Source organism: Triticum urartu, chromosome 7A (assembly GCF_056163025.1).
Source record: "Triticum urartu cultivar PI428250 chromosome 7A, HENAU_Tu73, whole genome shotgun sequence".
Taxonomy (NCBI): Eukaryota; Viridiplantae; Streptophyta; class Magnoliopsida; order Poales; family Poaceae; genus Triticum; species Triticum urartu.
The window spans coordinates 699,023,542-699,094,863 of record NC_141879.1 but is presented as its reverse complement, the minus strand read 5'-3'; the positions used below and the strand labels follow the sequence as shown (position 1 = coordinate 699,094,863).

At 44.8% G+C, this 71,322-nt stretch overlaps 4 protein-coding genes and 1 long non-coding RNA gene across 9 annotated transcripts in view; 2 read left to right on the top strand and 3 right to left on the bottom strand.

Moving 5' to 3' along the window:
* LOC125541676 (uncharacterized) overlaps positions 1-7,870 on the bottom strand; it is a 13,101-nt gene extending 5,231 nt beyond the window's left edge. Inside the window, exons 1-2 of the mRNA XM_087531389.1 lie at positions 7,311-7,870; positions 1-6,180 (exon numbers count right to left, since the gene is read on the bottom strand). The exon at positions 1-6,180 is cut by the window's left edge and continues 5,231 nt beyond it. Of these exons, the coding sequence (XP_087387515.1) occupies positions 16-1,458 (1,443 nt within the window). The 5' untranslated portion in view covers positions 1,459-6,180; positions 7,311-7,870 and the 3' untranslated portion in view covers positions 1-15. The remainder of the gene's footprint in view (positions 6,181-7,310) is intronic.
* Positions 7,871-28,147: 20,277 nt separating this feature from the next.
* Positions 28,148-30,282, top strand: LOC125521112 (patatin-like protein 2). The gene is made up of 5 exons (XM_048686162.2): positions 28,148-28,522; positions 28,619-28,800; positions 28,947-29,124; positions 29,418-29,579; positions 29,669-30,282. The coding sequence occupies exons 1-5, from the start codon at positions 28,316-28,318 to the stop codon at positions 30,206-30,208; spliced, it is 1,269 nt and encodes a 422-aa protein (XP_048542119.1). The 5' UTR covers positions 28,148-28,315; the 3' UTR covers positions 30,209-30,282.
* Positions 30,283-41,748: 11,466 nt separating this feature from the next.
* Positions 41,749-42,648, top strand: LOC125522002 (hydrophobic protein RCI2A). The gene is made up of 2 exons (XM_048687064.2): positions 41,749-42,198; positions 42,309-42,648. Exons 1-2 carry the CDS (start codon positions 42,106-42,108, stop codon positions 42,444-42,446), a joined length of 231 nt encoding a protein of 76 aa, XP_048543021.1. The 5' UTR covers positions 41,749-42,105; the 3' UTR covers positions 42,447-42,648.
* Positions 42,649-49,120: 6,472 nt separating this feature from the next.
* LOC125524817 (uncharacterized) lies at positions 49,121-51,517 on the bottom strand. 5 transcript variants are annotated; one of them, XR_007290963.2, is made up of 4 exons: positions 51,022-51,516; positions 50,355-50,619; positions 49,940-50,060; positions 49,121-49,441 (listed from the first exon to the last, which is right to left on the bottom strand). XR_007290963.2 is itself a non-coding variant. In XM_048689845.2 (3 exons), the coding sequence occupies exons 1-3, from the start codon at positions 51,333-51,335 to the stop codon at positions 49,391-49,393; spliced, it is 630 nt and encodes a 209-aa protein (XP_048545802.2). In that variant the 5' UTR covers positions 51,336-51,517; the 3' UTR covers positions 49,121-49,390. The 5 variants fall into 5 exon arrangements, 3 of the variants coding, with proteins under 3 accessions (XP_048545802.2, XP_048545803.2, XP_048545804.2); XR_007290964.2 differs by having other exon boundaries at positions 49,940-50,057; XM_048689845.2 differs by lacking the exon at positions 49,940-50,060 and having other exon boundaries at positions 51,022-51,517.
* A 1,971-nt stretch (positions 51,518-53,488) lies between these two features.
* On the bottom strand, positions 53,489-56,952 carry LOC125522914 (uncharacterized). The gene is made up of 3 exons (XR_015611279.1): positions 56,636-56,952; positions 56,002-56,089; positions 53,489-55,784 (listed from the first exon to the last, which is right to left on the bottom strand). It is a non-coding gene; the product is annotated as an uncharacterized LOC125522914 (long non-coding RNA).
* Between the last annotated feature and the right edge of the window lie 14,370 nt (positions 56,953-71,322).

Here is a 71,322-nt window from a genome sequence, read left to right as displayed (position 1 = left end):
ACCTCCTTGACCAGACTACTGTTGATTATAACCACCCTGGTTTCCCTGAAAACCGGATCTTGAACCACCGCCCGGGCCATGAAAGCCACCGGCTCCTGAGCCGCCGCTTGTGCCTTGATTGCCATCAAACGTATTAGAATTCTTGAAAGCTTTCATGATCGCGCAATCCTTCCATAAATGAGTCGCTGGTCGTTCCCGGGTGCCGTGTTTCGGGCAGGGCTCATTGAGTAGTTGCTCAAGTGACGGTCCTGACCCACCAAACCGGGGTGGCTTCCCTTTGCGCTTCTGATTGTTACCCTGTGTATTGGCCACAAATTCCGGGTTACCGTCCGCCTTACGCTTATTGCCTCCTTGACTTGCCGGGTTATGCTGCTGACCCTTTCCATTACCGTTCTTCTTTCCCTTCCCCGTCTTTTCATCATCAGACGCGGGATCCTTGGTACTATCAGAATCAGCATACTTGACTAAAGCCACCATCAGCATCCCCATATCGTTGCAATCACGCTTAAGGCGCCCCAGCTTCTGTCTTAGAGGCTCAAAGCGGCAATTCTTCTCCAGCATGAGAACTGCTGAGCCGGCATCCATCATGTCAGACGAATGTATTATATCTTTGACCCGGCGCACCCAATGAGTCGTAGATTCACCTTCTTCCTGCTTACAATTTGTCAGATCCACAATTGACATAGACTGCTTGCAAGTATCCTTGAAGTTCTGGATGAAACGGGCCTTTAGCTCCGCCCATGAACTAATGGAGTTGGGTGGCAAACCCTTTAACCAAGAACGGGCCGTTCCGTCCAACATCATGGTGAAATATTTAGTCATCGCTTCATCACTAACCTCCAGTAGCTCCATAGCCATCTCGTAACTTTCAATCCACGCCCCAGGCTGTAAATCGGCCGTGTAATTCGGCACCTTCCGAGGTCCCTTGAAATCCTTGGGCAGACGTACATTACGTAGAACCGGTACCAGACAAGGAACTCCTCCGGTTCTAGTAGCAACTCCCGCCTCAAGGGAAGTCGTCGGGTAAGCTGGTGAGTTCTGTTGGGCTGCTAGCTGAGCCGCCAGCTGAGCTGCCCGCTCGTCCTCCTGACGTATCCGATCCTGAACCGGGTTATACCCGCCGAGCTGGTTCCGGCGCTGAGCGTTACTTGACAAGGCCTCTGACTCCATGTGTCTACTGTAACACGGGCTCCGGTTTTGACGAGGAGGGGCTAACCAGGGCGGAGGAGTCGAGTGAATCCTATCCCGGCTGTAGGAGTAGGTCTCTTGCTGAGCCAGGGCTGTTTGGACAAGTTCTCTGATCTTCCGGGTTTCCACCACTGTCGGATCATCCCCATCTACTGGGAGAGCTGCCGAACGTGCTGATGCTGCGATTAAGTTCTCCATGGGGTTGGAGCAGTGACCCGGTGGTATTGGTACGTAATTGGGCGGTGCCATATTGCCGTGAGGAGATGCCATCCCCTGAGGCTGGACTGGACCTCCCGCTCCGGATGTAATAAGCTGATTCGCACCTGGCGGGTTACTTGGGCCGGCCCCGGGTGTAGCGAAGAGATTCCGAGGATCATAATTCTGAGGTAAACAGGACTAAGTTTTCTGATGTCTCCTCCTCATTACCTCATTAGATGTGTTTAAGCTCAACGTGAGCTACAAGGCCTCTGCCTGAAGTTGCTGCGCCCGTACGTCCAAAGTCGCCCACTTTGTTGCTAATCTAGCGTCCTCAGCTGCTAAGGTTTCCTTGACCCGGGCGATCTCGTCGCGAACCTCTGCCACCTCTGTCTCATGCTCAGATTGGTTCGCAGGGATGACTGTAACAGTTAACAAAGCCGTAAGCTTATCCATGCGATCCATCAACCCCTGAGCCGGTGAGCGCACAGGGCCTCCTGCCCCGGCTGCTCCTAACCCGGACGTTATCTCCGCTGAGGCCGTAGAATTTTGGACGGGTTGAGTACCAGCCATGAAGACTCCTGCCCAGTTTGGCGACTCTGAGGGGTTCGGAATAGTGCTGCCATCGGAACAGCCCCCAAGCACACCATCTTGAACTTGATACAGCGAATCTGTTGAGCCGGCGGACGAATCACCGTCAGAGAGGACAACCGGCTCACCATCACCTTCAGATCCTTCAGGAAGTTCACCTCCATGGATGCAACCCACAAAGGCACGCTTCACGATGGGTTGAGCTCGGGAGGGTTTCACACGCTGAGCCGTCTCGACAAGGTCGGTGCAGCTGTCCGACTCAGGGCCCGGCTCACCAATCCGGCCGATGAAGATGTGAATTCCGCCAAAGGGGACCCGGTAGCCATACTCAATTGAACCGGCGTCGGGGCCCCAGCCTTCGTCGTCGATGTAGATCTTGCCGCGACGACTCTTGGTCATCCGGCCAACTACGTATCCCTTGAGCCCTTCGAAGCTGCCCTTCAAGAACTCAAATCCACCGTGCGCTGGCCCCACGGTGGGCGCCAACTGTCGTGGAATTGTCACGGCAGATGTCCTCTTGCAAGGACTTGATCATGGAGCCATCGCAACTAGGAAGCTTAAAGGGGTTAATCAGGACAAAAGACACGCGAGGTTTATACTAGTTCAGCCCCTTACGGTGAAGGAAGGCCTACGTCTAGTTGGGTTGGAATTGCTTGAGGTTTCGATGACCACAGAGCGAGATACGCTATGCCCGGTTCTCGATCTCTTATTTCTTCTCTCTCTAAGCCGCCAGCGGGTCGTCCCCTTATATACACGGGTTGACGCCCCACGGCTTACAGAGTCCCGGCCGGCTCATAAACAGTGTCCGGCTCGGTGACTAGTTATTTCTACCTTACAATACAAGTCGCGCCCTCATGGCGGTTTATCACCATGGGCCATAAATCGTCTGTGGGCCACTAGACCCTTTACTGAACCGCCATCTTCACGTCTTGGTCTTGGGCTTCAGATGGGCTTCTCTTTGCGTAACCTGGCCCCTCCTGGGCGGCTTACGTAAATAGTTATATCCCCAACATAGGGCGTCAGGGATGCCCAGTCAAAGGCAAGGAGATGAAGTCATTAGCCGAGAGGCTTAGTTACCGTGATGGCGTCGAGCTCGGCTAATGTCGAGGCACCGCCAACGGCGGGCGTGCAAGTGACGGAGGGGCTGCTTGCTGCCGAGGTGCCGGCCGGCGTATTCTTCCCACACCCGGGTGCATTAAGCTCCAATGCCGGCGCCGACGCCGGAGACACCAATACCGCCTCCGCCGGAGACACCAATGGCGCCGCCGGCACATTGTGTGAGTTGCTTCCTGTGAAGCTGGGAATCGGGGGCGACCCCTGTTGGCCGCCTGCAATCCACGCCTGCAGCCCTCAAGCAAGGTAGGCATAATGGCGGTGACCATCGCTCCCAGTTGCTCTCGCACTTTCTCTTCGACTATCTCCGGAATCCGCGCCACTTGTGCCTTGAGTTCTTGAACCTCACGCTCCTGGCTTTCCGAGCCGGTCTTTCTCTCCTTTCACCCAGCGGTATAGTATTCCGACCATTTCGTGGACAAGCCTTTGCCGGCCACACGACTAGCTGACGTCGGCTTACTAAGCTTATCCTTGTGTTTCATTACGTTCAATGCCCTATTTACAATGGTGTCCCAAGGGGAGCTCTAAGACAACCCCGCGCTACTGCTTTCAGTTTCCTGCGGAAGGAACGTGAACCCATTTAGAAATTTGGCTTCATTAATTAGAATGCAGCCATATGGAGCTAATTACGCGGGGGTATTCCTTACCAGAACAAGCTCAAGCGCCTTGGTCTTCGGATCCGTGGTAAGCTCCTTTGTTACCGGGTCAATCTTGTACCGGGCCCTGACATAGTTCCTGGTCTGCTTGTCACGGTATTTATCGAAGAGGGGCGGTAGGCCTTGCTCGGCACGCTCCGCGTCCTCCTTGTCCCATATAGGTCCCACCACTCTGTAACCGCCAGGACCGAGTTTGTGGACCCCTGAGTTCAAGTCCCGCATATCTTTCCCCCACTGACTTGATTCCGCGGTTGCATTGCTCTTGCACTTGATCTTGAACTCCAGGTAGTCAGCTTCGCTGATCGAAGGATTTGTCTCCTTGATCTTCTCATAACTATCACCTTTTTCAATCCTTCTCTTCACCGCGGCTCTCCAAGTAGCCAGGGCCGTGCTCATCTTCGTGAGGGCGGCACTGTTCACTTTATTCCCTGAGAGAGCGTGTGTTTGCGAAGTCACCGGGGAACTTGTATTGTTCATGCAGCTTTGTGAAGAGGAGGTTGCGCAAATTCCCTCGGACACGATGCCTTAGGTTCTCGGTGTTGATTGAGACGGTGCTCCGGAGAATGCACCCGAGCTGTCCCGCGTACCCCTTGACTAATTCTTTGGGCGCTGTTGGCTGTCCACTGGAGGACACTTCAGTAAATTCCTCCTTGACAGTGTCGTGCATGTTCGGGCGCCGGTCCTTCCGTTGCCTTTTCGGTTCGCTGCCATCTGTGCGTGCGCTGCCATCATCAGTGGTGGCATCCTCGGCGGCACCATCAGTGGTGTCATCCCCGACGCCACTAGGGGTTGTGTAGTCAGGATCGGTGTCTTCCGCGGCATCCTCATAGCGGTGAGGTTCTTCCTCCATCTCCTGAGACAGCTCCCAGAATGCCTTGCCCGAACCGCCGGCCTCATCGTTGTGGGCCATGTTTTGCTCTAAATAGGAAAAAAGTTTGGTCAAAAAGTTGGTTATTGTCAAGGAACAATATCTCTAAGTTGACCAAATAACCTAATTCTCGAGGAATGTCACCAAAAATTTGGTTATTTTCAAGGAACAATTGAGAGATGTTTGTGATATTGCCTAGGTATTTTGGGATGGAACCTTTTATTGGGATGGAACCTAAGACAGTAGCTTCCTTGCAACCCACAAAAGACAAAGGAAAAGGGGTGAAAAGGGGGAGATGGTTAGCTTTGATGAGCATGCAGCATCTTCCTAACCCCCTTCTTCTTGTCTCCTCTCACTATCTCTCTCACACAGATGGTAAGCAAGGGTGTCTGAGTGTCTCCAAAGCCACAACTCCTCTAAGTTCTCAAGATAACCTAGTTGTCGAGGGATGTGTCTAGAAAGTTGGTTGATGTCAAGATACATGCTGATTAATTTTTGTTTCGGTTGAGAATCGGGCACCTTCTAGGTCAAGAAAATTGGGCATGACCTTTGCTAATTTTCTTGACCTAGGAGTGCCCCATTCTCAACCGAAACGGAAATTAATCAACATTTTAGGAGAAAGGGGTCATTTCAGAAGATCACAAGAGCATCACAAGTTGACAAAATTCCCAAGTAGTACAGCAGCAGCATCACAAGTAGTACAGCAGTAGCAGCATCACAAGTAGTACAGCAGCAGCAGTGAATACAGTTTTTATAGCATGTACAAAGTGACAGAAACACAATCTGCTGGGCTCAGTTCTCACACAAGTCAGCTGCCACATTTTCCTTGTGAAGACAGTTTCCTCACACAAGTCAGCTGCCACAAATAATAGTGTTTTGTATTGTGTACTATTGGCAGTAAGATTTCATGCGTTGGGAGAACAATTACTGATGTGGTTGCGTGAAGAGTAAATACTAATAGTGATTTCTACAATTAGTGTTCTAGGAGGAAAATAATTATTTGCACTGGAGTAAATAATTATTTGCACTGGAGTAAATAATTTAAACAAATACTGATGGAGTAATTTGATTCAGGAGTATAGTGTAGTGCAGTGTACTGGAGTAATTTGATTCAAGTGATATTTACTAACTTGGTACAGTGGTATTGCTAGACTTTCACCGTAGCATTAAGCAAATTAAGCAAATGTACTCCAAGCAAATTAAGCAAATGTACTCCAAGTTAAATGTACTCCAAGCAAATTAAGCAAATTCAGTAAAAACTCCCACTGCTACTGCATCTTTACCAACCAAATTCAGTAATAGAGCTACTCCATTTTACTCCAAATTCAATATGCAAAATAAACAGTAATCCATATAGCTGCTTCATACTCCAAATTCTGTATGCTGCTACACCAAATTCAGTTTGCACATTTAACAGTAACAGTACTTCAATGGAGTACAACTGTCAGTACCCAACCAAATGTAGTGGCGTCTTGAGTTTACCTCTTGTCAATGATATCTATAACAGCTTTGAAACAACACGAGCTGCTACTGTCTGTGTTACGGAGGCAGTGCTTGAGATACCTGCACCTATGAAACAAAAAAACAAAATTAAGTTAGGCAGAATAGAAATCAAACATAGCATCAGCTGCACTGAAACAACAATGCTTAATCTACTACAAAGTACAAACTCTACTCAGGGGGCACAAATAACTCTCCAGGTCAATCAACATTTAATATATTCAGAGATTCAGTGCATATATGATTTCCCAAAACTAGGTGCACCTTTCTATTATTAACACAACCTAAACCGTCGTCAAACAACACCATGATGACTATATTAGATGGAAGGTATTGGTTTCGAAAGGGATCACCTCATAGTAACCAGACAGAGGGGCATGATCTGGAGCACTCTAACCAAAAGGAAACCCCCCAAAAAACTCCTAGGCATCTCAACATACAAAGGAGCACTAGCAAAAAATTTGTAACAAGATGGCAAGCAGAAAACAGGAACAGATATAACAGAGGCGAAACATATAAAATTTCCACATGATATTGTTTCCAGTAGTTTGCAAACTCTGAAAATTTTGCAGCTATGGACAGCTAACTTGAAGGTGTGAATTTGACTAATGACATGAAGCAACAGAGAAAGAGAAGCCAGCGCAGCATTTCACTAACTAAATCAACCAATGACCAGAAGAAGCATATCTAAGTTGCATTAAAATACATGGATTTCTTACTAACAAAAGAACAAAGTCAGCAGGTAAAAACAAGAGTAATTAACTATCCTATATGAATCAAAGTTTGGCATGAAAGCAGATCATACTGGTACATATCGGTGGAAAATGAGACATCATTTTTTCCGGTTTTCATGATCTTCCATAGAAGTCAGAAACGCAAATATATTCATGGACTTCCATTTTCAGGGATCTTCTCTAAGGAACAACAACATCAACATATCAAGGTTCAGGAATAAAATTATATGTTTCATAGGAGTCAGCAATGAAAAAACTAGCATGTAATGGGCATACTAAAGACAACCTACATCCATTTAGCCAAAGACAATAAAAATTCAGAACAGTGTGCCCACCATTTTGGATTTAGGCACGACAAAATTGTCGACGGAAGCCATTGTCCTCAAAATCCAAAATATATAGACCAATCTTTATTTCCCAGATTTGCTGCTTAGCAGAATTGCAGGAAGGGAAGATCAATTGTACCTTGCTAACTTGCTAGGGCAGGTCGGCAGCGATGGTGTGGACCACGGGCGCCCTGCAGGTTGGAGGCGAGCCGGCAAGGGGAGGGGACCGTCCAGCCGGCCGCGCCGTGATGGGAGCGGGCTAGCTCGCGGTCGATGGTGCAGCGCGACAGAGGCGGAGGGCTTGAGCAGCTCGCGGTCGATGGTGCAGCGCGACGGAGGCGGAGGGCTTGAGCAGCTCGCGGTCGATGGTGCAGCGCGATGGAGGCGGAGGGCTTGAGCAGCTCGCGGTCGATGGTGCTGAGGATGCGCACCGCCCCACCGGTGGCTGGATTGGCTGCGGCTCGCGCTCGAGGGCAGGGGCGGCTAGGGTTCGTGGGGAGGGCAGGGGGCGACGGCGGCGAGGCTTTTTGGGCTCTGCTCACTACTGGGCCGGGGAGGGCGAGGGGAGCGGGCGCGGGCGGATGGCGGCGGTGGGGCGGGTGCGGGGCTCGTCGGGTGCGGGGGTCGTCGGCGGCGGTGGAGCGGGCGCGGGGGGCGAGGGGATCTGGCGAGGGAGGGTTAGTGAGATGGACAGCACACACGTACATACAGAGGGGGGAAAGGTTAGTAATGGCGCACCTTCTAAGGGTGCGCCATAAACACAGTGATAGCAATGGCGCACCTTTCACTGGTGCGCCATTACTAACTTTTTTTTGGATTTTTAGTTGCATCTAATATTTTTTTTAAAAACGATGATCAAATTTGAAAACATTTATGAATATGAAAAAATATCATCAAATTTGTTATTTGAAAATATTTATGAATATGAAAAAATATCATCAAATTTTTTATTTGAAAATATATATTTTTGGATTTTTAGTTGCATCTAATAATTTTTTAGAAAACATTTATGACTATGAAAAAATATTGAATTCAAAAAGTGCCCATGAAATTTTAAAATATTCATGAGTTCAAAAAATATTAACAAATTCAATACTTTTTGTGAGTTAGAAATTCAATTCCAGAATAAACCTAAATAAAAATTGGTATACCGATGGTGCACCTCCTAGGGGTGCGCCATAAGTACCTTGATAGCAATGGCGCACATTCTCCTGGTGCGCCATTAGTAACTTTTTTTTTGGATTTTTGGTTGCATTCATTTGTGAATTGGTAAAACATTTATGAATATGAAAAAATATTATCAAATTTGAAAAAATATTCATGAATTCAAAAAGTGCCCATGAAATTTAAAAATATTCATGAGTTCAAAAAATATTAACAAATTCAATACTTTTTGTGAGTTAGAGATTCAATACCAGAATAAACATAAATAAAAATTCATGAGGACTAGAACAGAAGAAATGTCATTTTCATATGTCGAAATACAATCGAGAAATGAAGACTACAATTTAAATACAATCGATCTTAGCTAACTATCTTTTCACAATCTTCTTGCTCTTCTTTTTCGCAAATGGAGGTCTTCTCTTGAACGGACGTCCTTTAGGTAGGGTGGTCCTGCTTCTTCTTGTGGTGTATGGCACTTCATCGTCGTCGTCATGTTCCATCTTCAGGTCGCCGTACTTGTCGAAGTCTTGCTCATTGGCGACTCCATCCATTCGATGATCTTCCTTTTGCCTCTCCTCACGATAACACGACTGGGCTTTGACGGGTCGGTAATGAAGAAGCATTGGTCCACTTGGGAAGCCAGTACCCATGGCTCATTTTTGGCGGTGACGTTTGCGCCCGTGGTCTTGGATTTGGCTCCGGGTATAACCATTGTGGTGAAATATCGGTCTTCTTTTAGGACGCTCTTGGCCCATCTGACACGGAACATCAGGACCTTCTCTCCAGCGTAGCTCAGCTCCCAGATCTCCTCGATCCTTCCGTAGTATCTGTCCTTGTCGTTACCGGTGTAGGATTCCATCATTACCCCGGAGTTCTGATAACCATCGCTCTTCATGTCCTTTTCCTCGGTGTAAAATATGTAGCTGTTGATATCGTACGCTTCATAGGTCATCAGGTTGTGGTCGGCGCCCTATGACAAGGCGAATATGAGTTTTTCTTCCGCGGAAGAATCCTCATGTAAAGGGTACGACAGAAGTTTCTCCTTGAACCAACGCGTGAAATATGAGTTGTGGTCTTTGATTATATCTCCGTTCATCCTTTGTTGACCTCGGCCATTGTACGTCTTCTCAATAAAGGTTTTGTGCTCTACTACCCAAGGATCAACCACGTCTATGTGTTGTAGCGCGACTAGGTTTGCTCTTTCAAAGTCGGCGAGTCGACCCTCGAAGTCGACATGCATTTCACGGTGTCCCTCGCGGTGACCCCATCCAGCGAGCCTGCTGAGGTGCCTGTTGACGGGTAGACCAACAGGGTTCTCGATGCCTAGATAATTTGTGCAATAGGAGATGCACTCTTCGGTCAAAAAGCCCCTGGCTATGCTTCCCTCTGGACGTGTGATACGTCTCCAACGTATCTATAATTTTTGATTGCTCCATGCTACTTTATCTACTGTTTTAGGCAATATTGGGCTTTATTATCCACTTTTATATTAGTTTTGGGACTAACCTATTAACCGGAGGCCCAGCCCAGATTTGCTGTTTTATGCCTATTTCAGTGTTTCGAGGAAAAAGAATATCAGACGGAGTCAAAACAGAACGAAATCAACTAGAGAAGTTATTTTTGGAAGGAAACCCACCTGATGGACTTGGACCCCACGTCAGAAGAGCCACGAGGCGGTCACGAGAGTGGAGGGCGCGCCCTCCCCCCTGGGCGCGCCCCCCTGCCTCGTGGGGCCCCCTTAGCTCCACCGATGTTCTCCTTTCACCCATATATACCGTCGTACCCTAAAACTTCCAGAACAGAAGATAGATCGGGAGTTCCGCCTCCGCAAGCCTCCAGAACCACGAAAAACCAATCGGAACCCCTTTCCGGTACCCTGCCGGAGGGGGGATCCATCTCCGGTGGCCATCTTCATCATCCCGGCGCTATCCATGACGAGGAGGGAGTAGTTCACCCTCGGGGCTGAGGGTATGTACCAGTAGCTATGTGTTTGATCTCTCTCTCTCGTGTTCTCTCTCGTGTTCCATCTATGGCACGATCTTGATGTATCCCGAGCTTTGCTATTGTAGTTGGATCTTATGTTTCTTCTCCCCCTCTACTCTCTTGTGATGAATTGAGTTTCCCCTTTGAAGTTATCTTATCGGATTGAGTCTTTTATGGACACTTGATGTATGTCTTGTCGTGCTTATCTGTGGTGACAATGGGATATCACGTGCCACTTGATGTATGTTTTGGTGACCAACTTGCGGGTTCCGCCCATGAACCTATGCATAGGGGTTGGCACACGTTCTTGATTCTCCGGTAGAAACTTTGGGGCACTATTTGAAGTACTTTTATGTTGGTTGGATAAATCTAAGATTGTGTGATGCATATCGTATAATCATGCCCACGGATACTTGAGGTGACAATGGAGTATCTAGGTGACATTAGGGTTTTGGTTGATTTGTATCTTAAGGTGTTATTCTAGTAAAAACTCCAGGGTTGTTTGTGACACTTATAGGAATAGCCCAACGGATTGATTTGAAAGAATAACTTTGAGGTGGTTTCGTATCCTACCATAATCTCTATGTTTGTTCTCCGCTATTAGTGGCTTCGGAGTGACTCTTTGTTGCATGTTGAGGGCTCGTTATATGATCTATCTATGTTATTATTGTTGAGAGAACTTGCACTAGTGAAAGTATGAACCCTAGGCCTTGTTTCCTATCATTGCAATACCGTTTACGCTCACTTTTACCACTCGCTACCTTGCTGTTTTTATATTTTCAGTTTACAAAAACCTATATCTACTATCTATTTTGCACTTGTATCACCATCTCTTCGCCGAACTAGTGCACCTATACAATTTACCATTGTATTGGGTGTGTTGGGGACACAAGAGACTCTTTGTTATTTGGTTGCAGGGTTGCTTGAGAGAGACCGTCTTCATCCTACGCCTCCTACGGATTGATAAACCTTAGGTCATCCACTTGAGGGAAATTTGCTACTGTCCTACAAACCTGTGCACTTGCAGGCCCAACAACGTCTACAAGAAGAAGGTTGCGTAGTAGACATCAAGCTCTTTTCTGGCGCCATTGCCGGGGAGGCTAGGTAAGTGAAGGTATATCTTTAGATCTTGCAATCGAATCTTTTTGTTTCTTGTTTTAGCACTAGTCTAGTTTATAAAAGAAAACTACCAAAAAAATGGAATTGAGTTTGTCTCATACGCTTCACCTTTTTAATATCTTTCGTGAGTATGATGGAAAGGATAATTGTGCTCAAGTGCTAGAAGAAGAAATCTCTAAATTGTTTGGCACTAAATATGTGAATGATGAGCATGATTGCAATGTTGTTAGTATGAATTCCTTGAATATCCATGATGTTAATGATATGCAAAGCCACAAGCTTGGGGAAGCTATGTTTGATGAAGATGATATTTTTTGTCCCCCAAGCTTTGATGAGCAAATTTACTATGATGAAAGAATGCGTCCTATCTATGATGATTATTGTGATGACACGTATGCTATAAAGAATAATTATAATCATGAAACTTGTCATCTTGATCTTAATTTTCAATCACATGATAGCTATTTTGTTGAGTTTGCTCCCACTATTATTCATGAGAAGAATTTTGCTTATGTGGAGAGTAGTAAATTTTCTATGCTTGTAGATCATGAAAAGAATGCTTTAGGTGCTGGTTATATTGTTGAATTCATTCATGGTGCTACTGAAAATTATTATGAGGGAGGAATATATGCTTGTAGGAGTTGCAATAATATCAAGTTTCCTCTCTATGTGCTTAAAGTTTCGAAGTTATGCTTGTTTTACCTTCCTATGCAAGTTGATTCTTGTTCCCATAAGTTGTTTGCTCACAAAATCCCTATGCATAGGAAGTATGTTAGACTTAAATGTGCTAGTAATATTCTTTATGATGCTCTCGTTATGTTTCAATTCTTATCCTTTATGTGAGCATCATTGAAATCATCATGCCTAGCTAGGGGCGTTAAACGATAGCGCTTGTTGGGAGGCAACCCAATTTTATTTTGTGTTTTTTGTTTTTGGTTCTGTTTAGGAATAAATAATCCATCTAGATTCTGTTTAGATGTGGTTTTATCTCTTAATTAGTGTTTGTGCCAAGTTAAACCCATTAGATCTTCTTGGAAGATAGTTATTTGATCTTGCTGTAATTTCTAGAATCTTTGCGCTCAGTGCCCGAATTGTCAAAAATCACCAGAACGTGATAAAATAGTGATTCCAATTGCTGCTGATCAATAAACAAATTGCCCAGGTCGTCTAATTTTGGTAGAATTTTTTTGGGTTCCAGAAGTTTGCGTTAGTAACAGATTACTACAGACTGTTCTGTTTTTGACAGATTCTGTTTTGCGTGTGTTGTTTGCTTATTTTGATGAATCTATGGCTAGTAAAATAGTTTATAAACCATACAGAAGTTGGAATACAGTAGGTTTAACACCAATACAAATAAAGAACAAGTTCACTACAGTACCTTAAAGTAGTCTTTTGTTTTCTTTCTCTAACGGAGCTCACGAGATTTCTATTGAGTTTTGTGTTGTGAAGTTTTCAAGTTTTGGGTGAATTCTTTTGATGGATTATGGAACAAGGAGTGCAAGAGCCTAAGCTTGGGGATGCCCATGGCACCCCCAAGATAATCCAAGGACACCAAAAAGTCAAAGCTTGGGGATTCCCCGAAAGGCATCCCCTCTTTCGTCCACTTCCATCGGTAATTTACTTGGAGCTATATTTTTATTCACCACATGATATGTGTTTTGCTTGGAGCGTCTTGTATTATTTCTGTCTTTGCTTGTTAGTCTACCACAATCATACTTGCTGTACACACCTTTTGAGAGAGCCATGTATGAATTGAAATTTGTTAGAATACTCTATGTGCTTCACTTATATCTTTTGAGCTTGATAGTTTACTCTATATGCTTCACTTATATCTTTTTGAGCGTGATAATTTTTGCTCTAGTGCTTCACTTAGATCTTTTAGAGCACGGTGGTGGTTTGTTTTAAAGAAACTTGATCTCTCATGCTTCACTTAGATTATTTTGAGAGTCGTTAATAGCATGGTAATTTGCTTAATGTTAATATACTTGGTATTCAAGATATGTGAAACTTTCTTTTTAGTGGGTTGAATACTAAGATAAGTTTGATGCTTGATAATTGTTTTGAGATATGGAGGTGATAATATCATAGTCGTGCTAGTTGATTAGTTGTGAATTTGAGAAATACTTGTGTTGAAGTTAGCAAGTCCCGTAGCATGCATGTATGGTTAAAGTTGTGTAACAAATTTGAAGCATGAAGTGTACCTGGCTTGTGCATCCTTATGAGTGGCGGTCGGGGACGAGCGATGGTCTTTTCCTACCAATCTATCCCCCTAGGAGCATGCGTGCAGTACTTGATTTTTGATGACTTCTAAATTTTTGCAATAAGTATATGAGTTCTTTTGACTAATGTTGAGTCCATGGATTATACGCACTTTTACCTTTCCGCCATTTTCTAGCCTCTTCGGTACCGTGCATTGCCCTTTCTCACATTGAGAGTTGGTGCAAACTTCGCCGGTGCATCCAAACCCCGTGATATGATACGCTCTTTCACACATAAACCTCCCCATATCTTCCTCAAAACAGCCACCATACCTACCTATCATGGCATTTCCATAGCCATTCCGAGATATATTGCCATGCAACTTCCATCATCATCATCATCATCATGACATGCTTTACTTTTGTCATATTGCCATTGCATGATCTTGTAGTTGACATTGTATTTGTGGCAAAGCCACCATGCATTATTTTTCATACATGTCACTCTTGATTCATTGCACCATCCCGGTACACCGCCGGAGGCATTCATATAGAGTCATATCTTGTTCTAGTATCGAGTTGTAATCATTATGTTGTAATCAATAGAAGTGTGATGATCATCATTATTAGAGCATTGCCCAATCAAAAAAAAGGAGAGAAAGGCCAAAAAGAAAAAAAGAAAGGCCCAAAAAAAAGAATGAGAAAATAAAAAGGGCAATGCTACTATCTCTTTTTCCACACTTGTGCTTCAAAGTAGCACCTTGTTCTTCATGTAGTGAGTCTCATATATTGTGCTTCAAAGTAGCACCATGATTTTCATATAGTGAGTCTCATAAGTTTTCTTGTTCATACTAGTGGGAATTTTTCATTATAGAACTTGGCTTGTATATTCCAACGATGGGCTTCCTCAAAATGCCCTAGGTCTTCATGAGCAAGCAAGTTGGATGCACACCCACTAGTTTTCTTTTGTTGAGCATTCTTAGCTCTAGTGCATCCGTTGCATGGCAATCTCTACTCCTTGCATTAACATCAATTGATGGGCATCTCCATAGCTCATTGATTAGCCTCGTTGATGTGAGACTTTCTCCTTTTTTGTCTTCTCCACACAATCCCCATCATCATATTCTATACCACCCATAGTGTTATGTCCATGGCTCGCGCTCATGTATTGCGTGAAGGTTGAAAAAGTTTGAGATTATTTGAGTATGAAACAATTGCTTGGCTTGTCATCGGGGGTATAGAAGTTGGGAACATCTTTGTGTGACGAAAATGAAGCATAGCCTAACTATATGATTTTGTAGGGATGAACTTCCTTTGGCCATGTTATTTTGAGATGACATAATTGTTTAATTAGCATGCTTGAAGTATTATCATTTTATGTCAATATGAACTTTTGTCTTGAACCTTTCGGATCTGAATATTCATACCATGATTAAGAAGATTTACATTGAAATTATGCCAAAGTATCACTCCGCATAAAAAATTCTCTTTTTATCATTTACCTACTCGAGGACAAGCAGGAATTAAGCTTGGGGATGCTTGATACGTCTCCAATGTATCTATAATTTTTGATTGCTCCATGCTACTTTATCTACTGTTTTAGGAAATATTGGGCTTTATTATCCACTTTTATATTACTTTTGGGACTAACCTATTAACCGGAGGCCCAGCCCAGATTTGCTGTTTTATGCCTATTTCAGTGTTTCGAGGAAAAGGAATATCAGACGGAGTCAAAACGGAACAAAATCAACTGGAGAAGTTATTTTTGGAAGGAAACCCACCTGATGGACTTGGACCCCACGTCAGAAGAGCCACGAGGCGGTCACGAGGGTGGAGGGCGCGCCCTCCCCCCTGGGCGCGCCCCCTGCCTCGTGGGGCCCCCATAGCTCCACCGACGTTCTCCTTTCACCCATATATACCGTCGTACCCTAAAACTTCCAGAACAGAAGATAGATCGGGAGTTCCGCCGCCGCAAGCCTCCAGAACCACGAAAAACCAATCGGAACCCCTTTCCGGTACCCTGGCGGAGGGGGGATCCATCTCCGGTGGCCATCTTCATCATCCCGGCGCTATCCATGACGAGGAGGGAGTAGTTCACCCTCGGGGCTGAGGGTATGTACCAGTAGCTATGTGTTTGATCTCTCTCTCTCTCTCGTGTTCTCTCTCGTGTTCTCTCTCGTGTTCCATCTATGGCACGATCTTAATGTATCCCGAGCTTTGGTATTGTAGTTGGATCTTATGTTTCTTCTCCCCCTCTACTCTCTTGTGATGAATTGAGTTTCCCCTTTGAAGTTATCTTATCGAATTGAGTCTTTTATGAACACTTGATGTATATCTTGTCGTGCTTATCTGTGGTGACAATGGAATATCACGTGCCACTTGATGTATGTTTTGGTGACCAACTTGCGGGTTCCACCCATGAACCTATGCATAGGGGTTGGCACACGTTCTTGATTCTCCGGTAGAAACTTTGGGGCACTATTTGAAGTACTTTTATGTTGGTTGGATAAATCTGAGATTGTGTGATGCATATCGTATAATCATGCCCACGGATACTTGAGGTGACAATGGAGTATCTAGGTGACATTAGGGTTTTGGTTGATTTGTATCTTAAGGTGTTATTCTAGTAAAAACTCCAGGGTTGTTTGTGACACTTATAGGAATAGCCCAACGGATTGATTTGAAAGAATAACTTTGAGGTGGTTTCGTATCCTACCATAATCTCTACGTTTGTTCTCCGCTATTAGTGGCTTCGGAGTGACTCTTTGTTGCATGTTGAGGGCTCGTTATATGATCTATCTATGTTATTATTGTTGAGAGAACTTGCACTAGTGAAAGTATGAACCCTAGGCCTTGTTTCCTATCATTGCAATACCGTTTACGCTCACTTTTACCACTCGCTACCTTGCTGTTTTTATATTTTCAGTTTACAAAAACCTATATCTACTATCTATTTTGCACTTGTATCACCATCTCTTCACCGAACTAGTGCACCTATACAATTTACCATTGTATTGGGTGTGTTGGGGACACAAGAGACTCTTTGTTATTTGGTTGCAGGGTTGCTTGAGAGAGACCATCTTCATCCTACGCCTCCTACGGATTGATAAACCTTAGGTCATCCACTTGAGGGAAATTTGCTACTGTCCTACAAACCTGTGCACTTGCAGGCCCAACAACGTCTACAAGAAGAAGGTTGCGTAGTAGACATCAACGTGACATGTTGCGAACGTATCCTTTGATGACATCATTCATCCTTTCGAACGACATCATGTTGTGCAGGAACGTCGGCCTGAGTTGGATGATATCCTCCACGATATGGACCAGTAGATGCACCATAACATCAAAGAATGCGGGCAGGAAGTACATCTCAAGGCCGCATAGTATCACCACGATCTCTTTCTGTAGCCTTCTGAGTTGCCTCATGCCAACCAACTTCCGAGAGATGGTGTCGAAAAAGTTGCATTGGCCAAAAAGGGTTTCACGGACGTGCGTGTCCATGATCCCACAGATTGCAACTGGAAGTATCTGCGTCATCAGCACGTGACAGTCGTGAGACTTCATCCCACAAAACTTCTGCTTCGCTGAGTCCAGGTATCTGCTTATCTTCCCCGCGTAACCGTAAGGAAGTTTTACTCCTACGGGGCAGGTGAAAAACTGCTCCATCTCCTCCTGACTTAGAGTGAATCACGTGGGAGGGTAGTCATTTCCGATCTTCTTGACCTTTTTGCCTTTGCAACGACTTTCCATGTCCTTCGCCTCATCATCATCATCATCATTAGCGTGAAGCTCCTCCCTGATGCCCATTGATTTCAAGTCTGCCCTTGCTTTCGACCCATCTTTGGTCCTCTCTGGCATGTTGAGCAGGGTAACAAGCAGACTCTCGCACACGTTCTTCATGATATGCATGACATCAAGGCTGTGAGGCACACGGAGGATCTTCCAATACGGCAAGTCCCAAAAAACAGACCTCGTTTTCCATACCTTCAGCAGCAGCTCTGGCGCCTTTCGCTTCTTTCCCGTCTCTGGCGCCTTTCGCTTCTTTTCCAGCGGTGGGCAATCTTTCCAATTTTTCAACAGCTCGTCTATTTCCTCACCGCTCCTCGTACGCGGGCGTCTTCGGGGTTCGGTTTCACCATCGAACAAATCCTTGCGTTTTCTCCATGAGTCATCGTCGCGAAGCCACCTTAGATGTCCCATGAACATGGTTTTCGAAGACTCGGGATCTCTATCTAGCTGGCGATACATTGTGTCATCCATGCCCCTGATGCATCCAGAAAATCTGTGGACCACCTGCCCCGTGACATATCCGTAACCGAGATAGTCGTGTACCGTCGTGAGCAGTGCGACTCTCATAGGGAAATATTCTTTCTCTGCGGCGTCCCACGTATTGGCTGCCATTTTCCACAGCGTGTCTAGCTCCTCTTTCAGCAGCCCCAGATACAGATTGATGTCGTTCCCTGGTTGTTTCGGCCCTTCAATTAGCATACTCATGTGAATGTACTTCCTCTTCATGCACAACCAGGGGGAAGGTTGTACATCCGCACAAACACAAGCCAGGTGCTATGTGTGCTTCTCTGGCTGCCAAATGGATTAACTCCATCGGTGCTCGCGACCAGCACGATGTTCCTTGGATCGTCCCCAAATTCTGGGTGTTCAAAGTTCATCACTTGCCACTGGCTCGCATCCTTAGGGTGACTCAACATCTTATCTTTTTTATTTATCACCGGATCATTTCCGTCATCTTATCGCTTCTTCTCCTCCCCATCCGCGTGCCAACGCAGGAGCTTTTCTAGCTTAGGGTCCGTAAAATACCGTTGCAGACGAGGAGTGATCAGAAAGTACCACACCACTTTTCGAGGAGCTTTCTTCCTCTTCTTGTATCGAGTGACACCACACACCGGACATATGGTAGACTCCGCGTGCTCGTCCCGATAAATTATGCAATCATTCATGCACACATGGTATTTCACGTGCGGTAAATCCAGAGGACACACAATTTTCTTCGCCTCCTCGAAACTGGTCGGGCACTTGTTCCCCTTGGGAAGACGTTCGTGCCAGAATGACATGTTCTCTTCGAAGCATGCGTCGGTCATTTTGTGTTTTACCTTCATCTCCAGAGCCATGAGCGTTACTTTCAGGTGGGGATCCTTGGGCCTGCATCCTTCATACAATGGAGAAACTGCATCTATCTCCAGTTGATCCAGCTTGGCTTTCTCTCGGGCGGCAGCTCTTGTGTTACCCATCTGCTTGAGAAACAGCTCTTGAATATGAGGGTCCTGCACCCAGCCCATCGATGGTCCATCGTCGTCTGCTCCGGCATCTTCATCTTCATGATCATGCCCTTCATCTTGATCTTCCTCATCATCATGTCCGACATCTTCTACATGATGAATGTGTACTGCATCTACTTCGTGATCATGTCCTGGAGATTCTTCGTCTTCTCGCCCGCCCTCATCGCGGTTGTCTTGCTGCCCTTCCTCATTTCTTGCCCGGCCGCCATGGACGACTTCATAGTCATCTTCATCACCTTGCCACCGATGGCCATCCATGAAACCACGCAAGAGCAGGTGGTCCAGCACCTGTACGGAATCCGGGTCCATAAGGCTCTTCAGCTTGCATCTTCGACACGGACATTTTATCTCCGTCTCGTTCTTTTGAAGCATCTCGGCCTTCACGGAGCTCAAAAACCTATTCATGATGCCTTCGGTTATCGTACGGACCATGGTCGCCTGCGGGGTAGAGCAAAACGATATTTTAGAACCAAAAAAAAATTGGCATGGCTTTGCCTAAAAATAGGACCAAAAAAATGCATAGTGCCAAATTCTCGCCGAAACGGAAATGAATCAACATTCCGGCAAAATATTGGCAACTATTGCATTTCAAATACCGGTACTTGCAAATACAAACATATGCAATACCACAAACATATGCGACACCACAAACATACGTAGATTTAGGCCATAAAAAGTGTGTACGTTGTTGGAGGGAGAAAAAAGTAGATCTAGAACATAAAGAAACCTTTCCCCTTACTTACCTATCAAAAAAAAGGAAATTTAACCACTTAATTTGGGTGAATCTATGATGCAAATGAGGTGAGGAGGAGGAGGCAGCCGAGACCAAGCTTGGTAGAGGTGGAGAGAATGAAGTGGGGAAAGTGAGTGTGGTAGGTGGCTGTCCAAAATATCTAGCTGCTCCCAGGTTACCAATGGTGCACCACCTAAGAATGCGCCATTAGTAACCAGGGTTACTAATGGCGCACCTGGTGTGGTGCGCCATTACTAGTTTTGAAAAATAATAATAAAAAACATGTTAGTAGTGGCGCACCAGTGGATGGAGCGCCATTACTAAAACTAGTAATGGCGCTCCATCCACTGGTGCGCCACTGCTAACATTTTTTTTACCTTTTTTCAAAAATAGTAATGGCTCACCACACACCAGGTGCGCCATTAGTAATGTGGACATTAATGGCGTACCTGTATCTGGTGCACCACTGCTATAGTATTAATACCCTTATTTGAAATGCAATAGTATGACTTTGCCTAAAAATAGGACCAAAAAGAATGCATAGTGACAAATTCTCGCTGAAACGGAAATGAATCAACATTCCGGCAAAATATTGGCAACTATTGCATTTCAAATACCGCTACCTGATACAACTAATGAATCAACCACTGCTATAGTATCTGGTGTGCCACTGCATAGTAGTGATCTCAATACATGGTGCGCCATTAATACCCATATTAGCTACAACCCTTTTCCTAGTAGTGATCGCAAGATTGAACCCAAAGCTAAGCACTTCTCCCATTGCAAGAAAGATCAATCTAGTAGGCCAAACCAAACTGATAATTTGAAGAGACTTGCAAAGATAACCAATCATACATAAAATAATTCAGAGAAGATTCAAATATTGTTCATAGATAATCTTGATCATAAACCCACAATTCATCGGATCTCGACAAACACATCGCAAAAGAAGATTACATCAAATAGTCTCCAAGAGAATCGAGGAGAACTTTGTATTGAGATCCAAAGAGAGCGAAGAAGCCATCTAGCTAATAACTATGGACCCCGAAGGTCTGAGGTAAACTACTCACACATCATCAGAGAGGCCATGGTGTTGATGTAGAAGCCCTCCGTGATCAATGCCCCCTCCGGCGGAGCGCCAGAAAAGGCCCCAAGATGGGATCTCACGGGTACAAAAGGTTGCGTCGGTGGAATTAGGTTTTCGTGGTGCTCCTGGATGTTTTCAGGGTACGTAGGTATAAATAGGAGGAAGAAGTAGGTCGGTGGAGCCACGAGGGGCCCACGAGGGTGGAGGGCGCGTCCAGGGGTGTGGGCGCGCCCCCCTGCCTCGTGGTCTCCTCGTTGGTTGCTTGACGTCCACTCCAAGTCCTCTGGATCATGTTTGTTCTAAAAATCACGCTCACGAAGGTTTCATTCCGTTTGAACTCCATTTGATATTCTTTTTCTGCGAAACACTGAAATAGGCAAAAAATAGCAATTTGGGATGGGCCTCCGGTTAATAGGTTAGTCCCAAAAATAATATAAAAGTGTATAATAAAACTCATTAAATATCCAAAACAAAATATATAATAGCATGGAACAATCAAAAATTATAGATACGTTGGAGACGTATCAATGTCACAGCGGCAGTCCTCGGTTTTTTAAATGGGGGACAAATGCCAGACTCAGTGAACAACACAATAATTGTTCTTATACCCAAGGTGAGAAACCCACAAAATATCACTCAGTATAGGCCAATTTCATTGTGCAATGTTCGCTACAAAATCTGCTCCAAAGTATTGGCTAACCGTTTGAGGGAGTTACTGGATGAGATAATTGCAAAGGAGCAGAGTGCTTTCATTCCTGGACGACTTATTACCGACAATGTCCTAGTAGCCTATGAGTGCATTCACTCCATGAAGAGAAAGAAGGGAAAGCAAGGATGGTGTGCAGTCAAAATTGATATGATAAAAGCCTATGATAGAGTAGAATGGGCTTATCTGCAAGGAATAATGCAACAACTTGGTTTTCAAGATGAATGGATCTCACTTGTCATGTGGTGTGTGACCATCGTAAGGTTCCAGGTAAAGGTTAACAGTGAGCTTTTACCGGCCTTCTCGCCCTCAAGGGGGTTTCGTCAGGGAGACCCAATCTCCCCCTATTTATTCCTCCTTTGTGGGAAGGGACTCTCGTGCATGCTGCAAAATTATGATGGAGGATGGATTTGATAGGGGCATCGGAGTGAGTTATTCTGCCCCATGGATCTAACATTTTTATTTGCACACAATTGCTTGATCTTCATGAAAACTGATGCTCGAAGTGCCACTAGACTAAATGAAATTTTGGAACAGTACAACTTGGGCTCCGGGCAAAGTGCAAACAAGATGAAGAGTTCTGTTTATTTTAGCCCTAACAGTGGCACTTCAGTTAAGAGGGGTCTCAAGGCTGCACTCCAAATACAGCGGGAGGCCATGTCAGAGAAGTACCTTGGCCTACCAACGGCTGCAGGTAAGATAACTGAGCAACAATTTGAGCATATCAATGAACGGTCGAGGGCAAAGGTGCAAGGGTGGTGTGAGAGGAAGATGTCATGTGCAGCAAGAGAAGTTCTTTTGAAGTCCGTGGTCCAAGCTTTACCAACCTACTCTATGAGTTGTTTCAAACTCACAAAAGGTATGTGCAAGAAACTGACGATAAATATGTCAAAATATTGGTGGGCTGGTTCAGTAGATAGAAAAGGAATGCATTGGCAACCGTGGGAAAAGATGTGCATTGCAAAATCAAAGGGAGGACTCGGATTCCAGGATCTTGAGACCTTCAATGATGCGATGTTAGCCAAACAAGCATGGGGACTCCTTGAAAAATCCAAACAGCTTGTGTGCTTGCGTACTCAAGGGTAGATATTACCCTAATGAAAATTTCCTCACGGTTGAGTGCCCCGCAAGTGCATCCAAAACCTGGAAGGCAATCATCAAAGGGAGGGAGATGCTAAAACGGGGGCTCATCAGGCGAGTGGGAGATGGAATAACTATTGAAGTTTGGCATGATCAGTGGATAGAAGGAACTAATTCCATGAAACCAATGGGGTCACTGAAGCAAAATTCCATTAAGTTAGTTTCGGACTTGATTGATCCGGTGACAAATCGGTGGGAAGCGAAAACCGTTCGGGGTGTATTCTACCCACCGGATGCGGATGCAATTCTGTGCATGCCAAGACCACGTAGAGTGGGGGCGGATATATGGGCATGGGCTTGGGAGAAGTCTGGCCTCTTCACTGTCAAATCTACATATCGACAGACAATGAACCTCAAGCTCCAGATAACTGAGGCAGTGGGATCCTCTAATGGAGATGAAGCAATATGGCGTTCGCTTTGGTAGCTTAATGTCCTCCCCAAGATCCAGGTGTTCTGGTGGCGTGTACTAAAGGAATTCTTACCTTGCCACAGTGAGCTTCGACGCCGTCATATCAAGCAGCTACCAAACTGCCCAATATGTGGGAACGACAATGAAACTTTGTTTCATACCCTGATGGTCTGTGATCATGCCCGGGGCTTTTGGGAAGCAGCTGAGCGATTCTTTGGTATTACAATACCGCAACTCAACCCGCTGACATGATCGCGCGACCTTTTAGATCATCGCCTCTTCCGGAAGGACGAGGCTGCTATTATGATCATGGTAATGTGGGCTGTCTGGCACTCAAGGAACAGCTACACACATGGGGAAAATGAATACCAACCACGGCAGTCCATGATTACCATTGAGGAGATTGTTCGAGCCCTTGAAATACCAACGAAGGACCAAGTTCCGGTTATGGTTAGCCCGAAGTGGCAACCTCCAGAAGTAGGGTGGGTCAAATTTAACACGGATGGAGCAACGAGCTTGAGCGAGGCAGAGGTGGAGCAGGGTTTATCGCCCGTGATCATCATGGCTCGTTTGTGAGAGCGGGCTGCACACGGTATGAGGGTATCACCGACCCTCTGTCCATTGAACTCCTCGCGTGCAGAGACGCGCTATCTTTGGCGCATGGGATGGGACTCCAGCATGTGGTGGTCGAGACAGACTGTCAGGAGATACAGCGTCTTTGGGAGATACCACATAAATCTAGCGGATTCCATCTTATAAGAGAGATGAAGGAGATGAGTGTTCTGTTTCAGGGATTTAAGCCGCGGTTTTCAAGTCACCATACAAACTTGGTGGCTCGCCGCTTAGCTAGGCTTGCTTTACATCATTCTGTTATTCAACAATTGTATGAAACAATCCCTGGCTGGCTGCCTGGTTTCCTACAGTCAAACATGCTAGACATGCTAGCGCCTGATGATTAAAATGCCGACGGGCATTTAGCTTCAAAAAAAAAAAAGACTACAGATGGTCTCACCAAACCTTTGGCCCGTCTTGGCGGCGGTGTCGTACCCTCTGGCTTTGACAGTGCAAATTACTTTGCACTTACAAAAACACTAACAAAGTTCGAACGCCAACACATGTCGCCGCTAGCATAGACAAGTTCAGCACCGGAATGATTGACGTTGACCAAAAGGGTTGGATTTGGATAAAATTCATAAGGGTTGCAATCATGCATTCGCCAAGCGTGCAGCAGCATCAGTTGATGAAACTGAAGATGTGGCTGTTACCAAACTTGACGAAACTGAAGAAAATGTGGCTGTTACTTGGCCTGACGAAGCTGCAGAAGAGGAAGAGTGCGTTACTTCGGACGGCGACGTCTAAACTGAAGAAGAGTAAGCCTGCAGCAGCATCGGAGTCAACGAAGCACGATGGGAAAAAATTGGTCATGTCGACCTACCTGCAAGTAAGTAGAATTAGTCACTTCTTTTGTTTGGGATAAAGGTCGCTTTTATAAACTCAAAATATAGCATCAAACGAAAGCATGATGCGCAACGCCCAGCCTCCGTGTATTTAAGATGCAGAAAGCCAACACCAATAGTTTGAATAAAATAAAATAAAATAATGATCCGACATATCAGCAATAGAAGAGTCATGTGACCGACATTATGCCTATATCGAATAAGGTGACGAACACATTCCGAGAGTATGCTGCCATCTATGTTGGTTAAAAATCTCCATCGCCACCAGTTCCAACCGCATAGCGATTGGCACTCCACTCGATGCAGCATAGACCACATACAAAGCAAGTGCGTACATCGAAGAAAAACCTGCAAAGGCAATTTTTCCTATCAAAAACCAAATCATTTCTACAGTCAAAGCGGCCATAACAAGGCAAACGCTCCGACTCTTATTAGGGTTTTGAACCTATTTCGAATATCATCTAATCAATGGCCAAAAATATTGGCAACACTTATGAAGGTATACAAACTAGATGCTACTTGGATGACAGACCATGTAGAACGCGCAAACTTGCACTAAAAAAGAGGTGTCTGATTGTCTAGTCATGAGCACAAAAACTACGCTCATTGCTTCCTTGCTAGTTGCGACGGGCGATGTTTTCTTTGGTTAGCACAACTCCGCTATGAACATAACAGATGGAGATTTTAACTTTTAACGGAATCTTTGATTTTCAATTTTTCTTGTTATTATTCACTGAAACCTCTGAATGTGTGAGTGTACGGTACTTCGAGTTGACCGTGAAGGACCCATATTTAGTGAGACTTCAGCGAAACTCATCTCGTCCTTACGTCAGGTTAATCAACTCCAACCAGGATAAAAGATTTTGACATCAGACAAGTGCAAATCAAATCCCGCCTGAAAGCAATATCTGGTGGGGATGAACTGGACACCTGCACAAGAGTATCATTCTTATGGCGAACATGTGGTACAAAGCTGAATATTGTTCTCGGGGGCTTGTATTGCATAGCCACTTGTCCTCCCAGAAAGAGATCCCCGACCCATCTTTTATCGCAAAGATCGCCAGCAAAAAAGACGTTCCTTTGTCTTCATTAACCCAGCCCAAAAGTGTGAGCTGCCAGGTTTCCAATAGGCCGGACACTCAACTTTTTTGTATAGGTACTTACTACGCGGCAAGGATTGCCATACGCCATCTTCACTAAATAGTCTGAATACTCATTTACTAAGTAAGGCATCATTCTTGACCTGTAGGACATGAATGCCAAAGCCTCCTAGGTCTTTCGGCCTACAAACCACACTTAATTTGGCTAATCTATTATTTTTGTTTTCACTGTCTCCTTGCCATAAGAATCTGAATCCAAAATAATCCAGTCCTTATAAGACCCTTTTTGGGAGTTGAAAAAAAAGTATATAGATAACCATATTTGTGAGGACATAATTGATCAAGGCCAGCCGTCCTTCAACAGAGAGCAATTTGCCTTTTCAACTGCTCAACCGTTTCTTTGAACGCTCCTCTACATGTGTTCCACTCCATATTAGTGAGACATCAGTAATGAATCAGAATTCTCAAATATTAGTATATTAGTCGCTGCTATATACAGAGCTCCCTGCTGAGTGTTTTGGCCATCCGGTGGACCACCAATTCTGTAACGAAAGGACCCTAGCAAATGCGGCTCCTCTGTGTGCAAATCCTTCTTCCTCCTCTAATATGTTGTACCTCTTATTCCAAGAATCAATCCATTGAGAGAGTTGTTCCATGTGGTTGATAGAGTCGCTCCTTGCTGTTTTGAGATTTGTTCCTTGTTACAAGTAGGACCGTAACACTCCACCTCTGTATCCAGCCCATGTTGGTACCACGTCATGGGTTTCAGCGGAGCAACACGCCTTGGCGGTGGAGGACCGAGTTCCTTCACCACCGGTGCTACGCCGTAGTCCTTGGGCACAACTACCGGAGCTAGGTTTTATCAGTCGTCTAAACTATAGGATAGGCTCCATCAAAGACGTGATCTCCAACTAACCCGTTGCATTAGAAGTGTGATATACCCATTCTTCCACTCATTTGGATTTCTAGGTCAAATGTGATGCAGATTCAATATGGGATTAGTGTCAATAGGTCTTGATTAAGGACTTCGGCCAACATATAGTTATATCGGTCCCATGTCTATAGAAGGATTTAGTGAAGCCTAAACATAAGGGATGCATAAATATATTGACGACCTTTCTTCATGAGTTTGGACCTTGCATGAATTGGCTACTTCATGTAGTGACCTGAAATGTCTTATAAAAGTTTACAGAGGGTAGTAAATAATGTGACGCGTGAGTGCCAATTCCTATCCAAGTCCTTTTCCAAGAAAGTGGGTAACATTATTTTCTAGATGATCAAAGTGGTAAAACCAACCAAGATAGGTGTAGCCAAGTCTTGTGGCGACAAGTGTCACTTCGGGGCAGGTCCCAGAGACAAAATTACTGGATATCTTAATGTAACAGTCCATCGTGTTACCCATTGTACCAAATATGAAAATTACCACGCTGAACTTGAGTAAGCTCCTAGATACTTGCAAGTTGTAACGCACATCTAGTAGTATGTATAGTATGTTGTTCTGAAACTACTTAGTGAGACGAGCATGCACACGTGCGGTGCATGCGATTGCTAGTATTCGGCTAGATAATTGGTTCCGTTCGGCATTGTTCGTGTGAGCTTCTAAATTTCGTTTTCTTTTCATTAAAGTACCATTTGTTGTGGAAAGACGAGAATGGGTAAAATGTCATATCGTGTTCTGTGAGTGCCGATTCTGATCAAAACTTTATGTAACCAAAGTAGGTCACTTTTTGATTGACAGGATCAAAAAAGTGGGTAATGAATTATGACTTGTTGGGGAGCACAGTGATTATTATGATTGGAGTTAAGTGGACTCACCCACATGAAGCAAATCTTGTTGTCATGTGTCACGAACAGTTGAACACATGATCAATCATTATGCGGATATGCATTATGTGCCTCATCTTACAACTCCAATTACAAAGTTCATTAGTGCAGTGGACTATGAGATGCTCACATGCAACATTTTTTTTTGCGAGAACTCAGATGCAACATATAATATATACTCCCTTCGTCGTATAATATAGCATAAAAGATGCTACACACACGGATTTTAGTTTATACACAGACTATCTCTCACAAAACGCAGAAATATCTCAGAATTTTGGCCATCTCACTGAATATTGCTTTAAGAAAAAACAAAACTATCTCTCACAATTACGCAGAAATATCATCAAACACGCATGGTCAAGCTTGGGGGAGAACCGGAGAAACTCTGCAAATACGAGCGCGCGCTCATCCGATATTCCGACGGCGACGGCTACGGGTGGAGTACCGGCGAGGAGAAAATAGCGTGTCGCTTCTCCACACGTACGTGTCCGGTAGAGTAAACACAAAGACTGAAGAAAGCTAGTGGCAGGCAGGACAGGATTTGCAAAAGGTTGGAAAAGATTGAAACTGGACCGCGACACATTATAATTCTAGCCGCCGCTCGTGTTTTCCTCCATGCATCAGCATCACCGCGCGTGCACTGAGCTTTCCGCGGCCATCGTCACGTCGATGACGTGCTCGGTGCGTCGTGCCCGGCCCCGTTCGCTCCTTGATTTCAACTTCTTCAGTCGCACTGAACCACTTGCGCTTGCACGATGGTTCGCCGGCGACCGGTGAGCGCATCCAACCAACCATTTAAAGCTACTGCATCATCCCGGTGCAAGTGCAACAGCCACCAGATAGGCAGCTAAGGCCTAAGGGGACAGCCAAAACCTTTGTAAAGCCAAGGGATCTCGGGCCTTGCCAGTTCGGAACTAGAGCGGAACCATGCCGGTCACGCAGGCGCCGGGGCGGAGCATGGGGCCAGTGAGCGTGGCGCGGCGCGAGCTGAGCAGCCGCGCGTGGTCGCTGTCATCGCCTGCCAGCCCGCAGCCGCGCTACGGGAGCATCGTCACCGTGCTCAGCATCGACGGCGGCGGCGTCCGTGGGATCATCCCCGGCACCATCCTCGCTTTCCTCGAAGAAAAGCTCCAGGTGACTAGCTAATTAAGTTTTTCATGTAATTTAGGCAATCATATCCTGCTTGCACTTGCACGCATCCGTCCGCAATGAATTGTTGGGGGTGCGTAGGAGCTTGATGGGCCGGACGTGAGGATCGCGGATTACTTCGACGTGGTCTCCGGGACGAGCACCGGTGGCCTGGTGGCGGCCATGCTCACCGCGCCCAACGCCGAGGGCCGCCCACTCTTCGCTGCCAAGGACATCAACAAGTTTTACCTCGAGCACTGCCCGAATATCTTCCCTGCCGTCTGGTGAGGATTACATAGTACATGACTCGCAGTCTCGCACATCATTTATGTTTTTGAGAGACGGAAACGTCCTCAGCCTCTGCATCGAGTGAGCAGCGTACGCTCAACGAAAGTAATCATGAGCTAAGTATGTAAAATCTTTTGAGCAGCAAAGGACCTCTGGGCTGGCTCAAGAGCATGATGGGGCCCAAGTACAGCGGCCACCACCTGCACAAGGTCGTGAAGGAGCTGCTCGGAGACACACGCGTCAATGAGACGCTCAAGAACATCGTCATCCCCACTTTTGACATCAAGCTCCTCCAGCCTACCATCTTCTCAACCTACGACGTACGTATGTAGAAGAAAACAAACTGATCCACGTGCATCTATACAAGTTGGCATGTCATCCGCTTGTTTTGCTGGTCACTATTTTTCGATAGCTAATATTCTCTCTCCATCCAAAAATAAGTGGCGTTGATCTAGTAAAACTTTGTGCTAAAGTTGTACTAGATAAACAACATTTTTTTAATGGAGCGAGTAGTATATATGATTGTGTACGTCAAGGGATGCAGTGACAGGAGGTTTACCCTTCTTTCAAAAGCAAAGCTTAGTAACATATACATGATACAAAATCTTAACAGGCCATGAGGGATGTCTCCAAGAATGCTCTTCTGTCGGATGTCTGCATTAGCACGTCGGCCGCGCCGACCTACCTCCCCGGCCACCATTTCGAGACCAAGGACAAAGACGGCAAGACCCGGGCTTTCAACCTAATCGACGGAGGCGTCGTCGCTAACAATCCGGTAACTCATGCTAACACACTAACACGACAAGCAAGCTTGATGGGAGCTTGCTAACATCCTCACTAACTTACATTGAGGTGCATGCGCAGACGTTGTTGGCGATGACCCACGTTAGCAAGCAGATCCTGATGGGAAACCAGGACTTCTTGCCCATCAAGCATGCGGGTTACGGCAAGTTCATGATCCTTTCATTGGGCACCGGCACAGCCAAGATCGAAGAGAAGTTTGATGCGGCTGAGTGCGGCAAGTGGGGCCTTCTCGGGTGGCTCTACAAGAGGGGTGCCACGCCGATCATTGATAGCTTCAGCGAAGCTAGTACCGACCTCGTCGACATTCAAGCATCCGTGCTCTTTCAGGTCCTGGACTGCAACAAGAGCTATCTCCGGATCCAGCACGACGAGCTCACTGGCGAAATGGCCTCCGTCGATGTGTCCACATCAAAGAACCTCAACGGGCTCATTAGTGTCGGCAAAGCGTTGCTGAAGAGACAGGTGTGCAAGGTGAACGTCGAGACAGGCAAGAACGAGCCCGATCTAGAGAGGGGCACGAACGAGGAGGAACTGGCCCGTTTTGCCCGCATGCTGTCGAAAGAGCGCAAAGCTCGAAAAGAGGCCTACAAACTTGTGTAGTCTGAATATTTACCCCTGTTTGTATTTGATGATGTATGCATGTTGGATATTTATGTGGCTTTCGACATTCTTCATATGGTTATTGTCTAATGTGAAATTATTCATAATATTAATGTATGTAATGAGGAATTTTCCATATTATTAACTTGAGGAAAAGGAAACAGAATTTTACTCAAAGAAGAAATAGTCATGGCCAATGTGGTTGTGCTAGAATAGAATAGAGAATAAAGGGATGTCCGCTCTACTGTAATTTTATACTACCTTCGTTTCTACGTGACCAACGGCGGAGCCTATAAGGGGGGCCGAACATCAAGGACAACTCTAAAATGCAACTAAGCCTGGCGGAATATATAGGACTTGACACTGAGTATAGCAAAATATTTACTATTATAACCGTAAGTGTTGATAATATAGAAAAGATTTTTTTGGATCAAAGGACACGGCCCCATTTTTATTATGAAAATGGAAATGGAGTCTTATCCTACAGAGACTAATCTCGAGATTTTTTTTATGTTGCAACCAATACTTTGAAACAAAACTATATCCACCAATGAATGTTGTGAATTAGGATACCAAAATGCAAGATCTTTCATATTGTACTAGTGTAGCCGCTTCCTGATGTGCTCCAAAGTACAAACTGAAGAGAATAGAACTAGCAAGATTTTTGTGTCTTCATCAAAATATAACAAAAAGGATTTTGTAGCCTCGTCCCAGATTTTGGCTTGGAAAAATAGAGTAGTTGAGACAGAAGGGAAACTACACGAGTGAGAAGGAAGCACACCTGGTGTGTCTATGTTTGTGAACTGTAGAGTGTGGCTGTGGGAATGAGAGCAAAAGTCAAAATGGTTCTCAGTTTTCACCGATTGGGATCCTCTGTGAACAATACATGTATTTCATTTGCTAAAATGGTGTAGATCACATAGCTCTAGGCATGTTTAATTAGGGGTCTTCAAACATTTTCTGCATGTTGGGGGCGGGGGCGTGGCCCCTGCTGGTCCCCCTGGCTCCGCCATTGTATGTGTGACGAAGCGCAAAGTAGTCAGTACCCTCGGTAGGGTGCCGTACATGGTCGGAAGTACCAGAACGGATCCCGCACGCACAATATACCCAGGTTTGGGCCTTCGGTGAGGAGTAATACCCTACATCCTGCGCGTTGTTCCTATTCATGGTGGGTATATCTCGTGCGAGAGATTACAATGGGGAGCATGAAGATGCTACCGGGAGTTTATTCTATGGGAGTAGATGGGGATGAGAGCCCCGTAGCCCTCATCTTATATACACGATGGGGGGTAGAGTTTTACAAAGAGATAGATCCAATCTAAGGCCGCCGCCAGGATGACTTGGGGGGCCAAGGTAGTCTCATGGATGTATGTCTATTCTTCGGGGCTCCCTCTTATGTTGGCTACTTGGTAGGCCTCATGCCAACCCCCTCCCCCGCCCCCCATACGGGCCTTTTTTCGGGCTCCCTTGAGAGAAGCCACCCCCCGTGCATGGCAGCGTCCGTAGCCCCCGAGCATGTCTGGAGTTTGAGTTTCTTTGATTTTCGAGAACCCATACGAGCTCCTGATTTTGGACCCGTTGAATCGGCACTGATTAGGGATTTGAGGGTTTTCACACACATGGGGTAGGAATTTTGAGGGTTTGAGTATAGACGGTAAATCTCTACTTCAAGCTTGTAGTCATCCACCTCGAGGGGAAATGTAGAGCGGCCAGGCTGAGAAACCCTCGCCACCATCTCCAATGCTTTGTGCTCCTACTCATCGTCGGAGTCATCTAGAAAGACCTTGATCATACGTGTAGTGACATTTTGATTGGAGCACTAGTTCATATGTGTATGTTCAATGTAGATTGACAAGCTCGTCATGGGAGGCAACGACAAGGCTGGCAAGGAGGTCGTCGTTGACGGAATGGGCAAGGAGCTCACCTGTGAGGGGAAGGGCAAGGAGGTCGACTCTGATGGGAAGGGCAAAGGGACCGCCTCGGGCAAGATGAAGCAACCTGATGGTGTAGCGCCCCCCCCCCCCCCCCCCCCCAAAAAAAAGAGGGTTAAGAAGTACGTCCATTACCAGGAGAGTGTCGGTGCAATGCACCGCCACCGAAGGGCTTGCGTGGACCCTCCTCACCATGGCCCAAATAGCAATGCTCGCTATCCCTTGTAGACGTTTTTTTATTTTATTCTCTCGCATGGCACTTTGAGTTTGCTCGCCACTTCATGAAAAACTTGTTATGGCTTTTTTATGTATTTAAAAAAGCATGAATTAGAAATAATGTTCACAGGTTTGAAAAATGTTCACACGTATAAGAAAAATCAAACATCTTCACCAGTTTAAATAAAAGTTCATGGATTGTTAAAAAATCAAGATTTTTTAATAAAAGATCACGAATTTGAAAATCATGAATGAGGAAGACCTAGCTGAAAGCTTCCCAAAACAGAAAGTGTTTTTTTTTTGAGAAACAACAGGAAGATCTGGCCAGCCCATATAAAAACGTTGGGCGCCCTGTACCAATAGCGAACTATCTGGTGCAAAATAGGAATTTCCCAAGCTCCGCCCGGTTCTTCTTTTTCACTTTAGCTATATGTCAGGCGACTGAATTTTTAGCCTGCGGTCAGTCGAATGTTTTGCCCTGATTCAATGTGCTTTACGATACGTGGTCCCCATAGGTTTGACTGACGCTGTTAATTATTCAATGTATTTCACGCCTTTTCTTGATGAGTGCATGATGCAGCCCATGCATGTATGTCACCACGTCGTGACTCTTGCACCCACATGGTTGGATGCAATGCGTGCCCATTTTAGTGTGCGTGCATGCTATTTTTCGTTGTGCTTGCCTCTGTTTTTCTTTCACGAGTTTGCTTTTGTCTTGTTTTTCCTTTCATTAGTTGAATTTCCTTTTTCTTTATGTGTATTTTTGGCTGTTAAGTGTGTGTGTAAATGTATGCACACAAGCACTACATTTATATATTATATTAGAGTACAGAAATTTCACTACGATATGTTTCTTCTTGCATATTATAAGAAGTGCATTTTTGTACTAATTGTGTGGAATTTTCTGTTTTAAGTTTTATTTCACTTTCTTTCTTACTTAAGGGTATACCAATGACACTAACCCTTTTTTAAACTTATTTTTACGCAAATTCTACTATTATATGCTTGTTATTGCATATATAAAAAGACTGCAATTTATGCGTAAATTTGTGAAAAATTTATCATGATTTCTTTCTTCTTAAAGGCTGGTATCAATGCCACTACTTCATCTTTCTTGAAAATGTTATTTTTTTTTGTGTGTGTAAATAAGTATACACACAAGTACTACAACATGTGTGTAAATTATATTAGAGCGCAAAAATTGCAATACTATATGTTCCTTTTTTGCATATTACTAAAAGTGAAATTTCAATGCAAACTTGTGTGTAATTTTTCTTCTCTTTTTCTTTCTTCTTAAAGGGGTTCATTATTCCCTAGAGAACTTCATTATTTTGATTTTGTTTTAGTTTTCTGATTTTCTTTCTTCTCAAAATATTTTATTCTTGTATAGAAAACTTCATTATTTTGATTTTGTTTTAGTTTTTTATGTTTGACTGTTGAGTGTGTGTAAATGTATGCACACAAGTACTACATGTATATATTATATTAGAGTACAAAAATTTCACTTTGATATATTTCTTCTTGCATAATATAAATGGTACAATTTTTGTACTAATTGTGTGGAAATTTTTGTTTTAAGTTTTTATTTCACTTTCTTTCTAATTTAAGGATATATATACCAATGACTCTAACCTCATTTTAAACTTATTTATATACAAGTTCTACTATTATATGTTTGTTATTGCATATATAAAAAAACCACAATTTATGTGTAAATTTGTGGAAATTTTATCATGATTTGTTTTTATTTATTTCTTCTTAAAGGGTGGTACCAATGCCACTACTTCATTCTTTCTTAGAAATGTTATTTTGTGTGTGTGTGTGTGTGTGTGTAAATAAGTATATACACAAGTACTATACAACATGTGTGTGAATTATAGTAGAGTGCAAAAAAATGCAATATTATATGTTCCTTTTTGCATATTACTAAAAGTGCAATTTCAATGCAAACTTGTGTGTAATATTTTTTTTCTCTTTTTCTTTCTTCTTAAAGGGGTTCATTATTCCCTAGAGAACTTTATTATTTTGATTTTGGTTTGGTTTTCTGATTTTCTTTCTTCTTAAAGGGTTTCATTCTTGTACTTCAATTATTTTGATTTTGTTAGTTTTTATTTTATTTTATTTTCTTTCTTTAAGGGCAATACCAATATCATTCCACTATTATATGCTTATTCTTGCATATTATAAAAAGTGCAATTTATGTATAAACTGTGTGCAAAATGATTCATCTTTTTATTTTCTTCTTGGTAAAGAGGAGTAATTATGCCACTAATTCATTACTTCTTAAACAACATTTTTTTTGTGTGTGTAAGTGTACATGCAAGTACTATGCAAGATGTGTGTAAATTATACTAGATTGTGAAAATTGCACTATTATACTTTATTCTTTGTGTATTACCAAAAGTGTGATTCAAATGTAATGTTGTGTGGAAGTTTTTATATATTTTTATTCTTAAAGGGCAATACCAATACTACTAATATTCTTGATTAGAAAACTTCACATTTGATTAATTTTGTATCATACATAATTACTGAAAACTTGTAAAATTATGTGTGTGCACTTATATGTAATGCATGTACTCATATCCATCCAGCAGAAAAGTTCAAATTGTGAATGGTCTTGTACGTGAGACCCACCATCATTCATGCATGGCATGCGGAACAATGCATGCACGCATGCATGCATGCATGTACCCGCGAGGCCAAGCATTGCCACGCACAGAGATGGCCTTGAGCCTTGTTTTTCATATTTATTATTGGATAAATCTTACGGAAAAAAAATGACTGGCCCTAAAAACAAAATCCGTCGATCGGCATTAAGCCATTCCCCTTCTTTTTCTACCCTTGTGTAGGTACTTTTCTTGACTAATAGGATTTTCTATTGCCAGCTTGTTTCACGGGTTACTTCGATAATCCTACGACACGCGACCACGCTCATGTAGGGGACCCTATTGAACTTTCACCTTTCTTAATGAAGATTCTAGAAGGTTCCCTTCTGCTTTTTTCTTTCTTTTTTCAGTGTTTTTGTTTCCTATTTCTTCGGGATTTCTTCTGGTCTTTGTTTTCTGTTTGTTTTATCCTTTTTATTTTTCATTTCCTTTTAGATTTTTCTAATTCACGAATTCCTTGCATTCACAAAAAGTATTTAAAGTTCATGGAAATTTCAAATATTTGCAAACAGTTTGAAATTCTGGAGTACTTTCTTTTACAAAAATTTCTTAATCTTTTTCAATTTTGCGGCCATTTTTATCTCAAGAACATTTTTGAAATATCATGTACAATTTAAAGTTCGAGAACAATTCTAGGGGACCCTTCACCGAGTCCTAATCTAAAAAAACGGAAAAGGGAAGGAGTTCCTATTCGGCGCAGACACCGTCGAAATATTATATGGGAAACGTTTCGGGACGGCACGCCAGCTGAAATTTCAGCCGGTCTCTCTGGTGGCCCACCCAGCTCACTACGTCCCTTACCTTATCTTTCCCCCACACCACACCACATCCAAATCTTATCCTCTCTCACTTTCCTACCTCGTCGTCGCCCAATCTTCTCGGCTCTCCTCCCCGACCTCTCCTACAGCAAGATCTACAGGCTCTCCAGCGAACACGCCATGCTGTTGATGTGAGGTTCAACCATGGCCTGTGAGCTCATAGAATTAGGAGCGGCCATGGCTTGCGAGCTTTCACTGCAAAATATGGCGGGGGCGGAGAGCGATCCCATGGCGGATGCTGCAAAGCCAGGTGGCTGCCGGCGGATTGGACGGCAAGGTTGTCGGCGTCGCGCTTCCCCCCACCACCCCCTTCCCCCTCCCCTCCGCTGCGCCGCCGGACGCCCGGGCTGTGAGACAACAGCTGAAGCGGCCATGGTGGTGTTGCAAGCATCACCAATTACCAGTGATGTCAACCAACTGACTCCAGTGAGGGAGACGGAGGCATTCGGTGCTGCAACGGGTGAGTTTTTTGGCTGGAACCAGACCGGCAAAAAGCTGCAACCAATAGCCGTCGACGGTGGAGACGAAGGCCCTCCAGGGGGCTGCAAACGAAAAGTGTTTTTGCTGGAAACGGTCAAAAAAAGCTACATCCACACATGACCGGTGCTGGAACCGCACGACCGTCGAGTCGTTTTGCTGGCACTGGCTTGTTGTTTTGCTACAACCGGCGAAAAGTTTGCTGGATCCGGTGAGATTATTTCGTTTGCAACCGTCGGCGTCGACGCATTTTCGCTGGAACCATGATGATTTTTTGCTGGAATAGTTTTGTTTTTTGCTACCACCAGTGAAACCTCGTTTTGTTGCCAAGTTTTTGCTGCTGCACACGGTGGTGGAAGCCGACGTCTGCGGCGAGCAGAGGCTACGACAGCTGGGTGCTGCAACCACGACGCCTCGTGCTGGAACCATGACATGAAAAGCTGCAAACAACAGAAGCTGGATCATGCATTTTGATTTTTGCTGGAACCAGCGCATTTGTTTGATGCAACCGGCTAGTTTGTTTGCTACTTTGAGCTCTCTTGAAGTTTGCTGTTGTGGTTGTTTTTGCTGGAACCTTTGTCATTTTTGGCTGGAAGCGACCATTATTTTTGCTTCAACTGATCATTGGAGATTTTTGGCGTTCAGATTTTTCAATTGAAACATGACGCTGCTAGTTCACGACGGCGGCGAACTGGATCTGACAACGCGATTTTTTTGTTGCGACCATGGGGCCTTGCCCTGGAATAGGCAGACATTAGAGCTGCATCTCAATATCTCATGGTGACCGCGCTCTACTGGCAGCCGTGTTGCCATCTCGGTGATGGAGGCGGGACCTCATTGATGCTCGCCGGTCACGGCCATGGCGGCGGCCAGACGTTACCCACGGCCATGAATGGGGGACGGCGCTACATGATGGCGAGGGGTTGAGGGCCTATTTTTTTCTCGCGAGCTACACGGGGAAGAAGATGCCACGGGAGGGAGGACCAAATCCAACGGCGCACAAGGGGGTGAATCGGGTGGCCGTGGTGCGACCGGCCGAAATTTCGGCCGGCGCACCGGCACCTATGCAGTAACGCGTGGGACAGTTGTTTTGGGCTGCATTTTTAAGGCCCACAAGCTTCTTCGGCTACTCCGCTCGCTCGCTCCTCTGGCTGCTCGCTCATGTACCATTTTTTTTCATCGCTCACTTCCGGAAGAAATCAGTACAAAAACGCATCATCTCCTTGCTCAGAAAAGAGGTAGTTAAAGGTTTTGAAAAAATTTAAATGGTCATGATATTTGAAAATGTTCAAGTATTTATAAGAATATTTGTAAATTTTATAAAAAATTAATGAATTTAAAAAACTTGTAATTTATAAATTGTTTATGTATTAAAAATATCATTGATATAAAAAATCTATCACTAGTTTAAAAATATATTTATGAATTGATAAAATAGCACGATTTTGAAGGAAACCACAAATTAGAAAGTGTTCAAAAATTGAAAAAATGTCCACCAACTTCAAATATAATAGAGGTGAATAAAAAAGTAATACAAACGAAAACAATAAAATGAAACAAGTAAAACCATAGAAAATACGTAGAAGGAAAACCCGTAAATACGTTCCTAAAACCTTATAGAATGTTCCAATTTGGTATTCTTTTACGGGTTATCGCCTTTAAAGAAACACATAGGTTGTTTTCTTAGGTGTGACTAGGGATTTTATTCAAAATTCACATAGGTGATCCCTTATTTAGGGGGGCTGCTATTTATCGTGCGTGCCATCGGTATGCTTGCGTCGACTGCTGCGCTTGCTCACAGCCTCCCATTAGTGGGCCCGACCAATAGCATGGTTCTTTTTTTACATCTGGTTTTTTCTAGGTTCGTATTCTTAACTTGGTCGGTTGTCAATTAAAAAATGTTACCAAATTCAAAACAAATGTTTGTCAAATCAGGAAAATGCCTGTGAATTCAAAAAGTGTTCATGAAATCCAAAAAAAAGTTCTCGAATTTGAAAAAGTATTCATCAATTCAAAATTGTTCTAGGATTGTCAAAATGATCAGGATTTCAAATATTCTCACGGTTTTGAAAAATTTCTGAGAAATAAAAATGGATGTTCAATTTGGAAAAAAATTCATTAATTCGATAAATATTGGGGCACCTAAAAATGTTGATGATTTCATTTCATGTTCATGGATTTGAAAAAATGTTAAAAATTCAAAAAAAAAGATGTTGCGAATTTACAAAACGTGAACAATTTTTCAAAATACTGAACATTTTTGGACAAAAATTATAAATTTCTTAAATTAGTTTTTTTACAAATTTATGAATATAAAAAGTAAAAATAAATCATAGAAAAAGTAAATAATAATAAAAATAATAAGAAACCAGAAAACCAGGAGAACCTTTCAAAACCAACCAGGAACTTTTTCCTAAAACCGGTTGCACGCTCATGAGCAACCGGACCCTTATTGATTACTACGAGTGATACATGTCATTTGTGCCTATTTATCGCCCGTGTCTCGTAGGGCTTCGCTGACAATTGTGTCGGCTCATGAAACATGATCGATAGCATCCTCATTGATACAGACGCATGTACAGTCCGTTTTTCTCTAAAAGAAACATGCACGTCTGCTGTGCTATAAGAAATGTGATATATTTAATAAAATAAGACTTTTTTCTTTTTCTAACAGATATTTGTATATGTCATTAAAACATGAATTTAGATAATGCTCCGAAATTTAGAAAAAGTCTGCATATTCAAAAGTTGTATGAGCATTTGAAAATTGTTTGATATTTCAAAGAAAACTTGAATTTGAAAAAAAAGGTTCAAGAATTAGGAAAAACATGCGGGAATTCTAAAAAAGTGTTAGCAAAATGAAAAATATAATTTTTTCGCAAAAAAATGAAAAATATAAATGTTGAGAAAATATTAGTGAATTTAGAAAAATGCTCTCAAATCCAATAAATATTTTTGAATTTTAAAAAGTTCACGAATTGATAAAAAATCATGAAACAAAATCAAAAATTTGAAAAACAATCGTGGATTTGCATAAATGTTTGTGAACTCAAGTTCATGAATTGGAAAATATATGTGAATTCATAAAACTTTTGTGAAACTTCAAAGTATTGAAGATTTTGAACATATGCTGGCAAACTTAATTTTTTTTATGCATTTGAAAGAATGGTAATTTTTTTTAAAAGGCCACAAATATGAAAAGTTCACAAATTTGGAAATTATTCACGAATCTGAAAAACACTCAAGAGTTTCTAAAATATTTTTTTAATTTAATAAAGTTCCCAATTTTTTTAAAATATGAGTTTTCTTTTAGAAATAAAAATAAATATAAAAGGAAGAAAACTAGAAAAATCGGTGAAGAAAGCAAAGAAAGTAAGAAGAACGGTTCTCGAAAAAAGGTAAGAAGAACAATAGAAAACCAAACACTGATGAAAAAAAGAAGGGGAAACCATATAGAAGGTTCCCAAAACCGAGCACAACCTTATTCAAACTGTTCCGCAAACCGTCCAGGGGCTATGGTGCTAAATGGGCGGGCCACGTTGATAAACTATTGAGCGATTGCAAGGGATATGTATCGCTCACGGGAGGGGGGTTTTCCTCAAACGAAATGAGAGGGGAATTGGATTTTGCGCCAAGCTTAGCTATGCACATGTCCAGATATCCACATGTACATCATCGTAACACACTTAACAATTCAATATAATTAGATTACAGTGTAGGCATGTCACAGTGAAAATCAAAATGAAATGGTAAGTAAAGCATATCGATTGAATTGTATAGTTACAGAGTTAAATTACCTTACATTGTGGCGTTGTGCATCCAATCTTCGAGGAATAACCCAAAACTAATGTGAACGCACCTAGAAATTGAAAAATTGTAATATAATGTCCTTTTGGTGAGTGCCTTACAGTAATCCAGTCGTCGGTCGCAAAATGTTAAAACTTTATGCTGACACTACGGTTTGAGAAGCAAGAAATAGATAAAACCGAGAACTTGAGAAGTAACATACTCAGTACAAAAGCCGTAGGGAGATTGCCAGTTGGTGACCTACGGTACCCCTTTTTACTCCATTTCTCCATCGACTTGAGAAGCAACATGTCACCCTTTTCTAGCAAATAGCAGGGGTCCTTGTACTAAATAGACTTATGTAATATTGACAAAGAAGCTATCTATATAGGAAATTAAGATGAGGATGGTATCATCATAAAGAAAGATAGAGTAATATAATATCCAGGGCATGTACAATGGTGCTATCTCAGTAGTGCCACATAGAATAAACGTTGAGGTGGAGGAGAGAGAAATCATAAGAAAAGACTTGTCTTCTCTTATTTAAGAGATGATCTCTTAGCACAATATGTCTCACCACATTTTTAATTATAGCTAGTAATAGAAGAAAAGACTAAGAGATAACCCATTGCAGACATGCTTTTATTGTCATCTTTAAATTACATGTAAGGCGTAAGATAAGACCGTCTTATCAACCATTAAACATGCCCTAAAACAGCAAACACGTTGTAGGGGGTTTTCTTTGGCCGAAGTTACCGCAAACATGGAATGAAGAGATTAACGAGACTTCTTTATCTTTTGATTTTTTGCCGGCAAACCTAGCACGCAAAATTATTGGTCTTTCCATGGAACCGAAAAATCGAAGCATGTTTCTAGGTGATAATAACCGAGTAAAATTACTTCCTCGGTCCACACCAAGGAATTCATTGGATATGTTTCTAGGTGACACCGCAATGGCGAGTACCAATCATAAGGGATACGACGATGTGACGAAGCAGCATGGGCATAGCCGAAGATGAACATGCACAAATATGAGTCGAGATGAATCGATGTAGCTTGGGCTGCCTCGCGTCGCTGCTGCTGCTGCTGTGTGTGTCAGTGTTGGCTAGCTCTTCCAGTGTCCATCTAAGACGTTCAGATGTATCCATCGAACCGGCAAATTGTCCCCACCCTCAGGTCTATGTGGGCCGCTTCTGAATACAACTATACTGACAGATAGTGTGTATATTTCTGGATAATGATACACACGCAACTTTTACAACACAATTAAAACTTGGTAACGAGATCCGCACAGTCATAAGTTCATCTCATGATATATGGATTGAAGATCGATCAAACAAATTCCTGCCTAAGCTTGCAAATGATATGACAGCAATTGAGTAATAAAGGCAGTTTTACTGAAAATAATGTAAATAAACAATGATGCAACTACCTTGCTGAAACAGTCTGACACTTCTGAGATCTCAGCCAATGGCCTTGCGAATCGAACGAAGAAGGGCTCTACCGGACCTAATATTTTTTGCTCCTGGACGCAACCACTACTCCACTTTCACTTTCACGTGGATGGCAGCAGGGCGCGCGTGCAAGCACGCAAAGCTTTTAAACTGTTGTTCCGACGCTTGATGCCGTGATCCGCAGGCGGATCGGCCGCATCTCCACCAGAAAAACAGCTACTCCTACAGACGAGGGAGGAATATTCTCAGCCAGAAATTCGCACACAGCCATTGCCGCGGTCGTCGCCACGGTGGGCTACCCAGCAGGTCAGCGACAGCACAAGGCCCCTCCACGGTGGGTATCCGGCATCTTCTCCCCGCAGCCATCGTCCGATTCCGCATCATTCCTCTCCATCCACCCGGCTTGCTTTGCTTGCTGGCTGCTGCCTCCTCGGATTTAAAGCTACGCCACCTCCCCCTTCCAGCAAGGCCCGGACTACGACATACTCCCCGGCGTGCCGAGTTTGTCAGTTAGCCGAGGCCCGAGGCGCGACGGCAGGGGGCAGGATGAGCTCCGGCGGCTGCTCGACGTGCCTGGAGATCATCTTCGCCGCCGTGCTCCCGCCGCTCGGCGTCTTCTTCCGGTACGGCTGGTGCAGCGTAAGCAACCACTCCTCCTCCTCCAGATTCAGCTACCTCGATCTGCAGTCTGCACATTAGTCATGGTGAATTGGTGATGTGCTGAAATTTCTGCCTGCGTGTGTGTGCAGTCGGAGTTCTTCATCTCGCTGCCGCTGACGATACTCGGCTACGTCCCCGGCATCATCTACTCCGTCTACGTCATCCTGAAGACGCCGCCGGAGCTGCCGAGCATCGACGGCGAGCGGCCCTACTACATCCTCGCCTGATGCGACAAGCTCCTTCGTGCACATACCGCTGTAGTGGAGCTTGCTGTACCGCCATTGTTGGGATTGGATTTGGACATGACTTGTAAGTTGTGCGTAGCCGTAGCTAGTTGTTTGAGCAAATTCTTTAGTGCCGGTGGTTGTACATGTAGTTTTCGTTCTTGATTGGTTGGGTATATTGGTGTCGTGATGTATGATTGGTTCATCGGTTGGGTCCTTGAGGAAAAGAATCTTGGTCCCGCTGGCTCGGGAGCTAGCGATTAGTGTACTGTAAACTGTCCGTGCTGGAAATCAACTGCTGGTATTGTTTGCAATGGATGGGTGTAAGGGCATCTCCACCCGCGCCCCAAGAAGACCTCTCCAGACGTTTTTTTTTGCGCCGGCGCCGAAAAATCGGCCCAGTCGCGCTTCCAGGAGCCTGATTTTCGCCGGCTTGAGCCGAAAACAGCGCCGGCGGACCCAGGCCGAACTTGGCGCGCTGGGGGGCGCCCGGGGGTGCCGGGGCGAACTGTTTTGGCGCGAAACAGCCGCGGGTCCGCCGCGTCAGCGACTCTACCCTCTTCTCGGCCCTTCGTCGTCCTCATCGCCTCGTTTCCCGCGGCGAATCAATGCCAAAGCTGTCGCACCGGTCAGCCTGCGCCATTGATGCCTCACGGGCGGCGCAGTGAAGACCGGATGACGCGCGTCCCTCGCCCTCCCTCGCCCGCCACGCGTACTCACGGCGGCTCGCGCACGGGTGGCGCCGGCCTATATAAGACGCGCCCCAGAGCACTCGGCGACTCGTACTCTCTCGCCGTCGTCGTTCCTCCCTCGCCTCTCTCTGGCCGTCGTCATTCCTCCTTCTCCTCTTTCTCGCCGTCTCCAGCACCCATGGCCGAGCGCTTCCCAGGCGACGGCGCGGCGGCGAACGGATTCGGCCGCCGCCATCTTCACGAGAGCGAGGCTCGCCTCCTTTTCGAGACCGAGTACCCGGTCCCGCCGGACATGCGGGTACCCGGGGCGTGGAGGATCAGCGCCGGCGGCGTGCCGGTGCCCCCGATACCCACCGGCGTGGCGCGGCGTGCGGAGATCGCACGCATCCGCTCGTCCCTGCCGCGTGCGGCGAGGGAGGGGCCACGGTACGTCCCCCACAGCCCGCTCTGGGAGCCCTACTTCCGCCGTCGACACGCCGAGCAGCTCGAGGCCACCAACGGCGTCGAGCCCTCCGGCAGGCTCAACGCCGTCGGCCGGCGTCGGTGGTGGGGCGTGCCCGGGCGCACGTTGGAGGCCGCCCTTGAGTACATCGAGGACGGCAACACGCCGTGCCTCGAGTACCCCGCCCCCCCTTCCTTCTCACGCCGTCGGGGAAGCTCCTGGACCTCGAGGCGCATGGAGACCGGGGGGTCCTCCTCCTCGTCCGGTGGCTCGCCCTGCCTCCGCCCCGTCAAGCCGGAGCCCCAGGGCACGCCGGTCAGCGCGCGCACCCGCAACTCCGGCGTCCACATCGGCGCCAACGCCTCCCCACCCACCGGCCGCTTCGTCCTCTCGAGCCCAAGCCGGAGCCCGGCCTCCCCGCGGAGTACGAGGAGATAGCCCGGCGCGGCTTCTCCGACGAGGACGCCCTGCGGTGGGCGCGGGACGACTACCTCCGCGACGAGATGGTCCGGCAGCGCCGGGCCCTGGAGGAGATCGCCGCCCGCAAGCGTGGGCGCGAGGACGAGCACGGCGTCGTGGTCCTCGACAGCGACGACGACGACGACACCCCCGGACCGTCCAACCCGCCGCGCCAACCGGGGGAGGGATGCAGCAGGGACGGCGGAGGCGTAGGCGGGGGCGGCAACGACGACGACGACGGCGGCGGCGGCGGTGACTACACGCGATTCTACAGCCTCCTCAGCATGTAGAACCGCGTGGGCGGGCGGCGAGGGAGACGGCGGGGGTAACCCGCGGTAGTTTCTTCATTTTTTTTGTAAAATATGTTTAAGTTTGAACAAACTCGCCGATGTTTGCGTTAAATTTGAGTCATTTTTGCGCCGTATTTGACTTTTTTGACTAACCGTGGGCGCCGCGACTGGGGGGCATCACGCCCCCAGTGCGCGGTTTAGCGCCCGTGCGCCCCCAGGGGGCGATTTTTTGCCCCTCCTGGGAGGCCAACGGCTGAAGATGCCCTAAATCATCATGGTCAGTGTCAGATGCATCGACACAATGATCTGTGATGTTTAAACTGGGAACAAATAAAATAACACGGTGACTGAGTTTTATTCCGGTCTCTATTTAACAAACAAATAAAATAGCACGGTGACTGAGTTTTATTCCGGTCTCTAGAGGATTTTTGAGTTCAGGTTCTGACCACAGTTTCAAGGTGACCCGGAAAAATAGTGTAATACAATGTTTAGTTATAGGCTTATACTAGTGACTAAGGATTATTACTAAATGACTTAAGGGCTAACTTGTGTTGTGGATATTGTTGGGAGAGAGTGCATTCAGACTATTTTCAGGAAGAAAAAAAATCCTCTATGTCCTTCTTACCTGGTGTCTGCGTATTTTGAAATTCAATTTTTGACCAATAAAACGTGGGTGTGTGTCTCTCAAAAATTATGCCACCATTCAATTCGTATTCAAAGTCTTCTAAGGATTATTATTTGTGAATGTAAGGCCTTTTTGGATTGCAGAAAGTTGAAACGTAGGAATAGGAAAAGCAGAATCGAAAGGTCCCGTACAGGTTTAGTTCTACAGGATTTCAAAACACGGGATTATGCATTATGTGTCTTTGGATGGTGAACATGAAACAAAGATGGGAATTCTTGTTTTCATTTTTGAAAGATCCAGCATTCATTAGCATTTCACCGATTTAGCAAACGAGTGGTGACAAATAGGTGATCAAGTGATCAATGGTTTAAGAAAAAGAGAGAAGACCCTGTAACATTCTGTGTGATCTTTCACATGATATCACCAAAAGGGGGCTCTATGCATTTTGCTATGGCTAGCCGCCGTTGCCCGTTGCTCCATGTCCCTTCTGCATGCATTGATCACATCTCTGCCGCTCCGCAGTTTCTTCCTGAAAGTACAGTTATTACGTTCCATCCAGATTTGCCATGAGACCAAAGCGATCACCGTTTTGGTCCCCTTTCTGGTGCTCGTCGTTGCAACGTTAATGATCTTCATCACAATATCCATTGAAGACTTCCCTTGCGACCAAACCGATGGGTCAAGTGCGTTGCAACCCCTCCAGGAAAAATGGACTGCACAAAGGAAAAATGAAATGAGGTTTGGGCACAAGTAACAAGTAATATGTAAAATAGTAAAAAAAAAAGTAACATGTATAAAACTTGTAGTTGGTTTGACACCGCATTGGTTTGAGCCATCTAGACAAAAGGCGGCATCGACCATCTCATGTTTGAAAAAAGAATAAACACATTTTTGTCATACACCCATAACGAATCTGAATTCTCCCTTTTAGAACAAAACAGTAACAAAAATGAAGAAACAAACACGATATTCAATGAATGATTAAGAGGGAAATAGGGCACTAGATGATGGCTTTATCTTAGGGGAGAGGGCAACCTACACATATCTAAAAGACACATGAAGTGGTCACATAGTAGCATGGACATCTACAAAATTTGGGTGATATATGATTTTGAAATTGGTGTGTAAGCACAAATATTACCGGATTAGCTCCATTTTGGGAACTAGATTAGTTTCGCTCGAATTGGAGAGAGAGAGAGAGAGAGAGAGAGAGAGAGAGATCACTAGAATCTACTAAAGTTCTGACTCTAAATACTCATGGATATTATGAAGCGCATAACTTTGATACAAAATCCAGAGCACAGACAGTTCAATTGCTAACTACTGACCCCCCCCCCCCCCCCCTCCCCAAGCGATAGTGAGATACGATATTTGAGAACAAACTACTGTTGGTACTGCATGTACAATCTAGAACTATCTATTAGTTTCACATAAGCTTGATAGTCTTGTACTCCTCAAACGCCTCTAGGTTATTTGTTTGATTTATGTACAGTAATATTTAAAGATACTATACAAATGTATAACGTGATAATCAGTTGGCCTAGATTACTTGATCCATTGTAACAAAAACTTTATTATGAGTGACAATAAAACTCTATGACAAGATAAAATATGAGCTTAGTGTTATAATTATATTTTAATGATAAATACTAGAATGGTAATGACTAATATGTACGTTAATATTCATTTATGTGTATACATTTTTAATCTAGCTAATTATGCATAGAATTAGTATTTAAAATAGCACATTCAATGATGTTTATCAATAGAAGCAGCATTCATTAATAAAAAATGAGTTATGATAAAGTAAAAATATTTAGTATAAATATATTCGTACAAACTTTTATTTGTTATTTATTTATAAAAGTTTGCCACTATGACAATATTGACAATATTATTGTAGTTTGGAATAAATCATGATTGTAAATAGTGTCGAAAGAAATATTGTAAATCAGTGCTTAAGAAATATTTGAAATCGTATATACATTTTTTATAAATTAGATTATAAATTTTACCAGAATACAAAATGATTATTTTTTACAAAATAAGTGAGAATTATCCTAACATTGCCATGGAAAAATAGTTTATTATATTCAGTTTAATAATTGATTACAAATAAAATAAAATAAAATAAATAAAAAGAGTTCAATATTTAAAATAACCAAAAATAATACATAAGACTTATATGATCAACCTGACGGCAGGAAACTTTACAAAGTTAATGATATTATAGTTAGTTAGTCAAACAAACATGAACAAATAAATTTCATTTTATTTTGAATAACCAGACGGTTGATGATTTGTTTCCGCCTAAATGCATAAGACTTATTAGTACCACTATTTTTCATACCAAACTGATGAACACTTGTGAGTAACTCGCTAGATGGGATTACACTCTTTTGTGTCTTAAGTGACATTTTTTTGCGGGAGAAGGAACTTTCATTAATCAAGAGAGATGCTTACATTCAGACTTACTATGCTAGCTATCTCATCAGGGAAGTTTCGAAGCCAACAAGCTGTTCGTTGTTGCACCCATCCCATACAAGCAAGGGTGTGGCTAGCAGCATTAGCATGCCGACTAATCTTAGCTAGACTAATGTTCCTCTCATGAGCCAGAATCATTCTGATCTCACTAACTCGGTACGCGTACCGCGATCTATCAACATCCCTCGACTGAATCAGCTGCATCAGTTCGGCACAATCAGTTTCCACCACTAGTGGCAAGTTCTACCAGTGAAGAGCCAGCCGGAGTCCTTCATCCATCACAGCCATCTCAGCTTCCAAAGCATCAGCACAATTAAAGAGCACACGTGTCGCAACAAAAATAACTGCACCTTCGTGGTCGCGAAGAATCATCCCCGCACCAACCGAGCCATCCTCCTTAACAAAGGCACCATCCACATTCAACTTAGCATGAGCAGCATCAGGGACATCCCATCGTGGCTTCGGTGTTAGTACATGTGTGGTTTGAGGCACATAATCTGTAGCAACGATCACCTGTTTACCTTTCACAGGATCGGCATCCGGGTATTGCTTAATGGCGAGTAGAGAATTGATGTAGCTGGACAAGAACCGGCGAGACACTTCGATCGGAACTGGGGTTTTTTACGAGTGATTTCATTTCGCGTGTACCAAATCCTCCACATAATCATCAGCGTGGACAACTTCTGTGTTTCGGAGATCTTGTCCAGCAAGCGAAATAGCCACTCCGGCTCAGCATAATGTAGATCCTCTGGAGTAGGAAACTCCCAGGTTTCTCTCATGGCGTCCCAAAGTGCTGCTGCATGTGGGCATATAATAAGTGCACTAGGGGTTGGGGCGTCACCTTGTGGCGCCTCCTCAAAGGAATTTGGGGTGATGCCAGGTTGGCGGCCGCCCATTCCAGTTTCTTTTTTTGCAATCTTGGTAACACTTCAAAATGGCATGTTATAAGAAGTCGCACTATAAATTTTGGAAGAGCTAAATAAATGACACTCAAGTACAATAAGATTAGGACATCTCCGATGAGGATTAGCAAACCGATACCACCAACATGTTCGTGGACATCCATCAAGCTTCGATCGTTCATTGCAATATATAAAAGAAAAAAACATGACACTGATCATAACAAAAACTAAAAATCAAAGAAAAACAGGACACCGATCAAGGTTGATGACCCCCACCCCCGAGCCGCCAGCCTCGTCGTTGGCGGCCAACGCCAACCCGCAGAGCACGACAATATAACTACAGCAGGAAGAGTGTCCATTCATAAAGCAAAGCAAGCCTAGTAGTTCCATAGATACTAATAGGTTTATATATTAACATAGAAGGGCCAGTCTTACAAGCTGGATCAATAGATTCTCATAATGGAAGTCTTACAAGGTGGGTCATTTCTCTCAAATCAGCTGAGAGGAAAGAAGAATATGTCAGGCATGAGCAAATTATGAATAAAACCAGTCAATTTGAAGCATGATAGCTGTAGATTCTAATAAAAAATGATTCCCATAGTGTAAGAAGCTTCAGAGCATGCGTTTCGGGGTGGATCAATAGAATTTGAAGCAAACCGATGAATATTTCGACAATCTATCAGAAGGATAGAACTTGTGATGCAGGAAAGACAGTTATCCGACATGATCAATTTCAGCTAGAAGAACAGATAGATGGAACGAATATTCATGGAACATGATAACTAACAAAGAAGAAAAGGGTTAATTTCATGGGAACATAATAATTGTTGCCACGCAAGTATTACCCACCATGTTTTATCCAACAGGCTAACCAAAAGAGTATGACAATGAAAAAAGGCAAAAAAAATGGAAGTATGTGACTTTAGGAACTCAGAGAGTGATCCTAAAGTTAAGACATTGTTGCCCGTACTCCATCCAAACCTCAAGTGACATGTATCTTCAGAAAAAATGCCTAGGAGCCTCATGGGCCGCCAATATATTCAGTGAAGTGCCTCAGTTCAGCTGATACATCTGACAAAAGTAGACATGAGGCTGACCAAGCGTCTAAAAAACATGAACAAAAGCCAAATTAGTTCACAATGCTTGATAGTTTACGATAAAGCTTCTTCCAGCACGCATTGAATAATCATCTTGGAGGCAACTTTAAGATAATTAAACAACTTTTCTTGCCAAGTTAAATAAAATGAAGGGTTGTACCTTTTTTGCAAAATAGGGTTGTACTAAACTTCTAGTAGCAAATACCTCACATGATCAAAAGGGGCATAATTTCAGCCAACAGAAAAAATATGTATTTGTTGCAAACACAAACAATTCCAGGTTCACTTGTTGAAATTATATCTAAACAAAATAAAATAATTTGAGCGAAGTGCATCACAAAATAAATAAAGTATCTGCTGACATTGGCAATACTGGTAATCGCTCTGAAAATAAAGTAGCACAAAAGCTCACCGCAGATGTTCATGATCTAGCCTCTTTCACATAAAAGCCACAATGGAATCTAGGGGGAGGGAGCTAGAGAAGGAGAATGGAGAGAAACATGACCTGTGCCAGACGTCGTGGCGCGCAACAGGTACATGTGGTGCTCAGAGTACGCTCAATTCGTACAGTAATTTCTTAGAGTATTCCAAACTCCTAAAAGAGGTTCTCAAAATAATCCAAACTGCTACAAAACAATACATAAATCATTTGCTTCAGCATACTATGTGTTCAGTTTGAGAAGAATTCAGAATTGTCATACAAAGTCTTGCAATTCTTCCTACTCTACTGAGCATATAAAATCAGTGATATTATTAAAAGTATTTTATTCTCTTTCTTTAACTACAAAGTCCAATCAAAATCATCTCATTCCACTATGAATAATATATGTTGTGTTGTTTCCTTAAAGCAAAACAGAATGATTTAAATAACATTCTATTAGGTGAAATTCTAGTTCTTGCATTGCTATTGTTTGACTTACACTTGTGAACCAAGCAAGAAAGGAAGCTCGCTCATGGTGTTGGTCTCTTGCAACCAAGGCTAGTGTGCTTGACGAAGGCTCGCCATGTATTAACCAGCACAACACATGCACAAAAGAATACAAGAAACAAATGACACTGCATGCCATGGGAGTGTAGGTACAGTTACAGAATAAAGGACTGCACAACAAACAGTCAAGCAAACTTGGGCTACCCAGGAAGTAAGGCTTGGCCGGATCCCCAATGCTCATGCTGACATAATAATGCCTGCAGAAACAACACAGAAATTTGTGAACAAGCAAATCCTGAAAGAACTGTGAAAAGCAGAGGACGCAAACTGAAAAATAGTTCAGTGGATCACTGTCTTCGGATCAATAAACTGAAAGCATTTCATGAGCGCAAAGTCAAAAAAATTCGTGGACTTTGTGCCGGCTACTTCGACGGGATTAACATCAACGCCGGCAGAGCTACGCAGACAACGATCGACGACTCACACTCGTCTTTTTTTTTTTTTGCGGGTGACTACTACGACGACTCACACTCGTCAGAAGCCAACTAACCAAAGCTGCAAATAAACCCCAAAGATCTACGTATATACCCGCACAGAACAGAACCCGGGGATATCCTAAGAACAAACCCAATCTGATCAGGGGGGAGCAGACCGCGTACCCGGTCGGATAGACGGCACCCTGGAGCTGGAACATGACGGGATGCAGTATTCTCAGATGCTTCTCGCGGGGTAGGCGATTGGTGGGCGGCGGGAGGCGGACGACGGGGCCGTCGCAACCCTCGGTGGCCGGCAGCGAGAAGAGGGCGTTGGCGACGGCCTGCGCCAGCTCCGTGGCCTTCCGCAGGGACTCCTCCCACAGCTCTGCCCTGGAGGACGCGCCGGCGACGAGGTGGTGCGAGGGGCCGTGGTGAAGATCTGGTCGATGGTGGCGGCGCCTGTGACTGGGAGCTGGAGGAGGAACATCGGCGCACATGCCCTCGTCAGGTCGCCGAATCCAATCGGCCAGCTCCTGCGGCCCTGCCGATGGCCATGAATGGGGAGGAGGAGAGGTTGCGTGCGATGCTGATTCTGTTTTTTTTTTGAGACAATTGATGCTGATTCTGTTGGGAGAGGAAAGAAGGGGTGGGCCGGCGACTCTCTCTATCTTCTGGACGAAGCTGTGGGCCACTATTTTTTCTAGACAACACGCAATCGACCGACGGCATAGGTGATTGGCTAGCGCAAAACATTCTCGCGATTGGCCGCTCCGCTCCTCACAGGAGGAGGCGCCCTTGTAGCTACTGTTAAAGGGTTTAATGGTGTACAGATTCCTCTGTTGTGCCGCACAATGTACACGTATTATCAGTAGCAAGGTGCCGTTGCTTTTGTGTGGATTCTGTAGCAAGAGCTTCACGAGTGGCCTTCCAAGCAAAGATCCGAACTTTTGCAGGTGCATCATTCTTCCAGACCAAGTCCCAAGCTGGCCGGTGACCATCAGGTCGCACACTGGATGCTCCAGAGTCATGACCAGCCATACTTTCCTGTAGCCCGAGGTAGTAGGCACTGCGGACTGAAAAACAGCCCATTTTATCTGGGTGCCATGCTATGAAATCGGCCTCAAGCCTCTTCGATGCCTTGATTTGGAGGATCCAGTCAATGTCAGGCTGGTAAAAGTGCTCCTGCAGAAGAGTTCTATTCCAATTTCCATCAGAATTAAGGAGTTCTGACACCCACTTCAACCTGCACCATCGTTTTGGAGTAATTGGCCATCGCGATTGATCACGTGGGATCCATGGGTCTCGCCAAATTCGCACCTTTGCACCATCACCAATACGCCATATGATGCCTTTTTGTAGAAGCTCCAGATCCATGTGTCTTAAGTGACATTCGAATGCTTCTAGTCACAAACCCAACTATTTTTGTTTGAATTTTACATGTCTAATTAAACTAAGGATAAATAAGAGATGTTGTATGGAGGCAACACCAAATATATCCTCATTCTTGAGGGTAAACACCTGTTGTTGAAGCGTTAGTATGAAACAACCACCACCCCACACAATAACTGCATCACTGGATTGTTCTCTCTCTCTCTCTCTCTCTCTCTCTCTCTCTCTCTCTCTCTCTCTACCTTCATATGTGCGGTTCACATTCCCCAGCCCAAAGCCAAACCCAATCGAGGTCCTGGAAGTGCTCAGTTGTCCTTATTTTATTTAAATTGTTAGTAGGTTGAAATAATGTTGTTGAAGAATGAATTTTGAAAACGAGAAAATATTGCGAGAAAATAATCAAAAAGTGTTTTTATGCAAAATAGAAAAATACTAGATGATACTCCGCATGTTGCTGCAGGAATCGGTTGCAATACATTTCAGTGAGATTTGGTTTGTGTTGATAGTAAATATTTAGATTAATAACACGTGAATCAAAATTAAAAATACATACAACTTACTATATTTGATTATGTATAGTTAAAAAATATATATTGATATAAGTAGAATAATAGAATGAAAGATATTTTCACATGCATGGTTGCATGTGGTGGTGGGTCTTTTCCAATGCATGTTGCATGTTGAGGTGGGCCTTATTCATCCATAACTATATTGTGATGTGGCATGCTTGCATGTTGAGATAAATAAGTTAGTGGGGATCGCTCTCATAGGTATAAAGGATTCTTATATATGAAATAAAATTTTCATCGTGTATTTTAAAATGTTTATATAAAATATATCCATGTATTTAAAAAGTTTGCATTTTTTATGCCCATGGACTTAAAAAAAGCACATATGGAACAAAATGCTCATATAAATGTGTGTATGTGTGCGTGCGCATGTGAATGCACACGTGTTTAGGAGTTCATCTTTTATAAAAAAGTTTATAGATTTTTATATAAGTGAAATAAAATGTTAATCACATATTTGAAATATGTTCATGTATACAGAAAAATATGTTCATATATTAAAAATACTAGCTGAGTGCCCGTGCGTTGCCACGGAATAAAAAAAAGTATATGGACACAATGAAATATTCTACTTCAGAAATATGCATTGAGCATGCATGGCAATATGTGATTTCATTTCTGAAGATTTACTTTCGCTCTAGCATTTTGTTTTGTTGGACTGAATAGCACATAAAGAAAGGCTGGCTACAGGGTGCAAGTGCAAAACACTTAAAACTCTAGGCACCTAATGCGAAGAACAATTAAAAAATTAGGTTTTCTGGGTAATTGAATAGATCTAATGAAGATCAACTATGTTCCTCGTCTCAGAAATTTATAACTATAGTTGTATTAAGTAAATTTTGCAGTGAACCATGTTTGCTCCATTGTTTTACTGTAGTCTTGAGACCAAAACCAGGAGTCAGATGCTGGATTTCCGAACACCATCTACTTCATCAAACATTAAGCATCTGAAACAACATAACTTCCAATTCACCAATTTAAGAGACAGAACAAAAAAGGACAAATGAGAGGAATAAAAATTTCATGCCACAAATGTAAGGAAATATGGAATGTAATACATCACAATTGGTACATCCTACATGGTCAGCCGATTATAACTAATATTAGATTGATGTATTGCATGGTTCACTTCCGACCTTTGATGCAATATCTGTAAAGCAAAAAGAATTGAATGAATGAACAAACTGGATGACCTTGTTGCCCCCTTGAGACTGACAGAGAAAGATCTTGTAGCTACACATAACTTCACCGCCATAGGTAATCATTTACAATTGCCAATTTGCTATGCTGGTATAGAAGACTAAATCACAGGCAATGGATTTTGTGATTTCAGGTCATAGAAAGAGAACTACCTTATGGAAGGGGCTGAAGTGGTGAATTCAAATTTTATGACATGGCACTGAAATTACAATTGAACGGTCATTGTAAATGATACATCTGTCAACATTTTGTATGACTAGAACAATGACTCCTCAAAACTGATAACAGGGACATATCTCTGGGATTAAATAAGTCACTTGCTTTCTTTCTGGCAGGAAAAACTGAAAAAGAAAGGCATGTCAGACACTCAGACATACGAACCTGCTTTTCGACAATGCTTCGAGGAATCTTATACATATTTCTTTCATACAAAAAAGTGTGTCTTGTGGCAAACAAATTTTTACAACCAAATTTTCATATGAAGTATCAAGACGCTCAATTTGAGATGAACCATAGAAATAACTTGGCAACCATACGCTAACCATTGTTAAGAGCTTCCATGTCACACAGATGTGCCTTATTCTTAAATTATATACTCTTCCCTCAAAAGGTAAATTAATATACTCTCTTACATATATTCTCCCAGGCAAGCTAGTATTCTTGGCTCCTGCCTTGTGTCAAAAATTTAAATTATGAGCAATTACAATTTCATATCACAGTCAATATATGCAGTTTGGAGCGTGGGACAATGGCTTGGAGCGTGAGAGCACACCAAAGCATTAAATGTAGCAATGTGGCGCTTGCTCCCTGTACACATGATGTATCTAAAGGACACAAGAGATGTATATGACTCACGGAACTGCATGACAAAAACTGAAGTTGCTGGATCTCTCTCACAACACTACACAAGTATTTGGACATGAAAGAACAAGCGCGCCTACACACACACGCGAGCACGCAAACAAGTGATTTGCATTGCGTAAAAATCTTGCAACCTTTTCTGGATTTTTCCTCTTATTTATATGGTCAACTACTGTCGTTTAAAATACTACTGAAAAAGAGAGAATAGCTAGTGGGTAGGTATATCGGATGAACCATCCCATGTCCACCTGAACCCAGCCACAGCGACGCTGCTTGCACTGGATTCGTGGCATCCCACGAAGCACATGCATCGGTAAGATCTAACTAACCGAGAATTACACTAAGACGTGGACATGCACACATTACTTGGTTGTTATTGGTAGAAAAATAAAATTAATAATGCTAGGGACCAAGCAAAACAGGATTACATGCACATAAAAAACTGCCCGGACTTGAACTGCGAAGGAAATCACTCCGGCTACACCCAGATGAGCTGAAGTGCACATGGTGACGTCCACCATGACCACCACCACATTGGAGGCATTGCCGGCATAGCCGAGTCTCCCACAACTGATATCAATGTGTATGCTAATATTTTTGGGTATAAGCTGTATCTAGGGAGGCATACAGAACCAGAACTAAATAGGATCGATGCACCTTTGCCAACACTGGTCAACTGATTATTCAGTTATACACTGGGAGGCAACAGGAAGCAAGTACCCAAAACACTGATTATTTAGTGATACACTGAGAGGCAACAAGAAGCAAGTACTAAAAACTGTAAGTGTAGAACCTACAAGAAAGTAAGTAAACCAATCCAGACTTACATATCTGGTCACATTAGCCGCCATATGAACAGAAAATCAAATGAAACTTACCTGCTTCCTCCTCTTGGTTCCAATTATCATCATCATCAAACTCGATATTCTGCAGAGTGCGGCCATGTGAGCCATATTTGCAATATGAAAGACAAAGAAATGATACATCACTGCTGGTCTATGATTTCATAATGGGTATCCTTTCATATTTTTCCATGTGAAGGAACACACATAGATCATACTGTTTCACCAAAATCATGAGCCTATTAAAACACTTATTTCTACCACAAAGAATACCTCAGTTCATAAAGATTCGAAGTACTAACCTATTTATAATTGTCATCCCAACTTTCTTCCTCTTCCACTCCCCGTTTTCCTTATATCACCGTCCTTTTCGATCTTGTCCTCTCCATACTATTAATAAGCCGATCACTGTCAGCACAGTGGCATAAGCATAATCTCACTATTTCCGTAATGTGTAATGTCAAACAGAGTATAAGACTATAAACCCGTAAATATTGTATCTACAATAGGATGATGTTTTCCAGATTGATTCCAACAACTCAAAAATAAAACTAAAAGGTAATGATGTATTTCCTTGAGCTTGCCTTCAAGTTTCTCAAATAGCTCAAATGACTGGCAAATAAATATGGTAAGATCCATGTAAAGGATCAATGTATGTACACCTTAATAATATCTAGCCTAGAAGTGTTCGTTTAAGTTTCACTGATGCCATAGACATGCCAATAGGATGGTGTAAACAAAATAGTTTCCTCAAAAAAGAAAAAACATCCCAGAAGAAGCTACAATGATTCTAGCAAACCTGCCACTCTATCTCACCAAACTGTTTTCTTAATTGGTCGACCTCATCTTGAACTTGGAGAGTAAAAACAATATTAACTATCTATTGTGCTAAAAACACATAGAAAATAACAGAAATAGTATTTACTTCAAGACTACCATGTTGTAGTTCTGTAGGAAAATTTGCAGGAATCAGTCTGAGGATTGATGCAAGAGCTTCACATTTGCCTTTTATTTCACACCTCGGTATCTCTGTCATCACTCTGCAACTTTCATGACAGCGGCTTCGTTGTCCCATTCATGCAGTTGCATACATCCACGAAGGAGGGAAATATCACAGTTGTAGAAAGAAAACGTGCGTCAGCATCACAAGTCAAAACTAAAAGGCAAATAATAGGATCATGAACGACAATGTGCGTCAGCATCACAGGACCAAACCAAAAGGATGGGTGGATATGGTGGTAGTTCCATCCACATAAACCTGCACAAGAAGTGAAAGCAGAGGTTGAATGCCTTGAGAACACAAACAAACATGCAAGATCACCACACTTCAAGATAAGATTAATTCAGGAATGAAACTAGAGGTATGGCGCACGCAGACATAACCTTTTAGATGAGAAATTGAGGATCCTGAGGAGGGGGGGGGGGGGGGGAGTGTGTGGCGGGGCTCTTCCACCTCTCGATGTTTGACGGGCGCCACCAGATCACATTCCCCACGATCATCGGTCCCCAGCACGCCAGGGGAGGGCAGGGCATCCCTTGGAGATAGATGAGAGGAGTGCGTCGCCGCCTCCAGGGGAGGGTAGGACAGGGGAGGGAACGAGTAACCAACCCTATCGAGACGGGCAAGGCCTCCGATGAAGGTGATGGTGAGGGCTGGGTCAGGGACTCCTCGACCTCGTTGACGCGGCTGAAGCCATCGTTTATCTGTGGGCGGCGCTTGAGCGCTAGGAAGGCGTGAGCACCTGCGCTAGTGCGGTGAGCGAAGGGGAGGATGAGTCGGGCCACGGCCTTGGGGGGAGGCGGGCGAATGGTGGAGGAGACCTGAGGTGATCTCCGATCTGGATGGCGGTAGGGGATTTTTCTCGCGAGAGATGGGATGGGAGGAGCGATGGGTTTGGTGACGAGAGTTCGGGGCAAGGGACGTGTGTGCCTGGTCGTGGCCTCGTGGGTGCTTTTTCTAAGGAGGTTGTTTTTCATTTTCTTTTTATCGTAGTGGAAGGCTGGTTGGTTCTCAACGTGGATTGTGCGGGATCTATCGAGAGGAGGAGGGAAGGAGGAGGTCGAACCATCACGACGTTCAATCCCCCTTTAATAGTAGAGATACATATTTTTATCAACTTCATGTATGTAAAACAAAATATTCATCGCATACAAAAAATCTCTATGTTCACAAAAATATATTCATGTTTTAAATTGTTTTCTTATAATTTTGGATCGATGAAAAGGAAAGGGATATAGAAAATTGATAAAAATTGAAGGAAGACAAAAAAAGGAATCAAAAAGAAAAACCGGTGATAAACATAAGGAATTAGAAATACTGGAAAATCCGAAAAGGATAATAAAAAACTAGCCAAACCGAGGGAATGGGCCAGGCCCACCCTCAATCCGCTGTGTGTTTTCTCATCTATTCATCGCACTTTGCCTAAAAATACCTATTCATCGCACTAATGGTGGAATAGGATTTTCCTAGAGGGAGCGATGTTCCAAAGCTGTAAATGCTAGAGAAAGTGTTTATGAATTGTGCTCTGAAAGTTGTGGGCCCTCAACCAAATCTGAATGTGCCTCCTTCTTCAGCTGAGGCTCCTCAAGATTCTTCATGTTTTTTGTTGTGTTTGTGGGAGTCGGATAGATAGTTCTGACTTCTAATAATCCAGAAACATCATTTCACAAACAAAAAAAGGATGCCCTTCAATCTAACGGCTCCCCTTGTCCAGTTATTTGTGTCAGCGCCATGCTCCAGATCCGGATCTCTGAACGGTTTGTACAGAATCTGTCAATTACACCATGTTTTGATGCCGCCGTGATCCATATTCCGTAGGGAAGTGTTTGTGTACGGCGCGCCGGCCGAACGCTTGGCTGGTCGCGAGCGCCACGTAAGTGCCACGCGGCCACAAAGGCCCGCACGCATCCGTTCTTATGTCTCAGCCACTCGCATCTTATCCTTTCATCCCCTGCTCGCCTCTCCTTCATGTGCCTCTGCATCTCGCGCATATTCCTCCCCTTCTCCCCTCTCTCCATGTGCCTGACTCCGGTGCAGCTGTTTCTCCGGCAAGCCCACCACCAGAGAGGCATCCCGCCATCCCCTGCTCCTCTCTCCAACTCTCTCTGACCAGGTCTTCTCCTTTTATCTTGTAGAGGTCGTTGGCCCTCTCCTTCCTCCTCCCCCATGGCGATGCCCCAGTGTGATGGGCCACAGGTCGGCGGTGGACGGAGGAGAGAAGCACGCAGCACCTTGTGGACGGGAACAGGTACAACCGGCATCGCCGGGTGCTGCAACCCGCCTCGGTGGGAGCTGCAACCGTGGATGGAGGAGTTGCGACGGGTGCGTGACCACGACCACGGGCAAGCAACGGGGTGGGTGACCGCGACTGAACCAGTGCTACAACCGCGGTGACCAAATGATCGGACCAGCGCCTAATTGTGCTACTACAGGTGTTTTGATTTGATGCAACTGTCGGTGTCAAAACCGGTGGATCTCGGGTAGGGGGTCCCAAACTGTGCGTCTAAGGCGGATGGTAACAGGAGGCAGGGGACACGATGTTTTACCCAGGTTCGGGCCCTCTTGATGGAGGTAAAACCCTACGTCCTGCTTGATTTATTCTTGATATGAGTGTTACAAGAGTTGATCTACCACGAGATCGGAGAGGCTAAACCCTAGAAGCTAGCCTATGGTATGATTGTCTGTTGTCCTACGGACTAAACCCTCCGGTTTATATAGACAATGGAGAGGGTTAGGGTTACACAAGGTCGGTTACAAAGGAGGAAATATCCATATCCGTATTGCCTAGCTTGCCTTCCACGCCAAGTAGAGTCCCATCCGGACACAAGACGAAGTCTTCAATTTAGTATCTTCATAGTCCAATAGTCCGGCCGAAGGATAGAGTCCGGCTGTTCGGAGACCCCCTAATCCCGGACTCCCTCAGTAGCCCCTGAACTAGACTTCAATGACGATGAGTCCGGCGCGCAGTGTTGTCTTCGACATTGCAAGGCGGGTTCCTCCTCTGAATACATCACGGAAGAATTTGAATACAAGGATAGTGTCCGACCCTGCAAAATAATTTCCACATACCACCGTAGAGAGAATAATATTTCCACAAATCTTAATCTGCTGACACGCTTTGGCAACATGACATCAGGCCATGGCTCGGTGATTATCTGAACCGTTTTTCTTCAATCAGCTCCACACATAATGCGAGGCGGTTTCTTGACACGTCTTGTCAAAGCAGAGATCGTGTTCCCCTAATTACGGGATTCTCATCAATACGGTCGTGGGTAACCCAACCGTGCCTAGGACTCCTAGATTTTAGGCAAGTCCCAAACGACCACTAGGAGGACGCTTGATATTCACCCTCTTTATAAAGGGACAAGGCTTTTACTTTTTTTCCTCCCGTGCTCAGTCGAATCCTTCCCCCGCCTCGAGTTCTAACACCCAAAGCCCAGGTCAGGTGCTTCGGACCTTCAATCATGTCCGGATCTAGCCTTCAAGGCCGGTGGATGCCCTCCTCCGTTACGGAAGAGGATATCAAGAAGTTGAGGGAGGCCAGATACCTGACCGCCGAGGTTTCGCATCGGCTGCCTGCCCGAGGGCAGGTCGTCCCTACTCCCGAACCCAACGAGAACGTTGTGTTCATCTCCCACTTCCTCCGAGGTCTAGGCCTCACTCTGGATCCCTTCGTTAGGGGTTTGATGTTCTATTATGGGCTAGATTTCCACGATCTAGCCCCGGACTCCTTTCTCCACATCTCGGCATTTATTGTCGTATGTGAGGCCTTCCTCCGCATTACCCCTCACTTCGGTCTGTGGCTCAAGACCTTTGACGTGAAGCCAAAGATGGTCGAGGGGCAGCGTGCGGAGGCGCATTAATAAGCAAGATCGCTGGAGCTTCATGGCCAAAGGGTTCCTTTCCAGAGGTGTCCGGATTATGGCAACGGGAGTGGTTTTACATCACAGCTCCCAGAAGTGCCAAGTGGGTGGCTGCCCCTGCTTTCCGCGCGGGCCCTCCACAACTAATGTCATGGATTAGCAGAGGGCTGAGCTGGGGCCCAGCCAAGGACGTGCCTATACTGCAGAGCCGCATTCAAGATCTCTTCGAAGGAGATCTCAGTCTGGTTATGGTAGTGCAAGTCATGCTGGTTCGTCGAGTCCAGCCTTGCAAACGCCGGCCCCTCCGCATGTGGGAGTTCAACCCAGAAGGACCGTGCACTATTCAGAATTTCCTCGGCCTGACGCACGAGGAGATGTATAAATCATTCTTTGTACCCCAAATAGAGTGTCCGGATACTACCGAGGACGCGGGCCTGAGCAGCAACCGCACCGCCGACCAAGTAAGTAATCCTCTAGCCGAACACACCGTCTTTCATTTGTCACGACGTCATTATGAGAAATAGCTCTTTGACCAGGACTGGCTAACAAAGGCGAAGATGATTCGGTGTTCGGCCCCCTTCCTGAGGGTTTGGACAATCCGGTACTGGAAAAGATGCTCTAGCTAGCACCTTGCCCGGAGCCCTCAAAGGAAGGTAAAGGGGGAATAATGAGGGCGAAAGCGGGCCCCCATCGCTACCAATTCCAACCGAGGGAATGAGCGCCTCCGTGAAGGAGGATAATGTTGGAAATATGCCCTAGAGGCAATAATAAAAGCATTATTATTATATTTCCTTGTTCATGATAATTGTCTTTATTCATGCTATAATTGTGTTATCCGGAAATCGTAATACATGTGTGAATAACAGACACCAACATGTCCCTAGTAAGCCTCTAGTTGACTAGCTCGTTGATCAACAGATAGTCATGGTTTCCTGACTATGGACATTGGATGTCATTGATAACGAGATCACATCATTAGGAGAATGATGTGATGGACAAGACCCGATCCTAAACATAGCACAAGATCGTATAGTTCGTTTGCTAGAGTTTTCCAATGTCAAAGTATCTTTTCCTTAGACCATGAGATCGTGTAACTCCCGGATACCGTAGGAGTGCTTTGGGTATGCCAAACGTCACAACGTAACTGGGTGACTATAAAGGTAGACTACGGGTATCTCCGAAAGTGTCTGTTGGGTTGACATGGATCAAGCCTGGGATTTGTCACTCCGTATGACGGAGAGGTATCACTGGGCCCACTCGGTAATGCATCATCATAATGAGCTCAAAGTGACCAAGTGTCTGGTCACGGGATCATGCATTACGGTACGAGTAAAGTGACTTGCCGGTAACGAGATTGAACGAGGTATTGGGATACCGACGATCGAATCTCGGGCAAGTAACATATCGATTGACAAAGGGAATTGCATACAGGGTTGATTGAATCCTCGACATCATGGTTCATCCGATGAAATCATCGTGGAGCATGTGGGAGCCAACATGGGTGTCCAGATCCCGCTGTTGGTTATTGACCGGAGAGTCGTCTCGGTCATGTCTGCTTGTCTCCCGAACCCGTAGGGTCTACACACTTAAGGTTCGGTGACGCTAGGGTTGTGAAGATATGTATATGCAGAAACCCGAATGTTGTTCGGAGTCCCGGATGAGATCCCGGACGTCACGAGGAGTTCCGGAATGGTCCGGAGGTAAAGAATTATATATAGGAAGTGCTGTTTCGGGCATCGGGACAAGTTTCGGGGTTATCGGTATTGTACCGGGACCACCGGAAGGGTCCCGGGGGTCCACCGGGTGGGGCCACCTATCCCGGAGGGCCCCATGGGCTGAAATAGGATGGAACCCAGCCCATAGTGGGCTGGGGCGCTAGCCCCTATAGGCCCATGCGCCTAGGGTTCCACCATGGAAGAGTCCATGTGGTGGAAGGCACCCCTAGGTGCCTTGGGGGGGAGGGAATCCTCCCCTTGGCCGCCGCCCCCCCTAGTAGATCTCATCTACTAGGGCCGGCGCCCCCCCCATGGCACCCCTATATATAGTGGGGGGAGAGGAGGGATTTTACACCAGCCCCTGGCGCCTCCATCTCTCCCCGTTACGTCTCTCCCTTGTAGTCTTGGCGAAGCCCTGCTTCTGTGACACCCTGCATCCACCACCACGCCGTCGTGCTGCTGGATCTTCATCAACCTCTCCTTCCCCTTGCTGGATCAAGAAGGAGGAGACGTCTCCCGTCCCGTACGTGTGTTGAACGCGGAGGTGCCGTCCATTCGGCGCTGGTCATCGGTGATTTGGATCACGTCGAGTACGACTACATCATCACCGTTCTTTTGAACGCTTCCGTGCGCCATCTACAAAGGTATGTAGATGCATCCGATGACTCGTTGCTAGATGAACTCCTAGATGATCTTGGTGAAACGAGTAGGAAATTTTTTGTTTTCTGCAACGTTCCCCAACAGTGGCATCATGAGCTAGGTCTATCGTAGTTCTTCTTGCGCGAGTAGAACACAATTAGTTGTGGGCGTAGATTTGTCAACTTTCTTGCCGTTACTAGTCTTTTCTTGCTTCAGCAGTATTGTGGGATGAAGCGGCCCGGACCAACCTTACACGTACGCTTATGTGAGACCGGTTCCACCGACTAACATGCACTAGTTGCATAAGGTGGCTGGCGGGTGTCTGTCTCTCCCACTTTAGTTGGAGCGGATTCGATGAACAGGGTCCTTATGAAGGGTAAATAGAAGTTGACAAATCACGTTGTGGCTTTAACGTAGGTAAGAAGACGTTCTTGCTAGAACCCTAAATCAGCCACGTAAAACTTGCAACAACAATTAGAGGACGTCTAACTTGTTTTTGCAGCAAGTGGTTTGTGATATGATATGGCCAAAGTTGTGATGAATGATGAATGATCTATATGTGATGTATGAGATGTTCATGCTATTGTAATAGGAATCACGACTTGCATGTCGATGAGTATGACAACCGGCAGGAGCCATAGGAGTTGTCTTTATTCTTTTATATGACCTGCGTGTCATCGAGAGACGCCATGTAAATTACTTTACTTTATTGCTAAACGCGTTAGCCATAGTAGTAGAAGTAATAGTTGGCGAGCAACTTCATGGAGACACGATGATGGAGATCATGATGATGGAGATCATGGTGTCAAGCCGGTGACAAGATGATCATGGAGCCCCAAGATGGAGATCAAAGGAGCTATGTAATATTGGCCATATCATGTCACGTTTATTATTTGATTGCATGTGATGTTTATCATGTTTTTGCATCTTGTTTACTTAGAACGACGGTAGTAAATAAGATGATCCCTCATAACAATATCAAGAAGTGTTCTCCCCTAACTGTGCACCGTTGCTAAAGTTCGTCGTTTCTAAGCACGCCGTGATGATCGGGTGTGATGGATCCTTACGTTCACATACAACGGGTGTAAGACAGTTTTACACATGCAAAACACTTAGGGTTAACTTGACGAGCCTAGCATGTGTATAGACATGGCCTCGGAACACAGTAGACCGAAAGGTCGAGCATGAGTCGTATAGAAGATACGATCAACATGAAGATGTTCACCGACGTTGGCTAGTCCGTCTCACGTGATGATCGGACACGGCCTAGTTGACTCGGATCATGTAATACTTAGATGACTAGAGGGATGTCTAATCTAAGTGGGAGTTCATTAATAATTTGATTAGATGAACTTAATTATCATGAACTTAGTCTAAAATCTTTGCAATATGTCTTGTAGATCAAATGGCCAACGTAGTCCTCAACTTCAACGCATTCCTAGAGAAAACCAAGCTGAAAGACGATGGCAGCAACTATACGGACTGGGTCCGGAACCTGAGGATCATCCTCATAGCTGCCAAGAAAGATTATGTCCTACAAGCACCGCTAGGTGAAGCTCCCGTCCCACAGAACCAAGACGTTATGAACGCTTGGCAGACACGTGTTGACGACTACTCCCTTGTTCAGTGCGGCATGCTTTACAGCTTAGAGCCGGGGCTCCAAAAGCGTTTTGAGAGACATGGAGCATACGAGATGTTCGAAGAGCTGAAAATGGTTTTTCAAGCTCATGCCCGGATCGAGAGATATGAAGTCTCCGATAAGTTCTTCAGCTGTAAGATGGAGGAAAATAGTTCTGTCAGTGAGCACATACTCACTATGTCTGGGTTACATAGCCGCTTGTCTCAGCTGGGAGTTAATCTCCCGGATGATGCGGTCATTGACAGAATCCTCCAGTCGCTTCCACCAAGCTACAAGAGCTTTGTGATGAACTTCAACATGCAGGGGATGCAAAAGACCATTCCTGAGTTGTTCTCTATGCTGAAATCAGCGGAGGTAGAAGTCAAGAAGGAACATCAAGTGTTGATGGTCAATAAAACCACTAAGTTCAAGAAAGGCAAGGGTAAAAAGAACTTCAAGAAGGACGGCAAGGAGGTTGCCGCGCCCGGCAAGAAAGCTGCCGGGAAGAAGCCAAAGAATGGACCCAAGCCCGAGACTGAGTGCTTTTATTGCAAAGGGAAGGGTCACTGGAAGCGGAACTGCCCTAAATACTTAGCGGACAAGAAGGCCGGCAACACCAAAGGTATATTTGATATACATGTAATTGATGTGTACCTTACCAGTACTCGTAGTGACTCCTGGGTATTTGATACCGGTGCCGTTGCTCATATTTGTAACTCACAGCAGGAGCTGCGGAATAAACGGAGACTGGCGAAGGACGAGATGACGATGCGCGTTGGGAATGGTTCCAAGGTTGATGTGATCGCCGTCGGCACGCTGCCTCTACATTTACCTACGGGATTAGTTTTAAACCTCAATAACTGTTATTTAGTGCCAGCTTTGAGCATGAACATTGTATCGGGATCTCGTTTAATTCGAGATGGCTACTCATTTAAATCTGAGAATAATGGTTGTTCCATTTATATGAGAGATATGTTTTATGGTCATGCTCCTATGGTGAATGGTTTATTCTTAATGAATCTCGAGCGTATTGCTACACATATTCATAGTGTGAGTACCAAAAGGAGTAAAGTTGATAATGATAGTACCACATACTTGTGGCACTGCCGCCTTGGTCACATAGGTGTCAAACGCATGAAGAAGCTCCATGCAGATGGACTTTTAGAGACTCTTGATTATGAATCATTTGACACATGCGAACCATGCCTCATGGGTAAGATGACCAAGACTCCGTTCTCAGGAACAATGGAGCGAGCAACCGACTTATTGGAAATCATACATACTGATGTGTGCGGTCCAATGAGTGTTGAGGCTCGCGGTGGCTATCGTTATGTTCTCACGCTCACTGATGATTTAAGTAGATATGGGTATATCTACTTAATGAAACACAAGTCTGAAACCTTTGAAAAGTTCAAGGAATTTCAGAGTGAGGTTGAGAATCAACGTGATAGGAAGATCAAGTTTCTACGATCAGATCGTGGAGGAGAATACTTGAGTCACGAGTTTGGCACACACTTAAGAAAATGTGGAATAGTTTCACAACTCACGCCGCCTGGAACACCTCAGCGTAACGGTGTGTCCGAACGTCGTAATCGCACTCTATTGGATATGGTGCGGTCTATGATGTCTCTTACTGATTTACCGCTATCTTTTTGGGGCTATGCTTTAGAGACTGCCGCATTCACTTTAAATAGGACTCCGTCGAAATCCGTTGAGACGACACCGTTTGAATTATGGTTTGGTAAGAAACCTAAGTTGTCGTTTCTCAAAGTTTGGGGATGCGATGCTTATGTCAAGAAACTTCAACCTGAAAAGCTCGAACCCAAATCGGAAAAATGCGTCTTCATAGGATACCCAAAAGAAACTGTTGGGTACACCTTCTACCTCAGATCCGAAGGCAAGATCTTTGTTGCCAAGAATGGGTCCTTTCTAGAGAAAGAGTTTCTCACGAAAGAAGTAAGTGGGAGGAAAGTAGAGCTTGATGAAGTATTACCTCTTGAACCGGAAAATGGCGCAACTCAAGAAAATGTTCCTGAGGTGCCTGCACCGACTAGAGAGGAAGTTAATGATAATGATCAAGATACTTCTGATCAAGCTCCTACTGAAATTCGAAGGTCCACAAGGACACGTTCCGCACCAGAGTGGTACGGCAACCCTGTCTTGGAAATCATGTTGTTAGACAACGGTGAACCTTCGAACTATGAAGAAGCGATGGCGGGCCCGGATTCCGACAAATGGCTAGAAGCCATGAAATCCGAGATAGGATCCATGTATGAAAACGAAGTATGGACTTTGACTGACTTGCCCGTTGAACGGCGAGCCATAGAAAATAAATGGATCTTTAAGAAGAAGACAGACGCGGATGGTAATGTGACCATCTATAAAGCTCGGCTTGTCGCTAAGGGTTATCGACAAGTTCAAGGGGTTGACTACGATGAGACTTTCTCACCGGTAGCAAAGCTGAAGTCTGTCCGAATCATGTTAGCGATTGCCGCATTCTATGATTATGAAATATGGCAAATGGACGTCAAAACGGCATTCCTTAATGGTTTCCTTAAGGAAGAATTGTATATGATGCAGCCGGAAGGTTTTGTTGATCCTAAGAATGCTGACAAGGTATGCAAGCTCCAACGCTCGATTTATGGGCTGGTGCAAGCATCTCGGAGTTGGAACATTCGCTTTGATGAGATGATCAAAGCGTTTGGGTTTACACAGACTTATGGAGAAGCCTGCGTTTACAAGAAAGTGAGTGGGAGCTCTGTAGCATTTCTCATATTATATGTAGATGACATACTTTTGATGGGAAATGATATAGAACTCTTGGACAGCATCAAGGCCTACTTGAATAAGAGTTTTTCAATGAAGGACCTTGGAGAAGCTGCTTATATATTAGGCATCAAAATCTATAGGGATAGATCGAGACGCCTCATAGGTCTTTCGCAAAGCACATACCTTGATAAGATATTGAAGAAGTTCAATATGGATCATTCTAAGAAGGGGTTCTTACCTTTGTTACAAGGTGTGAAATTGAGCTCAGCTCAATGTCCGACCACGGCAGAAGAAATAGAAGAGATGAGTGTCATCCCCTATGCCTCAGCCATAGGTTCTATTATGTATGCCATGCTGTGTACCAGACCTGATGTAAACCTTGCCGTAAGTTTGGTAGGAAGGTACCAAAGTAATCCCGGCAAGGAACACTGGACAGCGATCAAGAATATCCTGAAGTACCTGAAAAGGACTAAGGAAATGTTTCTCGTTTATGGAGGTGACGAAGAGCTCGTCGTAAAGGGTTACGTCGACGCTAGCTTCGACACAGATCTGGATGACTCTAAGTCACAAACCGGATACGTGTATATTTTGAATGGTGGGGCAGTAAGCTGGTGCAGTTGCAAGCAAAGCGTCGTGGCGGGATCTACATGTGAAGCGGAGTACATGGCAGCCTCGGAGGCAGCACATGAAGCAATATGGGTGAAGGAGTTCATCACCGACCTAGGAGTCATACCCAATGCGTCGGGACCGATCAAGCTCTTCTGTGACAACACTGGAGCTATTGCTCTTGCCAAGGAGCCCAGGTTTCACAAGAAGACAAGGCACATCAAGCGTCGCTTCAACTCCATTCGTGAAAATGTTCAAGATGGAGACATAGAGATTTGTAAAGTACATACGGACCTGAATATAGCAGATCCGTTGACTAAACCTCTCCCTAGAGCAAAACATGATCAACACCAGAATTCCATGGGTGTTCGATTCATCACAATGTAACTAGATTATTGACTCTAGTGCAAGTGGGAGACTGTTGGAAATATGCCCTAGAGGCAATAATAAAAGCATTATTATTATTATATTTCCTTGTTCATGATAATTGTCTTTATTCATGCTATAATTGTGTTATCCGGAAATCGTAATACATGTGTGAATAACAGACACCAACATGTCCCTAGTAAGCCTCTAGTTGACTAGCTCGTTGATCAACAGATAGTCATGGTTTCCTGACTATGGACATTGGATGTCATTGATAACGAGATCACATCATTAGGAGAATGATGTGATGGACAAGACCCGATCCTAAACATAGCACAAGATCGTATAGTTCGTTTGCTAGAGTTTTCCAATGTCAAAGTATCTTTTCCTTAGACCATGAGATCGTGTAACTCCCGGATACCGTAGGAGTGCTTTGGGTATGCCAAACGTCACAACGTAACTGGGTGACTATAAAGGTAGACTACGGGTATCTCCAAAAGTGTCTGTTGGGTTGACATGGATCAAGACTGGGATTTGTCACTCCGTATGACGGAGAGGTATCACTGGGCCCACTCGGTAATGCATCATCATAATGAGCTCAAAGTGACCAAGTGTCTGGTCACGGGATCATGCATTACGGTACGAGTAAAGTGACTTGCCGGTAACGAGATTGAACGAGGTATTGGGATACCGACGATCGAATCTCGGGCAAGTAACATATCGATTGACAAAGGGAATTGCATACGGGGTTGATTGAATCCTCGACATCATGGTTCATCCGATGAAATCATTGTGGAGCATGTGGGAGCCAACATGGGTATCCAGATCCCGCTGTTGGTTATTGACCGGAGAGTCATCTCGGTCATGTCTGCTTGTCTCCCGAACCCGTAGGGTCTACACACTTAAGGTTCGGTGACGCTAGGGTTGTGAAGATATGTATATGCAGAAACCCGAATGTTGTTCGGAGTCCCGGATGAGATCCCGGACGTCACGAGGAGTTCCGGAATGGTCCGGAGGTAAAGAATTATATATAGGAAGTGCTGTTTCGGGCATCGGGACAAGTTTCGGGGTTATCGGTATTGTACCGGGACCACCGGAAGGGTCCCGGGGGTCCACCGGGTGGGGCCACCTATCCCGGAGGGCCCCATGGGCTGAAATAGGATGGAACCCAGCCCATAGTGGGCTGGGGCGCCAGCCCCTATAGGCCCATGCGCCTAGGGTTCCACCATGGAAGAGTCCATGTGGTGGAAGGCACCACTAGGTGCCTTGGGGGGGAGGGAATCCTCCCCTTGGCCGCCGCCCCCCTAGTAGATCTCATCTACTAGGGCCGGCGCCCCCCCCATGGCACCCCTATATATAGTGGGGGGAGAGGAGGGATTTTACACCAGCCCCTGGCGCCTCCATCTCTCCCCGTTACGTCTCTCCCTTGTAGTCTTGGCGAAGCCCTGCTTCTGTGACACCCTGCATCCACCACCACGCCGTCGTGCTGCTGGATCTTCATCAACCTCTCCTTCCCCTTGCTGGATCAAGAAGGAGGAGACGTCTCCCGTCCCGTACGTGTGTTGAACGCGGAGGTGCCGTCCATTCGGCGCTGGTCATCGGTGATTTGGATCACGTCGAGTACGACTACATCATCACCGTTCTTTTGAACGCTTCCGTGCGCCATCTACAAAGGTATGTAGATGCATCCGATGACTCGTTGCTAGATGAACTCCTAGATGATCTTGGTGAAACGAGTAGGAAAATTTTTGTTTTCTGCAACGTTCCCCAACAGATAACCAAGGGGAAGAATCTGACCTTCTCTCGCTTCGGGGAAGGAAGAGGACTGCCTCTGAAGATCTGGAAACCAAGGCTTCCAAACGGGAGAAGAATGTTGGGGAACGTTGCAGAAAACAAAAAATTTCCTACGGTTTCACCAAGATCCATCTATGAGTTCATCTAGCAATGAGTGATTGGATTGCATCTACATACCTTTGTAGATCACGCGCGGAAGCGTTCAAAGAACGGGGATGAGGAAGTCGTACTCGACGTGATCCAAATCACCGGAGATCCTAGCGCCGAACGGACGGCACCTCCGCGTTCAACACACGTACGATCAACGTAACGTCTCCTTCTTCTTGATCCAGCAAGGGGGAAGGAGAGGTTGAGGGAGATGGCTCCAGCAGCAGCACGACGGCGTGGTGGTGGTGGAGCTGCAGTACTTCGTCAGGGCTTCGCCAAGCTCTATGGAGGAGGAGGATGTGTTGGAGAGGGAGAGGGAGGCACCAAAGGCGTGTTGTGAGAGGCCCTCCTTTCCCCACTATATATAGGGAGTCCAAGGGGGGGGGCGCCGAACCTAGGAGATCCAATCTCCTAGGGGGGTGCGGCCAAGGGAGGAATCCCTCCTCCCCAAGGCACCTAGGAGGTGCCTTCCCCTTTTAGGACTCTTCCTTTCCTTATCTCTTGGTGCATGGGCCTCTTGGGGCTGGTGCCCTTGGCCCATATAGGCCAAGGCGCACACCCCTACAGGCCATGTGGCCCCCCGGGGCAGGTGGCCCCACCCGGTGGACCCCCGGGACCCTTCCGGTGGTCCCGGTACAATACCGGTGACCCCGAACTTGTCCCGACGGCCGAAATAGCACTTTCTATATATAATTCTTTACCTCCGGACCATTCCGGAACTCCTCGTGACGTCCGGGATCTCATCCGGGACTCCGAACAATATTCGGGTTACTGCATATACATATCCCTACAACCCTAGCGTCACCGAACCTTAAGTGTGTAGACCCTACGGGTTCGGGAGACATGTAGACATGACCGAGATCGCTCTACGATCAATAACCAACAGCGGGATCTAGATACCCATGTTGGCACCCACATGCTCCTCGATGATCTCATCGGATGAACCACGATGTCGAGGATTCAAGCAATCCCGTATACAATTCCCTTTGTCAATCGGTATGCTACTTGCCCGATATTCGATCGTCGGTATCCCAATACCTTGTTCAATCTCGTTACCGGCAAGTCACTTTACTCGTACCATAATGCATGATCCCGTGACCAGACAC

Excerpts from the sequence above, each read along its gene's own strand:
- LOC125521112 (XM_048686162.2), top strand. The coding sequence starts at position 28,316 with ATGCCGGTCACGCAGGCGCCGGGGCGGAGCATGGGGCCAGTGAGCGTG. Across the intron at positions 29,125-29,417 it reads CCATCTTCTCAACCTACGAC|GCCATGAGGGATGTCTCCAA; the intron begins GTACGTATGTAG and ends AAATCTTAACAG. Across the intron at positions 29,580-29,668 it reads GCGTCGTCGCTAACAATCCG|ACGTTGTTGGCGATGACCCA; the intron begins GTAACTCATGCT and ends GTGCATGCGCAG.
- LOC125522002 (XM_048687064.2), top strand. The coding sequence starts at position 42,106 with ATGAGCTCCGGCGGCTGCTCGACGTGCCTGGAGATCATCTTCGCCGCC. Across the intron at positions 42,199-42,308 it reads TCCGGTACGGCTGGTGCAGC|TCGGAGTTCTTCATCTCGCT; the intron begins GTAAGCAACCAC and ends GTGTGTGTGCAG.
- LOC125524817 (XM_048689845.2), bottom strand. The coding sequence starts at position 51,335 with ATGTGCGCCGATGTTCCTCCTCCAGCTCCCAGTCACAGGCGCCGCCAC. Across the intron at positions 50,620-51,021 it reads GGTGCCGTCTATCCGACCGG|GCATTATTATGTCAGCATGA; the intron begins GTACGCGGTCTG and ends TTGTTTCTGCAG. Across the intron at positions 49,442-50,354 it reads TTCTTGCTTGGTTCACAAGT|ACGCTTGGTCAGCCTCATGT; the intron begins GTAAGTCAAACA and ends CATGTTTTTTAG.